At 38.5% G+C, this 72,089-nt stretch overlaps 1 protein-coding gene across 1 annotated transcript; it reads right to left on the reverse strand.

Moving 5' to 3' along the window:
* Nucleotides 1-971: 971 nt before the first annotated feature.
* DEPDC1 (DEP domain containing 1) lies at nucleotides 972-15,178 on the reverse strand (the record flags this gene model as incomplete). The annotated part of the gene is made up of 12 exons (XM_083360239.1): nucleotides 972-1,241; nucleotides 3,552-3,737; nucleotides 5,110-5,286; nucleotides 6,454-6,626; nucleotides 7,275-8,135; nucleotides 8,626-8,766; nucleotides 9,617-9,664; nucleotides 10,210-10,340; nucleotides 11,597-11,703; nucleotides 12,888-13,038; nucleotides 14,181-14,446; nucleotides 15,131-15,178. The coding sequence occupies 12 exons, from the start codon at nucleotides 15,176-15,178 to the stop codon at nucleotides 1,101-1,103; spliced, it is 2,430 nt and encodes an 809-aa protein (XP_083216365.1). The 3' UTR covers nucleotides 972-1,100.
* Nucleotides 15,179-72,089: the final 56,911 nt, after the last annotated feature.

Raw genomic sequence — 72,089 nt, forward strand, 5'->3', positions numbered from 1 at the left:
TACGCCATTCAGATCCATCTTCTGTGAGATGGGCAGTCATAAAAATTTAATAAAATATTTTTTCCACTATACATGGTCCTTTCTTTACTCTCACAGTTAGAAAACAGAATATAATATTTCTGCTCCTTTCAGAAGACTCAAAGCTCACTGGAAAAACTTGTTGACATTAGAAATGGTTCACATAGTGGAACATAGAAAGTAAATGAAACAATGTCCTTTAAATTCCTCCATTTAAAATTCAGGTCTGCATATGTACAGTAATGTCTTTTCCAAAACATTCTTTTATACATAATATCACTACATTACAAGCATTTATACAGGTTTCATTAAACAATCTTTTCAGAGATTCTTATTCAGATATTGGCAAATATATGTCATAAATAGAAAATACTTAGAAGGAAAACACAAACAGGAGTAAAATGGGGAACAGAATCTGGGCAATCTAATTCTACTAAAGCAACATAAAAAGTGAACCACAACCAACTTAAGCATAACAAAAATGTGAGCACATATAGACAATAGAGGACAATTAATTACAATTTCAAACTATTAGAAAGAATGAATGAATTATTGCTTTATGGCTGTTTAAGCAATACTCTTCACTTTTTGTAACCAAGAGTTCAATTTGTACAATAAAAGTGAGGCTGGCAATCGTTACCTTTATGGCCATGTTCCATGCTCACCATTCTCAGCTGTGTTACTTAACTCAGCATTAACACATACAATATATAAATAGATTACATACTGAAGATCAACATTAATACAGTATTGTGGTATTCAGATTACAGTAAGTTTCTTTTAAAAACAGTGCAAAGAGTTACAACACATGTTTGTATTTATAACTGCTACTACTATATTTATTTGCTATTGGTATATTTAATATACCAATATTAAATGTCTCTCATTAAGCCTGTTCATGAAAAAAATGGAACTATTTACAATTTTGGAATTAATTTGTAAACAATGGCATTTATAAAATAGTCTTCAGGATTCATGATGAACTTTTCATAAAATCCATATTTGCATGAATGTGCTTACTGAAAGATTTCTAATGTTCACTTTCAAAAACTTTCTTTATAAATATATAACTGAGGTACAGATTAACTTTTCATGCTAAAATGCTTGGACTTTCGCAAGTTAAACATTGGCTTTTTAATTGTAGGCTTGTGATCAAACAAGATGGTTTCACTTTCTGAAGTTGGAAATCTGTTCCGATAAATCTCTGGATATTCCTTCTGGAACTGTAAATCAAAACAGTAAATCACCAATATATACAGTATATATATAGGATGGATATCTATCTATCTATCTATCTATCTATCTATCTATCTATCTATCTATCTATCTATCTATCTATCTCTATCTAACTATCTATCTATCTATCTATCTATCTATCTATCTATCTATCTATCTATCTATCTATCTATCTCCAAAAACCAGGTTACTATGTACACATTACATTTTTGCAAATATTTATTCTCTTAAATGTACAATGTAAACGTACATGTAAATGTAAATTCTTATTTCTGATCATGCACCTACATACAAAATCATATTGCAGGAAGTGTCTGATCTTCTATGGGACTGCCTCTTTATCTGTTTCCAAGGTTAAAGAATAAATTATTTAAATTGTCAATGTTTATAATCCCTAACCTTACTAACCATTCTGTGTCAAAACAAAGAAAGGATTTATAAAAGATACTGGCAATGATTTGCAATGGTTTTCTAGCTGAGAAACTAAACTGGAATAAGAAAACTGGAACCAGAAAACTGTATTGTTCAGTGTTTTCTTAGCAACTAGTAAGCTCTTATTCAAGCATCTCTAAATTAAAAAGTAGCCAAAGACCAGATAGAGACAGTGTGTATGTGTGCATATGAGTGTGTTCTGCCAGAACCTGGAACAGAAACAATGGTTGGTCATGACCTATCATATCTAATAAGGGATAGTTCTTTCACTTATGCACCTTTACACTTAAAATTACATAGCAGCAGATGCATTCCATGATTCATGATTGTGAGTACTAATGTATTCATATGAGAATCAGGACTCACTGTTCCTTTTAAATGAAGTAAAAAAAAAGCACGTGTACATATTTAAAGCTGCCCTTTAGATATGTTGGACTGCAATTCTTTAGCACATATGTCCAACTGGGAATCTTGTGCATTGTAATCCACCACATTTATAAGACATGCTGCTACTATAACAGATGTCAGATCTTAATCTAACAATGTTATAAAACACTGTCATGGACCTTTAAAAGGAATAATTTCAAGTTTTTCCCCAACTTTTTGGAATCTTCACAAAGAATGCAGGAAGTAAAAATAAAGAACAGTAACTTCAATGCAGTGACTTAAACTCTGCTAATTTAGAGCCAGACTTGAGTCATGAGGCTTGTTTAATACATTCTAGGACAAGTATAATTCTGTGAAGCAATTTGTTCAGAAAAAAATCCCTCTGTATTAAGCTCTGCCATAGTTGTTCTACTTTGCCACAAAGCAGATTACAATAAACTGTGTCAGGTGAACTTGCATAACTCAAGTAAATATTTCGAAAACAATTGTCTAGTATCATATACATGTTTTCATAATATACTCATTTTAAGATTATTATTAATAATGTCAGAGATGATCTAACTGCAAAACACAATGTAACAATCCAACACACACTGGATTTAAGGGAATGTGTTATGCCAAGAGTAAATAACATTTCCCCAATCTCTAGTGGTAATCTCTAATTTTCCTAATCTCTAATTTGCTCTTAACTTAATAGTAATAACAGGCTTCAAGGAACTGCTGAATTATAAATCATCCTTGAGGAATGATTGCCTGCGGTGAGATGCCAGGAGTGGTAGTTAAACAATATCTGAATGCCATGGATAGTCTGTTCCTAACGTAACACAAAGTGGCAGCAAATCTAGTTTTCAAAATGCCGGGCCATTTAGTCTGATTCTATGTGTCATTTTCCAGATTGCAGCTCTAGAAAAGAGGATGTTGGGTTTTTAACACAACTGTTTGGGCTGGGATAGGAACTGTCATCCTGCCATATTAGAAAATCCCTCTGTTTGGTACTCTCCAAGAAGGAAATAAAAGGAGAGGACTAATAATTTTACTACACTTAAATGAGCTGATGTTATCTCATATCTTTAACAGAGATATAAGCCTGGTCCAGTATAATAGCTTGTTAAAGGTTCTAGCAGGGGAGTAGATAGTGGAAATCCTTCACATCTAATATAATGGCAAAACTAAAGCAACGGTTTATGTCAAAGTTATTCTTGACAAAAGGTAAAGATTCTTAAGACATCACTTTTGCTATTGAAGTCTAAGTCCTCTTTGCACCACAGTAGCTTGAGTGGCGATATAAAATGGGACTGTAGAAAGGTTTAAAAAATAATCTAGCTAAAGGGATGCTGCCCCATGTTTTCTACAGAATATTTATTTCCCGAAAAACAGTTTTCTTATCCGGGTCTGTCAAAAATAAACCAAATCTCCCAAAATTACTTGAGGCCTTCTTGCCGAGTAATGATGTCTAAATAGTTCACAAATCACATTACCTGTTTAAGTTTTTTCTTCTTCTCTTTCAGAGATAAATTTCTGTCCTTAATAATATTTTCTAAAAGTTCAGCTACTGCTGCCTGAGATACAGAAATCTTTTGTTCATCAAATTCCTGAGATGTAATCCTCATGCAATAGGAATAACTTGGAAATATGGTGCTCAGTTCTTCTTCAAGACATTCCAACTGCAAGCATGCAAAACAAAGAGAATAGGATAGATATTTTAACAAATGGACGACACCACCTGTTCTGGCTAAGAGCAAGAATTTCAATTCTGAAACTCCAATTTGAAATCTAAAACAGTGGCCAGTGAGAAGATCTCTGATAAGCCAGAATTCTCTCACACAATTTAATATAAGAATAAGATGAACATGCTTATAGCATCTGAAACACCTCAGGAGAATACGATAACTAAGAAAATATGAATTCCACAAGTAGAATTTTATTTTGATATAGGAACCTGTAGTTGCAATTCTTAGCCTTCAGTTCACTAATGAGCACAAATGCAACTTCATTAAATTCCCCTGATGACATTTTAAAAAAGCTGGAAAGTCAATAGCAACTGGACTATCAAAAGGCACTTCAGATAAGATGACTTCATTCTAATATCTAAGTACCGTATATTTTAGGTTCTAGGGCTTACATTTAATGAAATCTGATTTACACACTAGATCACATTTCACAAGTAAGGGTAAGGTATTTTTTGAACCTTGATTATTTTTAAAGGGAAAAATCTAAGACTTAAGATATTATCTGAAGCATATTCTCATATACAGATGTCACTGCAGATTCAGAGAAGATAAGTATAATTTCAAAAACTCCTCTGCTTTTGAGATAACCTCTGAACAATTCAATGGGCCCAATTATAAGTTACTGAACTGCTGTGTGCATCTGTGTGCTTTGGTTAACATTACAGAAAATTGAAAACCTTTGTACTGATTCCTGCTCATAGCCAGTTAGATTCAGAATTTATTGAAAACCAAATTGAATGATGAATATGTTATTTCCACAAAATCTTCATTGGGAACTAACTTACAACTGAACTCTCTAGTAATCTATAGCATTACTATATATTTAATAATTGTTTATACTCAACATAAAACATGTTGTCAATGTGTGCTAAGTGTGAATAGTGCTATATGATTTATTTGAATCTTGGTGGTCAAGATGCACATTTTACTGCAATTGTTATTTTTTGGTTAAAATTGTTCAAAAGATGAGATAACAATGAATGGCAGTTCACTCTTTCTGCGTTACACTGCAAACTGGCTAAGGAAAATAATAGAAGTGCCAGATCAGATAAATCATATTTGGTCGGCATACAGTAATCTATTTAGATCCAAGTCTCAATATGGGGAAATATACAATATGGATTATAAAATGTCAGTTATTAATGCAAAACTTTTCATTTAAACCTGAAAAGTAGCAGTAATGGTCAGATAAATTTGAAGAAAGAATTCCAAGACCATGGCTGTCAAAACAAATTATTTATGTAACTCTGACTTAAAAGAAGCTCTGTTTAAAGATTAACAGATATAATTTAACTGTTTTTCTCACCTGAGTAGTTTTTAATGTTTCAATGTGCTCTTGTACTGCTACTTGTAAATATATAGGAATTTCTAAAATTTCCTGTTGGTGATCCATTAGAAAGGAAACTAATCTTACGGCAAGCCACTCATCTAGATCCACTTCTTCCTCACAGCACAGTATACAACGAGAAAACGTCTGTATCATCTGGAAGCATTTAAATATGCAGTTATAAAACAGCAAGTATTAAAATAACATTCTTCTACAGCAGAGAACTTTCCAACAGTTTGGAGGCTGAAGACCATATTTGATTTTTAGTTTACAAAAGAAGTTAAATTTGCATTAAATTAAAATTACATTACATTCTATATTGTTCACATAATTATTTCCCATATTTTTAATATCTTTCTATTACACATACATATTAGATAGTAAATTCTGAAGCATCTCTAAAATTTTGCTCAAGGATTTGGGGGGGAGGGGCTGCACCACATCCAACTTTGCATTTTCAGTGCTTACTTGGATGTTACAAGCAACAAGAACACTGCATGCAGGAGAAAACGTAAGAGTCGCATGCAGGTAACTAAACAGACTGGGGGAGGACCGGTGAAATGTTTTCTCTCTCTTCTGTACCCAGAACTGAAAGTGTACATGGCTAAAGGAGATCTCTCTTCTTTGGACCTTAACCTATTATAGATGCCAACACTAACATTGGATGTTTTTGCATTGACAATAGATGAAAAGTAGCCATCTTTCTTCCTTTTATTTTTAGAGTTAGATGATGCTGGGAGGGGGGATATGAATGAGAGTCCAACTAGACATAACAGTACTAAACGTAGCGTGAGAATCAAGGTTATTGAGCCCAGAGCTGATAAAGAATTGGCAGGCTGGAGAGGAAGCCCGCACTTCAAGCTAATTGGGGAATGCGATTTATGACTGTTAATTGGAGGAGGGAATTGTGCTTTGATACTATGTGCCCAGGGGAGGGGAATTTAGTTTTTGGCTTCGATTATGCCTTGCCGATGTTATGCTACTCAAATGAAAGATCCTTTAAGGTAAACAAAGCCTCAAAGTTCTTTTGAAGAGTTTCATCTGTTGGAACCATGACATGAGATTTATTAAATGTATTTATTAAATTTATATCGCTCTGCAAATCGTTGCTTAACTCTACTCTGCAAAATGTTCTATCCTCAACATAGAAATTGTTTATCTATGCATCTTTCTATCACAAGCCATGAAGGCATCAGCTTGGATTGGTTTAAAAATGATTTTAAGCATGGAAGATGGCATCATGATAACTAGTCACAACGGCTACATTGGTCAATGAGGCAACTGGAATACTTGCTTAAAAACCATTATGGGAAATAATCGTACCAAAGATCTGGTGCCTACTGAATCATGAAGTCGTGGCATATCAACGTTTTCACTCATCCGAGAAATCATGCGCATTAAGAGTTGAAGTTTTCTGCGATTTGGTGGTGGAAGCAATAGGCAACAAATCTGCAGAGCTTCAATTGCAACTCTTTCTGAATGAGGTTGCAACAAATCTAGAAAATTATTAGAGAGGCATTATTTTTGCAACTTTCTAAAAATTAAGATTCACTTTTATATCATTAATACAAGTAGTCTGATTAATGTGCATGTTATTATTTGTTGGTAATCTAAACTTTTCTCTAGAAGCATAAGGTAACTTACATGGGGATCTTCTTTAAATTTATCCCCACATTAATTCTGTGAGGTAAATTTGGTTGAGAAAGCTACTACCCCAAAATTATCTTCCATGGCTGTAGCAAGAATTGAAGTTAGGTCTCCATAGGTTCAACACTTTAACCACTATTGCACACAACCTCTCCTATTGTCTTCCATCTATTTAGGTGCTAATTGATTAGTCATTTAAAATCACAATGCAAAAGACTCAAGTTAATTTAATATGAGTTATAGAAATATCAGTAGGGGCAAAAAAACATACCTTTTGTATTAACATGCACTCAAAATACTGATGCTTGCAGAACTGATAGTATTAGCTTAAAAGTTATCTAACTCCACAGGCTAATGAGTTTCTTACAAATTTTATTGAAACAGTCAGTTAAAATACTAGGATTGGCAAAATCTCCCTCCCCTTTAAAAAAAAAAAAGCACACAAGCAAGCTAGTTAGTTCAAACACATACAGACATGCTTCACAAAGCAATCTTACGTGATCTGCCAGGCAGCATAAAGAAGCTGGGAGAAAACATGTATTCTGAAAGCTGTGTTGCACTTTTGTGGAATCTTTTATTGATGGCCATATCAGAACCCACAGATTTACTTCCTATTTTAACAGGCAGTCGGCTAGTGCTTTGAGTTTTGGAACCAAAGTTTACTGGATGTGGTTTTACTGTAATTTCTGCAACTGGAGCATGTATGCCACACCAACTGGAGTTTTTAATTCCACATAAACTCTGAGATCTGCAAAGTTGTTTTGATTTTGGGTTACTACTAGATTCCTCTTGGTCAGGAAAACTTGATGCAGGAACCTCCTTGGAGCCATGAGTCTGTTTTTCACTAATGTTATCCAAACGTAGATCCAATGAAGAGACTGGTTTACTTTCACAGTGCAACAGTTTGTTCTCATTACTTGTCAATGGGACAATATGAATTCCAGCTTGAGAAAATTGTTTAAATTCATCCTTACTACAATTGCTTGAGGTTGTATCTGCAATTCCCTCCAAAGAGTGACATCTTGGCTTAAGCCTCAGAGGTAGAGCTTGTTCATTTTTCAGTTGTGAAAGATTTTGACAACTGCCACCTTTTTGTGTACAAACAATGCCACCTTTATAAGTCATGTTGCGGTGCTGAAAATTCTTACTGCATCCTATTTCATTTGTACACCTTTTAGAACTTTTAGCAGAAGTCTCAGATTCCTCCTCTTTGTCAGTATCATGCTGAAGCAAACTTAGCAGAAGACATTCGGTTGACTTGAACGAGTTTAAATGACAAGGTTTTGAACATACCAAATCATTCTGGATACCAAAATTTCCACTGGATCTGTTTGGAATTGTGATGTAGCCACACAAAACTATCAGAAAATGAAATACAAATTCAAATGCAGGCAATTTAGAAGCACAAGCAACATCATCAGAAAAAAATAAAATAGAGATTAATATTTAAAAGTTAGTGGTGCCGAAAGACTGTATATTCAGTCAGAAGGTATTCAGAAACATACATGCAAAGGATAGCTCACATATGCAAGACTAAGTGTACATAACAAATCATATTATGATTAGCAGTTTGCACAAAAGCTAAGATGATTTTATATATATATATATATATATGATGAAAACAAATAAGTTTGAAATGCATATCAGTCTCCCTTTAATTCTTTGTTAGCAATCTAAAAAAAATAATTTTTTTTTACATAATATATAATACTTTATACTTGATTACTTATTCTGTGAAACTAGACATACTTCTTTCCAAAAACTAGTATACACACTTGTGGTATCTTAGGTCTTCTTTTCAATTGTATACTGGGATTCTGTATCACCCTGATATGAATGGATACATACCTAAGATCTTCACAAATAATTCATAATACTGAAAAGTAAGCAAAGGTTCAGGGAGACTAAGAAAATAATCAGCAACTGTTTTGAATACATCTCGCTCAAAACCTGTGTATGTTGGCTGACTCAGGTCATTACATCTAGGCCCTGAAATGCAAAAGGAAAGAAATCTCAACAACACTGATCTCAATGATATTTCAAGAGCTAGGAACAGCAGAGCACTGCTTTTCTAACATCCTACATTAACAATTCATCAGACGAAAGATTTATGAAACTAAATTGAATCCTACTGGATACAAGATCCTATCTACTATGTATACATGATATAGCAAGAATTTGCATTATAAGGAACAGGTTCACTGAAACATGCATCTTTTTTCATTATTTTATATATTGTAAATCTGTATTCTTTTTATTGGCACTATACTCACCTTAATCTTCTAAATTTAGATAACGTGGCATTTAGAGCAGAGTAACTTACGGTAATCGAACCTATAAATATAGTCAGGTCAGATGTGGAGAGCCGAACTCATTGTTAGCCTCACATTGCAATGAACAAGGACATACATTCAATTTTGCATCTACTAAGATTGTTGGCTGAGCAGGTATAAAAATAGCCAGGGAAATTACTGAAGCCTTGGAAACCGGCTCCTTGTCAGTCAACAAGAGTGCTGATTTACCACCAGGTTATCAGGTATTTAGGAATCAAGGATTTGGCAGTCAGTGACATAATAACCAGCCCTCAACACCCCAAACAACAATTAAAAAGCCAAACACAACTAGGCACCATATAAATAGTATACATAGAATAGTCCAAAGCACACATTCTGATGAGAGAAACTTCCTGAGGATGGCCTCCAGCATGAGTCCAAAAGCTCGGAAGACTAAACCTCCAGTAACCGTGACTGAACCAGATTGGATCCCGCTACAAGTATAATGTTTACATTGTGTTTACTTCTTTTTGCATTGTATTTTCCATATATACATATTCACTTACAGTTTGCCAAACACTTCATAGCTGACAATACCCAGTGAGGGAAATCTTCTGCAAGAAAAGGGGGAGAAAAAAGATTTGACTAGCTATTATTTTTACACCCAAACTACTGAACACATTGGTTATATTTGTATTTCATCCTCATCAAAGGACTACAACAGCACATACAGAAAAACACTTGAAAAGCATATCATTTAAAACTTCATGTTTACTATACCACAATTCACTCATGACTACCCTTTTTGTGATTGAATGGGAATCTGAATGTAACTTGCCCTGTCCCAACACTGATTTTTAATTGATATACTTCAAATAGTAAATTGAGAAGTGGAACACACTCAATAAGTTAACTTTTAAAAAATTCTATTTGATTATACATAATTTTGAACTGCATTTAAAATTGAAATTTCTATTAGACCAAAATGCTACAACTTATTTACCTGGAACTCCTATTTATGACATTATAGTTTTCCAGTAAATGATTGCAGATACGTTTAATACCTACATTTCCTAATACAAAAAATATATCACACTTTTGCTGATGTTTAAGTTGGGAATAACCCAAACACTTATAAAAATTACATTATAGCACTTACCTGATTTATCTTGTAGAAGAACAACTCCATGTTTACTTGTATTAGTCATGTTATATATTATGTAGCGAGGAATTATTTGTGCTGGATGCAAGATGTCTTCTAAGGATGATATACTTAAAATAGTTTGCAAACTATAAAGAAGAAAAATCCAATCAATTCAGAAACTTAATGAAACTTTCATAAATTATCAAGAAAGCAGGCTTGTAAAAATTTCAATTTATCTTGCTTCAGGTAATCCAGAAATGGTTAATAATTATATTTTACACGACATTGTCTATAATTGGGGTCTTCAAACCTGGCCCTTTTATGACTTGTGGAGTTCAACTTCCAGAATTCCTCAGCCAGCGTGCCATATATAAGATGTTGACTTAATCATGGGGTTATCAAAAAAGGAAAACATTTAATAGAGGAGAAAAATTATTACCTTATGGCTACTCCTTTGCTTTCATTAAAAGGTTAGTCTAAATTCTAGAGATGTGCAAAATATATTATCCTAAATATGGAGTATTCTGGGGAATAACAAATAATGCTGATCCATTTTTTTGGATGTAATTGAACAGTTTTTTCCAAGTAAATGTTTTAGGAGAGGAAGTTGTAAATCTGAACTACTACAAACTACTTTCTATTCTGGAAGATATAAAACTGACAATGTAGAAAGGCTGGATTGGTATATCTGGGGAAAAAAAGATACTCTTGCATTCCACAGAATGTCCTTTTTTAAAGGTTTTGCACAGTTATAAAATTCTCTGTATTACCTAAAGCATCCTAGGGATAATGAATGACATCATTAGTAAGATCACATAAGGAAAACACTGAAAGCTAGCAAGCTGCCATTTTAAGTCCAATAGCAATTTGATGAAGTTCAACACTTACATTACAACTTCCTCTATAGATACAAGATTTCCTTTACCTTATTTTAGTAATTTAAATCTAGACTTTTTTACGGTACAGTAGAAATGCAAGCTTTTTTTCACCAGTTTGGTATGTAAGTTTTATAATTTTAATTTTCAAAATATTGTGGCAGGGCAAATGCATATAACATATTTACATATCAAGAAATTACCTTGAAGAGTAATTTTTTTGAAAGATCACTGGGACACATGAATAATCCCCCCCAAATTGTCTTATTTCTAAGGTTGACTCAGCCTTCCATCCTTCCGAGGTAGGTAAAATGAGGACCCAGATTGTTGGGGGCAATTAAGCTGACTTTGTAATAATGCCGCTTGGGGTGTGTGTGAAAGCCCTAATAAGCAGGCATATACATCGAATGAAGGCTACTGCTAAGCTTGTAAGCCGCCCTGAGTCTTCGGAGAAGGGCGGGATATAAATGGAATTAAAATTAAATTAAAAAAAAATCTATGGGAGAAAGAAAACGCATGTGACTTACTGTATCATAACAATGCTTCGCCAAACTTCTTCTATATCTGCTTGAGATATTTCCTTGCCACTTGCTATCCATTTTTTATCGTCTTCACATTTCAGATTTTCTTTGTTCTGCAAATATGGAATTACAACCAAGTTGTAAAAGTGTGAGACTAATTTTAGCTACCTAGTTATAATCCATTTTTTTCTTGTTCCACTAATCTGGAAGTTACTAGGAGACTACCAGCAGTCACAGTGACATTTGTTTATCAATCAGATGACCTTTACATTATTTATTTCAAAACACAGCAGTAAACTTTGGAAAGTGGAAACCATTACTTGCCATATTTTTTAGCAGAAAGCTACAGGTAGCCCTCGATGTACAACCACAATTGAGTCAAATATTTCCATTGCTAAGTAAGATGGTTAAGTGAGTTTTGCCACAGTTCTTAAGTGGATCATTGTAGTTGTTAAGTATGTAACATGGCTGTTAAATTAATCTGGCTTCCCCATTGATTTAGCTTGTCAGGTCTCAAAAAGTGATCACATGACTCCTGGGGCACTGCAAGTGTCATAAAAACATCCCAGTTGCCAAGTGTTGGAATTTTGATCATGTGACCATGGGGATCCTGCAACAGTTGTGTGAGAAAGGTCATAAGTCACTTTTTTCAGTGCCACTCTGTAACTGAACTGTCACTAAATAAATGGTTGTAAACTGAGGATTATCTGTAATATGTAATTTATGCAAAACAAATAGAAACCTTATGACTCTAAATCAGGGGTCCCCAACCCCCGGTCCGTGGATTAGTACCAGGCCACAGCATGCCAGCAACCGGTCTGCACAAACAAGGAAAGCCCCATCCACAGGATGCAGGCAGCACACAAAACCACATCCCCTCTGGTCTGCGGAAAAACCTCTCCATGGAACTGGTGCCTGGTGCCCAAAAGGTTGGGGACCTCTGCTCTAAATGACTCAAATCTCATCACATTCTTTGTGCACAGCAGTTGGACATAATTGCAAATAAAATTGGCAAATCAAGCTCACTTTTGTTTGGCCAAAACAGGAACAAGAGACTAATCAAGATCGATTATTGTATACACCTTTTAAAAAATGATTCATTCTTAAGTTCAAGAATAATCAGTTTTTAAAAGATTGCAAGGACTATCCAGGAGAACCTCTATCTCTTCAGGACCATCCAAATCTGGGGAATGATACTCCATAGAACAGGCAATGTTACAAAGAAGCCACCTTGGTAAGGCTCATTCCCAGGTGTTTAGACATTAAATTGTAAACACAATTAATAATAATAGGTTACCTGACATTCCTGAAGGTCATGTTTTTTAGGAGTTCTCTTGGAATACTGAGGTAATTTAAACATGCTTTCTGTTTTTTGGGGTATGTTATGCAGGGTTTCTTTCAATGGATATCGACGTGGCAAAATTTTAACAGGGGAAGCTGAAGGAAATCTATAATTTGAGACAGAAAATATCAACATTTCAATGTAGGAATTTAATTCAGATGTAACAAAACCCCCTAAAGAGAATTTTGTCCTTTTGCAAGCTAGGTCTAATATCCCTATTTGAAGATAAAAAAGTATTTTGAAAAGAACCAACATTTTCAAAATATCAAATACCGGTAAATAATTTTCATTTAAAAATATGTCACTTTTTGATACTACAGTATTTGTTGTTAGCTGCGAAGTCGTGTCTGACCCATCGCGACCCTATGGACAACGTTCCTCCAGGCCTTCCTGTCCTCTACCATCTGCTGGAGTCCATTTAAGCTCACGCCTACTGCTTCAGTGACTCCATCCAGCCACCTCATTCTCTGTCGTCCCTTTCTTCTCTTGCCCTCAATCTTTCCCAGCATTAGGCTCTTCTCCAGTGAGTCCTTCCTTCTTATTAGGTGGCCAAAGTATTTGAGTTTTAGCTTCAGGATCTGGCCTTCTAAAGAGCAGTCAGGGTTGATCTCCTCTAGGACTGACCGGTTTGATCGCCTTGCAGTCCAAGGGACTCGCAGGAGTCTTCTCCAGCACCATAGTTCAAAGGCCTCAATTCTTTGGCGCTCAGCCTTTCTTATGGTCCAACTTTCACTGCCATACATTGCAATTGGGAAGACCATAGCCTTGACTATATGCACTTTTGTTGACAGGGTGATGTCTCTGCTTTTTAGTGTGCTGTCTAGATTTGCTATGGCTTTCCTCCCCAGGAGCAAGCGTCTTTTAATTTCTTGGCTACAGTCCCCATCTGCAGTGATCTTGGAGCCCAGGAAAATAAAATCTGTCACTACCGCAATTTCTTCCCCATCTATTTGCCAGGAATTGAGAGGGCCGGATGCCATGATCTTGGTTTTCTTAATGTTAAGTTTCAGTTAAGTATAGACTGTAGCATTTTATAAGATGCAGCATCTTGGTACAAAGGATTTATTATATTGGGTTACTAAATGTGATCTTCTGAAACAGATTTTTAAAAATTCCATATTCTATTTATGGGTAAAATGTAAAGTATCTCTGTTGCAGTAAGCCACAAAATAAGGAAACCAGCCAAACATTTACATTCAATATATCTGATAATTTTTTACAGATTCTGTCAATAATTCTGTAAATTACCTGTACAAGTTATGATTGTCATCCAGATTTTCTGAACCCCATCTTCCTTTTATGTCCTCAATCACATGATTTTTAAGAAATTTCCTTAACAGCTGAATAGTTTGCTGCCTGGTAACTTCTGGACCAAAATTAATATTATTCCTGAGTAATTCATGAAGCCAGTCGACTGCTTCTGCTGCAGTAAAACAATTTCCATATTTTCTAAAGTGTTGTCTATGTTTCTTTTGTGGCATTTGTGCCCGAAAGTACTTAGTAACTTCATTCCACTGTAAGTCAAGAGAAATGAAATTGCAAATGGAGAGGACACAGAGAAATAAAGTACGCATTTATTTATATATCAAATTTATTCTAAGTCACTTTACATTTTCAGGTTATATAGTGCAAAAAGTACTGTATATCTTTTATTTTTTTAAAAAAAACCACAGTAATTTGAATATTTGACTCTGTTAGGTTGCAACCAAGACTTTACTAATATACAGTAAAATCTTCACTTCAGCTGTCAAATCTGGCGAGGTCTTGTTACTACATCAAGGCAAGCTACGGAGCATGAAAAGACATCTATCTGAAGGTTCATCCACAAGACCATTTAGAAATGCTCTGACACGTGGATTCTCGAGGTGGTTTTTCAATAGAAATCTGCCCGATCACCATCCAGTAACGCTCATGTCACTGATGCCAACGTGGATTAAAACGTTAACAACCACAGAGTCGAAGCCCCCTTTCCAGATTGGCCCGCGCGTTAGGATTAAGATTACGTTTTTAAGCTTTCGCGGACGGCACTTTACTACAAGCAAATACGTTAATGTTGTGCTTGCACGTAAGGACAGATGCAGATAACATAGAGATTTCTCGGAGAGAAAAAAATTATGGGAAGGAAAGTCAATCAACTCCACTGAGAACTCGCCCTCCAGAAAGCCCCCTCCCCGCTTTTTTTTTTTTTTGGGTTTTACCAGCTTGGTGGCGCGATAAGGTCCAGGAGAGACCACCCGATTCTCCATCGCGGCTACAGCATAGCGCAGCCAACGAACACAACGGCCAACGGCAGCCGTGCAAACGTCCGCACCGAGCAGCCGCTGCCTGGAAGTTTGAACCGCGTTCCGAAGTTTCTGATTGGCTAAGTAGTGGGGGGGTGGTGGTGTCACGTGACTCGGAAAACCGGAAGCCAGGTACGCGTGCTCGCAGATCGGCGATGTCTCGATCTCTTTCGCCGTGACTCGTGGCAGCAAGGGAGGGTTTATAAAAACGGAGGAGAAGTGGTGGTACCTTCACTTTCTTGTGTAATGGGACGCAGGGTGGGAGCTTCTGACCCGTTTGTGGATTTGCTTCTCGAGCTCTTGGTTAAGATCAAGCGTGTAGCGTTGTGTACAATCAAAGGATAGTCCCAGAGATGCTTTTTCAGGAGGCAACTGGACTAGTCGTGACTAGTGACTAGTCCAGTTGCCTCCTGAAAAAAACATCTTTGGGACAGTTATGACCTGGATGACTTGAGAATCTCCATAGACAATTTCAGGATAGCTGAGGAGCTCTGCTGAGTAGTATTAGCCAGAAAAGCCAAGTATTTGATGTCTGAATTTAATATTTTGTGCAAATATTAAAACTTGAATTTTTAGGACCGGTGCCCAACCTCCAGTCCGTGGACCAGTACCGGGCTGCAGCATGCCAGCAGCCAGTCTGCACAAACAAGCAAAGCCCCATCAGCAGGATGAAGGCAGCACACAGAACCACACCTCCTCTGGTCCTCCCTCCATGGAATCGGTCCCTGGTGCCCAAAAGGTTGGGGACCTCTCATTTAGAAGGTACATCTTGACACATCATGTGACATTGCAAGTTTTGACACCCCTGTTCTACTACACCATCCAATACAACCGATGAAGCTTCCAGGATAAGTGAAATGTCTTCCTCAAAAAAATCACCCCAGTTGCTTCTTCAAAAAAATAACCCCTTTTGATATAACTATGACTGGGTAACTGAGAATCTTCACACCAATTTGCTAATACTGGTGTGTGTTTGTGCGTGTAATCGAGAGAGCTGATTTATTCAATTTATTCAAATTATATGAATTTAAAAGGGTCTGAAATATATCCCTACATTACCCCAATTTGAGTTTCCTGCCACCAGAGTTCCTGTCTGACAGTAAACACTCTACCACCTCTACTCTAGGGGGGGGTCACCACTGATGCCATACATGAAACGCAAGCGAGTGCATTTGGAGGAATAAACCTCCATCCACTTCTTGCTTACACACGGCAACCAGCCATTGTAAGATCCTGGATGAGGGAGGCCTTATTGCAGATTAATAGTAATAAGACATTTAATAGTAAAGCTGGAGGTTAAAGCCATAGAGGATCAGATGACCAGCATTTGGGTGAACCCAGAGGGCTCAAAGAGGGAAAAAAAAACATGGTGGCAAGTGCATCTTCCCCAAGAACAGCCAGCCCTGTCTCTTACTGAACTTCCCTCTGCCTACCAAAGCTGAGATGTTACTACCTGCCCTTTGTTACCCATCAACCAAAAACTTTTCCCAGCCATCTTTCTACCCAAGTCCTTGAATCCCTTCTAAGACATATTCATATATGCGCATATACTTTGAGAATTAGTTCAAGGAGCACATACTTTGAGAATTAGTTCAAGGAGCTTTACATAGCAACAAAGTCCAAATCTTTAGGGAGATCTCTTGCAAAGCACTCTGAAAGGGCACAGTCCAGAGTGTGGGGCAGACGCACAGTCAGGTCACAATCTAGCGTTCCAGGAGTCTAATTAGATGGTTAGCTGGTCAAGAATGCCTTTTTATTTGCAGATCTTTTCAGTTTGATGTGGCTGAAGAAAATTCAATAAATTTTCTTTGGAGGCAATGTAACTCAGTTTCATTACTCAAATGTTAAACATTTATTTCATATGCTCTGGTGAATTTACAATAAATCCTAATGATTACAGGAAAATACCATGTTTTTTAAAAAATAGTGAATGCTATTATAAGCAGACTACATCAGTCCATTTTAGCAGGGGATTGGTTTGCTTCCTTTTGGGGGCACAAGGCCTGGTTTCCTTCTGCCTCTTGGCAACAGACAGATTTGCCATCATGTTAGGACGCTGAGCTTGTCGATCAGAAGATCGGCAGTTTGGCGGATCGAATCCCAAGTGCCGTGTAGCAGAGGGAGCGCCTGTTACTCGTCCCAGCTCTGCCAACCTAGCAGTTCGAAAGCACGTAAAAATGCAAGTAGTAAAATAGGGACCACTATGGTGGGAAGGTAACAGCGTTCCGTGCGCCTTTGGCGTCTAGTCATGCCGGCCACATGACCACAGAGACGGAAACCTTTACCTTTACCTTTAAGAATGAACATTCACACTCGGCATGATCTGTTTTTATGGAGCTATTCATTCATACACACAGACACAGACACACACACACTCTAAATTAATGTGTGTGTGTGTTTTGTTTCCCCTGAAAACTGCTGATGTATCTTTATAAAAACGCTCAGTTGAGAATTAATTTGGCCATTTGTATTGAATTAAAAGGGTTAAAGAAACCTTTGAAAATCTAGAATACATTTGGAAGAAAATGTATTTATTAGGTTATATCCTGCTTTTGTTATAGAAACTCGTAAGTAACTTCTCAAATTTTATCTTTATGGTAACAGTCCTGTGATAGTGTTTAGATCAGGGCTTTTCAACCAGTGGTACGGGGTACATTGGCACATGGCAGGTGGTACGCGACCATCCTAGAAAAGCGGTAGCGGGGGAGGGGAATGAGCTGAACCGGTGGCAGCACCGCACAAGCCTGAGCAAGAGATGGCTGGAGCTGCAGGCCTGTCAGGGCTCAGCGGAAGCGCCAGGATCAGCACCAGGCTCCAGCTGGAGCTCGGTGCTGATCCTGACGCTTCTGCTGAGGCCAGAAGAAGCGCTGATCAGCTGGAATGTTGCAGCATCTGCAGGGTCTTGTGATTTACATTCAGATGCTTGGCAACTGATTCATATTTATGACGGTCACAGTGTCCCAGGATCATGTGAAGGGACCAAAACCTGCTGCAACCACCCAGCAGAGGGGGGGGGGGATAAAAACCAAACACCCCCCCACCCCCACTGCCAATCTTCAACAGAAATGCTCAGAACAATGAAAACCTCGGACAGGAGGAAGAGCACCTCTGGGCGGGCAGGCAGGTGTCTTGCTCGGCTGTGGCTTGGGGGGCACTTTTTTCTGTGCCATTGTAACTTCAAAAAGTCACTAAGTGAACTGTTGTAAGTCGAGAACTACCTGTACTTCACTTTTTTTTTTGGTCATCAAGTTTTTGACACTTTGCTAGGTGACTGGTGGTACTCGGATGTTGCCATATCCTCAAAGTGGTACAATGGGTGAAAAGATTGAAAAGCCCTGGTCTAGATAGAGAAAGAGTGCATATGAAACAGGATCAGGGAAATCAACACTCCAGCTGATTGCTTTATTTTGTCAGTTATCCATGCATGCAAACAATATAGATTGTATATTTGCAGATTGGATTGCTGGGCTTTGGAGTGGATGTCTTGTTTAACTTCTACAATGGGGTCACTGTTATTAACTCTTTCTTTCTAGTTTATAAAATATTGTAAGGTCACTGGGCCTTGATTAAACCTGAGACATCATAAGATCCAATCAGGAAAGCTCAGGCAGAGGCTTCTTAAAGAGACAGTACTTTTATTCGATCGAATGAAGTGCTAGGTGAAACACAATCTGAAAGGCTGGCAGCGATTGCATTCAGATATGCCACGCCTTAGAAAGTTAATGGCATTGCTTTGTAAACTTTGTCAACCAATCAACATTAGACAATAGAGTTATTACCATATGAGGAAGACATCAATCATTCCTGTACAGTCCCTTATTCCCTCCTCATCCGTGTACTGTATGTGTTTTCTCATGCTTGCATCAAATTTGTCCCTGACTTGCAAATGCTGATTACAGAAGTGAGATAGCAGCAGTTAGGCTGAACCATTTGTTTCTTTTTCTAGTTCCAGTTACAAAACCCTACAATATATAAGTATATAAAATAATAGGCACATAATTTTGTGTACTATATGCTATAAATGTCTAAAATGTTATCATTGTTAGTTCTGCAAAGGTCTGCAATGAAAACAAGTTTAATATATTGTATCCTGAGCTTAACTGGATGTTTCATTTTTTTTAAAAAAAAAACCCTTTACTTCCCTTTTCAAGAAAAGGAAAATAAAGAATCTTTTACCTTGCAGATAGCCAGATGGTGTTGCTTTCACAGTGCAATTACAAAAGAGCAGCTCTCTTAACACATTGCCCTAATTTTAAATAGAAATGACTTTGCGGGCCATGGTATGTGGTCTGAATGCAAATGCCTTTTCCTGCTGATCCAGAATAGTAATACTTTTCTCCTAAGTTTCAAAAGGCAGTATCTTCTAGTGATCATTGTTGAATAATCTTGGTTGCTATTGACCTTCCTCTGGATTTCTATAAATATTTAAATGGGTATTTAAATTTTAAGAGTGCATTGAATAAAATTAGTACGGTATTTATAAACTTTGCTATGTTGATTTTAAGTGCACCCAATTATGTGACCTTATTATAGATAAAGAGACTCAGTCTGGTATAGTAGTTAAGTCACTAAACTAGAAATTGAGAGACCGAGTTCTAGTCCTATCTTAAGACACAAAGCCAGCTGGGTGACCTTGGGCCAGTCCTTTTCTCTCAGCCCTAGGAAGCAGGCAATGGCAAAGTTTTAAAATGTTGTCAAGAAAGCTGCAGGAAGTTATCTAGGCAGTCAACAGAAATCAGCACTGACTCAAAGTATGTGTATATGTACGTAAACTCTTGTAAAATTTCTTTTCTTAGATGTTCAAAGGGTCCATATATAGCAGAGAAATGAGCCCATGAAATTCTGTGCATGTAGATTTTATAATTTTATAATATCTCTGTTTATTATGCAGACAGTTGAGCAGAGACGTTTTCTATTTTAGTCAGTGAGTCTTGTTCCCAAATAAGCGAACAGGTTTTTCGAAATGTATAAAATTCATTATATCTTTTATTATAGAAGCAGTTTCAGGGATGAGCAGACCCTAAAACAATTCACACCTTGTTTTGAGGCATTATTTTTTAAACTCTATACCCAGCAAATAGCTAACAGTGTAATGTTAACATATCAGAACAAAAATCGTGGAAGAGTGAGATCTTGCCTGAGATTTTTGCTTGTACAAAGTATACTGAATGTGATAGTGCTGATTATCTGGATCCATTTCAAGCCAGCATCATGGTTGGCTTTGTGAAAGTACCCATTTTAATAGCTCAGGTAGATGGGATTAGTTTATGGAGTATGTCCTTGGTTTTGCTGCACTGCTCAGAGGCTTTAAAGAGCATTAACCACATAATCCTTTGGATAGTTCTTCCTGTATGAATATTTTTTCAGACGTTGATGTTTGAGGACTTGTGCTGTGCCTCATGATAAGTGGCTTGCAGAGTGTCATAAGGTTTTATCTTGTCCATTAACATTTTTTTTAAAAAAACATCTCAGTAAAATGACTAGACAAAGCCTGTGGTTAATTAATACTGTAATTTTCATTTTCATCTATGGAAGTGAAGGGTTCTGGAACAAAGGGAAATTGTTTAGTCTAACTGTTGCTTTCTTGCTTTTTGTAATCAGCTTTTGCACCAGAGAAATTTCATGCAAGTGTGGGAAACATGTACATGGAAGGGATGTACTGAAGGAAGGAATAAGAGAGTACACAGGAATGATTGATGTCTTTCTTCTGATGTAATGGCTCTGTTTCATTGGCTAACAAAGTTTATAAAGCAATGCTACCAATTTCCTAATGTGTGGCACTTCTGGATGTAACTCTGCCAGCGTTCCAGATTGTTGGCCATCCAGCTACTTAATTTGATCAAATAAAGTGCTGCTTGATCAAGAAGTCTCCTCTTGAGTTATCTGATTAGATTGATATGGTATCTCAAGTTCAGGTAAGGGACTGGAACCTTACAGAAGAAAGCTGTATAGACTTCCTGAATTCATATAAGAAGGCAATTTTTGGACAGATGAGGGCAAATAAACTTTGTTAGTTCCAGCCAGGATAGGTGTAAATTAATGCTGGAGGTTCACTAAATTTAGATAAAGGTATGCATACAATTTTAATCTATGAAGCTGGGAATTTTTAGGTGATTGGCATTAATTCGAGAAGCACATATGGCAGTGCTTCTATGTCACTTGCAGTACTACCTAGAGATACCATGTTATTTCTCAAATATTAATACTCTGAATAGATGCCAAACTACTATAATGCATTATGGGTGTTTCAAGAAAATTCAGCTGGTTCAGAACATGTCTGTCCAGATATTGCTATGAGCTGGCTAAACACTCATTTGATTTCAATATTTCACAATTGCATGGATTTCAGAGATTTCCAGACTTAGTGCTAAGTCTGCTTTTAAACTATTTGCAACCAGAAATACTTAGAGACCTGTTGTCTGTATAAGTGTGCCTTCATCTGCCCTTATTGGGGTTGTTTTTCACTTGCCTACCCTAAAAAAATGGCTGCAAGACTGAGGACACAGAAAGAAGGCCTTTTCATCAATAGCTTCCGAATTTCTGAAATGAACATCCATTGTGGCTTAATTACCGTAAGTTCTTTCATTGCAGAACTTCTGTTCTGTAAAATAGGGACTTATCTGTTGGGTTATTTAAAGTTTGGACTGCTGATTTTATTTGTAGTGATTGGTTGTGTTGAGTAATATTGTTTTATGTTCCAAAAATCCTTCAAGAGTTTTATCCTTAACAGTAACATAAGAAAACTTGGCAGCAATATAAGGTATATTAGCCAGTCTGATTTGGGGCAGAATTCTTTATCTTTGTCCTAAATTCAATAGACTATGATTTAATTATTTTACCATGTATTGATTCTTCTTTGACAGAAGATACAAGGTCAGATATATTAGCTTTTGTACAGTAGCAAAGTTAATAGACATGCTATAAAATTAGTACAAGTGCAGATGGAGAGATGGAACAGATAGACTTTTTCAGGACTGGACCATACAAACAATAGATAGATAGATAGATAGATAGATAGATAGATAGATAGATAGATAGATAGATAGATAGATAGATAGATAGACAGACAGACAGACAGACAGACAGACAGACAGACAGACAGAGATAGAACAAACTCAATAGAAGGAAATGCCTTTCCCTTTTATACAGTATCTATATTTTTAGTTTGCATGTTTTGTATTTGCCACATGATGGTGCTGTTGAATTCTTTTTTTAGGCATGTAAATAAATTATAGAACCTGAGCTATTTGAATATTTATCTGATATGCTAGGATCACAGTTATAGAATTAAAAATGAAAAATAAAATAAAATAGAAATGATTATAATCCTGTTTTTACAGATGACAGCACAGCCTTGTTTTTTTTCCCCAAGAAAAAAACCCTATGTAATTGTTGGAAAATCATGTCGAATATTGAACGATTTGGAAAAGTTTATTCCTTTGCTGCTCCAGTCAATTCTGAATCTGTTAATCAGAATATCAAGACAGAAAAATGTGGTATAGTATTTCATTAGGAACAAGAGCTTTTGCCTTTCATACACTTTAACAAAACTTGACATAATTGAATGTGTAATGTGCGTGCGTGCGTGTGTGTGTGTGTGTGTGTAAACACTTAAAATATGTCATTTTATCTCTGTGTCTTTTTTCATATGATAGCTCAAAAGGCATTGTACTTTCTTATATAATAGCTGTCTTACAGAAGAACTATGGAATTTAGCTTTAATAATTACAGTTCTTTACACTGTTAGTTAGCTTTTCTTCTGTTTTGGGAAGACATTTTACTCACTAGGTAGTTTTTAAATCTTGTTCTTTTAACTATAAAATAATTCTAAATACAAAGGTGATTTGAAACTGAGGTGGTTGAACCAGTGTCCTTGAAAACTCTGTCGTGGTTGAGAGCTTGAAGATTTTCCTCATCCCCAGTGCTCATAGCATGGGATAACTCCTATCCTGTGGTATCCTGACATCCGGAGTACAGGTAGGCAATCTCCCTCATTCTCACCAATCTCACCAATCTTGCAATATAAGATTGATGACAGCATCAGGTACAATCATCCAATGAGTTTCATTGCTGAGTGGAGACTGAGTTTAACATTTCTTCAATTCTAGATCCATTTAATTCTAGATCCATCTACTAATTCTATGAAGGAGAGTTCTTTTTTTCAAGCACAGGACCATGCTTGGCCTTAGAGTGGCATGTAGGCAGATGTACTCTGAAAAAAAGTGAAAAGATTCAGGGCAGGAATTAAATCTGAATTTATTTAGCTAACATGTAGGCTAATTCAAATATTTCTATAGCACTATGAACATTTATGACACTATAGGTGTGGTTTTAATTAAGTTGATTTTAATGCACACTTTCCCCATTTTCTATTTTGACACTTTCAATTTTAGTAGTCAAGTAAGTGTAAAGTATATGAAATGTCAGAGTGGATAAGCATAATGAAATGAGATGAAAATAAAATCAGGGCATATTTGAGTAATGCTACAGAAGCATGCCAGACTTCCCACATCCATTTAGTCAGAAGAGTTTCTGCAGGAAGTTTTACGGTTACCAACAGATAGTTTTATCCCATTAAAGGGTACTGAGAACAGGTCTTTTCATTAAATGAGAATTCATATTGAATATAAAGCTTTGTCCCTAGCAGTCTAAGAGATGTAAATCTACCCTTGATGTATAAGAATGGCTTCCATAACTGGCCACAGGATTATTTCTGGACCTTAATGTTATTGTTAGGGATAGTTAAGCATTTCAGTCAATAATGCTCTAAAATTTGAATTGAAATTGAGTGAATAGAATAAGAATATTCTTTACTGGCCAACGGTGATTGGACACAGAAGGAATTTGTCTCTGGTGCATAAACTCTTAATATTCATTCAAGCAAGAAAGTGATAAATCATAAAACATAAGATACAATCATAAATCATAAGATGCAACCAACAAAGTGATAATTAGAAGATACCAATAGGAGTAATATAGGACGTTTAACATTAGATGGCCAAACAAAGTCATGCTGTAATTACATTAAACTTTATGTTTTCAGGTAGAATTTGACCTCCACAATTGCTAAGGTCTACAGGGTTTGTGCTTTGGAAGTTTGTTTATGACAATTAGAAATGGCATAATTGGCAGCTAAGTTTCATAGCACTGCAGTGCTCTTATAGCGGCCATGACTAACCTGGTGCCCTTCAGTTGTATGAAATGAAACCTCTTGAACTCCCCATTAATACAATAATGCTTGTCTAGCATACCAGGTTAGGGAAGAAATACCTCAAAAAATTTCTATTTGTGGTGGAAGGATATTTTTCAGCATTTTCCTGTATCTGGGGATGGACATTAATAATCCCCTTTGTAGAGGGACATTTGAGGCTCTGTCAACAGGATTGACATTTAACGGATTCAGTTGGATTCCATCAGTAATATCCCATAGTTCTTGGAAGATAAATACCTGAAACTATATATCTTGCTATCATGAACAGATTCAAAGCTACTCTCAAGAGCTGGCAGGCCATTCAGACTGAGTATACCCTCTGCAAGATGAATGGGAAGAGATACCATTAATCCCCAAGGCAAAAGAAATCTCTACAAGAAGGAACAAATTATGTCCCCAAGAGAGACAGAACCAGCAGTGTGGTGTTTGATGTAATTAAGTCTTCTCTCTGAAATCCTCCCCCTCCCCATTTGACTACAAGCTTGTAGACTGAGTTACATCATCACAACATCAGGTCTGTCCCTTGTTCAGATGTTCTTTGAAACTCTTTCCAGCTCTCTGTGTTTCCTGCTTCATTCTTGCTTTAAGGCATAGTTCATTGGCAATCAAGAACTTAATTCTACTGTGCCGCAAACGTATCTGTCAACCATTCATGCAATTAAGAGAAAATATCTGCTAGCGTTTCCATGGCATCAAAACATTTCAGTAGAACAATCAGCCCACACAGGTTCTAAAAGCTCTAAAATAATACTTCAATACAGGGATTTGAGCTCTACATTTATTACAGATTACAACAATTCATTTCCAACTGGTCCAACTAAACACTGTTCTGCCAGATGCTGTTGACATCTATTTGGTAGTACTAAAATGTCCTTAATTCAGAACACCGATTAATCAGTTTTTGGATAAATATAGGAGATATATTGTGTGGTTTGGAGGGGTTTAAAGTGGCTGATGTTGCAGCTGTAGTTAGGTTTCTGTTTTGTGGTTGTGTGTTGTTATATATATATGTATTAAGGCATGTCTTGTTTATCATCTGGAGCTGTATAGGCTTTGCCAGTCTACCCACTTCCTTCATTATCACCATATGCTCTACTTATTTTTCCAAATGATGTAGAAAATACGTGTCTCATAATCCCATACTTTTTTTTATCTATAGTATCAAATATTCAATCAGCCTCCATCCTGGAACTGAACAGCAGAACTGAAGGACTTACATACATGTTGGAAATGCTCACACATAATCACCGAAACTGGGGGTAACCATGTCCTTTGTTCAAGGTAGCATCACTTGATTGAAGTCTTCTTTCCTTCTATTTTTTTTCTTTTTTATTTCAACCTTCAACCTTTAGCTCCGGTGAAGGAATTTAATGGCACGATGTTGAAACATGTGTGAAATATTTTCTGGGGGATTTAAAATTTTTCTGATTTTTTTTATACCCCTGAAGCCAGTTGGATCTGACCAGATCATTGCCTATTACAACATTTTTGCCAAGTTTCATGCTGTCAAATGTGCAAAGACTTTTAGCTGTAAAATAAGTCATTCTCATTTCAACAATATTATTCATAGCAAAACAATGAAAGCCGCATGCTTGTGCTGTGAAAATCTACGATTGAACATACGTTTCCATGACTGTTGTACAAAAGCAGCATGCTGTTTGTCTATATTTCATAAGCACAAGGGCTCACTGTGCACTAGGCTCTAAATATCTTTGGTTGGTTCTCTACAGGTATTTTATTCACACAGGAAAAATACCCAAAGAAATGTAGCAAGTATGAAAATAAAATGTCCCCCTGCTACCATATCTACCTCTATTTGTATAGATGACAAGAGCCTTTCACCTCTGATACTTTTCATTGATTCCCCTCTTTTATATTGAGAAGATTTCTGTTGAAAACCCATCACAGCGGAATCAGGAAGAAAGATTTGAGAACGCTCAGTGAGCCCCATGTTCCACAAATAGGTTTTCAAGAAAAAACGTTCCACATTTGAAAGTGCCAAAGCATTTGCTCACCATTAAGACATTGCAGTTGTGTACTTGTCTGAAAAATGAAACCAGGTTTATAACAAAATTCAGCTGCTCACAAAAAAATTCCCTTTAAAGTATATTAATTTCAGAAAGCAGAAATTGGAAAAGGTATTGACCTTCCTGGCTATCTCGGTGACTATCAAAAATCTGCTCAACTGTGTGGTACCAGGATTTGATAAATTGCTAAAATAGTGAGAACGAGCCACTAATTTTAATCCAGGATGTTGGCAAATTATTTGCTTGTGGGGAGGAACTTTCTTTATAACCTCTCTCCCTTCCTAATCCTTGTGGCCTTTCCCATTTCATGTACATGTATAATATTCATCATCATCATCATCATCATGATGTCACAATATTTAATCCCACCCGGAACAAATTTTGATAGCATACAAGCTATGTAATTATTGCTGTGGGGCGGGAAGGCATCAGGGACAATCCACCAAGTGTTGGGGAAGGCATTTTAGGATACAAAGCAAAGGAAAACAGGCCTCTCTAGGACAAGGATAAAGTCTGTGACTCACATGGCCATCCCATGTTTTAAGCAAGAAATAAAATGCTTCCAAATTAATTTTATATTATTTTTTATTTTCCCTTTTGCAATTATGTCTTCAGTTGATTTGATCAAGATCTTCGTTTGCCTCATATAATTGTCTTGACAGTACTTCAGGGATTTATCATTGATTCCTCCTGATAGATCAAATGATTTCCAAGGTCTTTTTACAACCGGGAGAGATACTTTATTATTAGAGTTTTGGACATTCATTCTTATCCTCCCTTGAGATGAAAAAATGCCATGGTTACTGCTACATCCCTTTTTAAAAAAATAAAATCCCGATGAGCACCTACATATAGCAAGATCATATACTTATTCTCTCATTCTTCTGATGTTTGGAGGATCATCTGCTTGGGGCAGCAGAGGAATGGATTTATTTATTTAAAAAAATATGAGGGTTGAATGAAATGTAATGTCTCCACCTATATCGCTTTAGTGAAAAGAGGTATATTTTAATAAATGAAACAAGAAAAGTGCTCTTTTGTTTACTTTTCCATTCCTAGCCACTACTGTTTGCTGCACCTTTCTCTTTGTGACCGACAAGCTTCTTAAAGCTGACATGAAAGAATGTCACACTCTGTTCAGCCAGGCATTCTTCCTACTGTTTCATCTAAATCAGGTACCCATGAAAGAATTCTTTTGCTTTGGGGAAAAAGTGAAAATCAACATAGCACCAAGTTTGCACTGCATGGAGGATGGGGTTAAGATAGTCAGATCTAACATGGTAATTGCCTTTGACTGACTCTTGAGATGTGGGAACTTGTATTGCAAAACTCTGATGTTGCAGAGTGTCCCAGAAACATGCAGAAAGGATTTAAAAAGGTAAAGGTTCCCCTGCACATGCGTGCTAGTCGTTTCCAACTCTAGGGGCCAGTGCTCATCTCCGTTTCAAAGCCGAAGAGCCAGCGCTTGTCCAAGGACATCTCCGTGGTCATGTGGCCAGCATGACTAGATGCCAAAGGTGCATGGAACGCTGTTACCTTCCCACCGTAGTGGTCCCTATTTTTCTACTTGCATTTTTACGTGCTTTCGAACTGCTAGGTTGGCAGAAGCTGGGACGAGTAACAGGCGCTCACTCTGTTACGCGGCACTCGGGATTCGACCTGCCAAACTGCCGACCTTCTAATCGACAAGCAAATTGCCAAGGTTAAGAAATACTGATGTATAGAAAGATGCTTTTTCACGAGGCAACTGGACTTCCTTGACGTTTTTTTGAAGACGTTTCGCTTCTCATCCAAGGAGCTTCTTTAGCTCAGAGCTGAAGAAGCTTCTTGGATGAGAAGCGAAATGTCTTCAAAGAAAAACAAGGAAGTCCAGTTGCCTTGTGGAAATCTTTGTGATAACTATGACCTGGATGACTGAGAATCTCCATAGATACTAATGTATAGAGTTGCAGTCCTTCTGAAAAAAGAGATTTGAGACTTCCAAATTTTTCACGATATGTTGCTACATTTGGTTATTTTTTTAAGGACACCTGACATTCCCATGTAGAAGTACTATTCCATTTTATGTATTCATGGGTAAACAGTTATATCACAATTTAGTTTGCAACTTAAACATAATTAACAAGATGTCATATTCTAACATTACATTTTGTATCCCTTTGCACTTGGAATGTCTTGTGTTAGGGGATAGTCTTGCACAATCATTACCCATATTTTTGAGGTCTCTTTTCCAACGAGCCCAACTTTTTAACCCTTCAGTGACTGGTCATTAACTCATTCTAGAACCCTTTTGAAATAAAGAAGCAATTGAAACAGGCATATAATTCCACATGGGAACAATAAGGAAGCTTGCTTTTATTTGTAGATCGGTTAGAAACCTAACTTTTAATGGTGTTGTATCTTTTCCTTTTCTTGTTTCATGTAAGCTTCAGTGCTTTTCCCCCCCTCTGTGGAATGTTCAGGATTTTAATATAGTTAGTACTTCAGCGTGGAGTGAGCTCTATTCTGTAATAAACAGGAAAATTATTCTAATAGTTCCCCTTGGATCTCCTTCCTCTAAACAAAAGAATATTTCTCGGGCCTCTGTGTTTTTGTAAGCTAAGAAATGCTGTTTGGCAGAACTCTGCTGAAGGACTGGTACAACCTGAAGTCTCATTGTTTTAGAAGGGTCGCTTCTTTATAATGTGAGCTGCATTTGCTACAATGTGCTTTTCTGGAATTTCCTTAATATTGTGGTTATATCTTTTTGGGATTTTTATTATATTAATATTTTGCACTCTCTTTTCTGACAAAGAAGCATCTTGTTGCACTTTTAACAGATTGAGGGCTTTCATCCTTCAGATGAAATCTACAAAACACCGTAGTATGGTCTCTCTATTCTTTTGCAGGACGTATTTCATTGTTCTGTTGAACATCTTGCAAAAGAGCAAAAGGAATGGATTGTGCTGGTGATTTTTCATTTGTTGATTAGTATTTGCGTTCTCAACAGCTCTTGCCATATGTCTTTAGACAATATACAAGAAATGGAATACGTTCACTGGACGTTTAATGCAAAGCAGAGTAGTGACGTTGGTTTGAAGCTATGCATCTAATTGACTAGACCAGTGTAATAATGTTCTGCCGTTCACTGTTGGATCTCAGAGGAGGAGTAGAATTGCCACATAAATATTCCAGCCATTTTACCCACTCATACAATAACATAACCAAATCTGAGTGCTGTGACCTAGCTTGTAGAGCAATTGAAGTAGGAACAGTTTATTCTATGCATGGAGTTGAACTCAAATCTCCCAAAATCACAGTCAGCATATCAAATTCTTAAACCATGGAAGATGGACGTCATAGGTTATCAACAAGTGGAAGGTCAGAATCATATGACCTATGAGCTACTGAGGCAATATCAACTGGAATTACACTAGGGAATTGCATGTGAGCTTTCACTGAGGTAGGGCACTTGAGTATAATATTCTGAGCGTTCACAGCCAATACAAATGATAACAAAAGCCCTAAATGGGCATCAGCAGATAAATACTTCCCTAGAAATGAGAGAATTACATTTCTTTTAAAATGAAATTGAAATCTTTTATCAAAGATATAGTCCTATACCTTTTTACCTAGAATTTAATGGAATTTCTATGTTTTTGACTTTCCTGAATTGACATGGGTAAGATTGTATTGAGGTATAGTTTTAAGACTCCATTGTATAACTGCTTTATTGCTTTGCATGCAAGAAAATGTAACTAACTTCAATTTGAAAGAAGAAATGTTTGTTTTTCCAAGATATTGATGGTTGAGTATAAACTACTGGATGATAGCTTAGAATGCAATGGTATTCACACAGTGGTGGGATTCAAATATGTGAACAACCAGTTCTCTGTGTGGATGCCGCTTCTGGAAGTCCATTCTGGGATTGGGCAATAATAAATTAGCTAGCGGTTCTGTTGAACTGGTGCTAACTGGCTGAATTCCGCCACTGGATTCACATGTTAATTCACATACATTATATGCATAGCTTTCAAATTAATTAGTTTCTTTTTCAAGGAAATGGATTAATAGTAAGTATAGTGATCTGGTATAAGTACCATATTGTAGATTAAAATTAGCTTTTAATAAAACCCAGCAGGTTTACTTTATAGGACATCCTACTGTCCTATCATAGTCTTTGATTTTAATCTTTTTCATGTTTTTCTTGTAGTAAATGAATAATTATTGGCTAAAAGACTTTTGTTAATTTTACTCCTGTGTTTCCCAGATCAGACCTTGCCATATTTTCCATTTATTATTTTATCTTTTGCCTAACACTAAGATGTACTTTGGGGAAGACTAAGCCTTCCCAAAAGGCTTCTAGGTAAAAAAATGCATTTAGATGATATGTTAGAAATTCTAATATAACAAATTTCAGAGTGCATGAACTGTGAGTAAGTGGTAGAAAAAAGAATAATAAAACATCAGCCTACTACATGCATGGAAATGGAGTCTGGTAGAATGAGTGAGAGAAATACTCTAAGTATAGGTAAAGGTAAAGGTTCCCCCGCACATGCGTGCTAGTCGTTTCTGACTCTAGGGGCCGGTGCTCATCTCCGTTTCAAAGCTGAAGAGCCAGCGTTTGTCCGAGGACGTCTCCGTGGTCATGTGGCTGGCATGACTGGATGCCAAAGGCGCACGGAATGCTGTTACCTTCCCACCGGAGTGGTCCCTATTTTTCTACTTGCATTTTTATGTGCTTTCGAACTGCTAGGTTGGTAGAAGCTGGGACGAGTAACAGGCGCTCACTCTGTTACGCGGCACTCGGGATTCGACCCGCCAAACTGCCGACCTTCTGATTGACAGGCTCAGTGTCCTAACCCACTGAGCTATACTCTAAGTATAAATATAAGTATGCTTATGAGTGAACAGAATGTTAATAAATTCATAAAGAGAAAATTAACATTATAAGCACAGAAGGCTATAAAAGGGAAAGCAGCCTGACTACTGAATTGATCCTGCTCCATCAGTACAAAGACATTTATACACATTCTAGATTCTGTAAAGTAGAGCTACTTAAGTGGGAAATGGTAAATGTCAGTTGCCAAAGCTAGTGGTTGTACGACAAAACTGGATTTTTTTAAATACTCAAAGTAAATCATTTTTATATCATGGTTTGCACATTATAGTTGCATTTCAGTCCCAGGATGTGATTAGCTGCCAGAGCCAGGCCTATATGTCCTTCTGTCCATGTTTACATAGAACGTTGTAAAGTATTGTAGTCATGGTTCAAGAGCCTGTCTGCCCAATCGTGTTACCTGCCAGCATGTGGAAGAGAAATTGCAGTGAGTCAGTGTGAGAAGCTTTATATCAAAATATATTTTATTCTTTATACTGTTTTCATCTTCCCTTAAAACATTAACAGAATCCACAATGGACTGAGAATCCATTGACAGATAGATAATTGACAGTCAATCTGAAGCTAAGTTAATCAAGTAAAAACAGCAAAATGGCCTAAATCTTTTATTCAACTTTCTCAAGCCCCCAAATGCCATACGTTACTCAGGCCTAATCTACATATCAAAGGTTAAGGTCTACAAACACAGAGTTAATTAAATTAGGTCTCCCAGGAGAACTGCATGTTCACAAGAATAAACAACATAGACATACCTAAATATATACACATGTCCCTCAAGTGTCACCCTAGAATCAACACACAGACATTTCCACACCCAGGACAAGCTTCCCTATAAAAACTGTATCACTCTATCCCATTTCATTGCAGCCGCCCCTAACTGCAAACTCTGCTTTCAGGAATAAACATTTCTTCTTTCCTCAGAACTGTCTGGATCTCATTTTTATTTATTCTTGCACAACCCTGGCTCCAGCTGGAACCCCAAAATAGTCTTAGAATCTTAGAATCTGGTCATCCAACTATGATTGATCTTACTTGGTATTTCTTCTTGTTTGCTTGCTTTGAAACCTGACCATCAGTGCACTATAGACTCCACTATCTCCCTCATTATCTGATCTCATGGATCCATGTGAGTTGGCCTCAGACTGCATTATTGCTAAACGTCAGTGGTGTTTAAAAAATTCTAAATGAAGTTGGGGATCCTTAGAAATTGGTCAAGTGTTTAACCATTGTAATATCCTCTTCTAATCTGGATTAGACTGCCACATACAGATTCTGCATCTAATCTAGAGTAGACAGGGCCAAAGTGGGATCCAATTAGTCTGTTGGGCAAGTGGCACAGAACTTGAGCTTTAAAGAAAGTTTCAAGGTCTTCTCTGTTGCACCCAGAGTGAGAATGCAGGAGTTAAGCAATGTGGAGTCGCTGTGAGAATCGTTGCCTGAGGCAGAAAACTAAACAAAACATCACCTAAGTTATTAGCTGATAAAACCTCTATGATTTCTACTTTTAACTTGTTCAGAGAAGGTCATTTATTCAGCAACCCTGTGAATGTATAGTTCCTTGAGAACTCTCATTTATAGCAAATGGCGAGCGCAGTATGTGATGCTTAAATTAATACAAAGTGGCATGTTGAGTTTGGTTTGTAGATAATTTAACTCAATGGGTTAGGTGTGAAGGTCTGACATCTTGGGGGAGGCACTAAGAGCTTCTGTACAGTTCAGTTGATTTCATAAAGGTATATAAATCAGTGAAATAAGAGTGGGGCTCTTGTGATGGCCTAGCTGTTTGCTGACCAGCCAGATTTATTTTTTAGAAGTGTTCAGCTCAGTGTAGCATATCTAGATTCAAATCTTCACACTTTAAGACTTCCAGCTGATCAGAAATAAGACATTTTAAAATGTACAGTGACATCTCAGTAGTTATAACGGACATCCCTGCAGGATCATTGAGATAACTGGAATTGTCAAGTATTTTCTCTGGCGTAATTAAATAGACAAATTGCTGTGTTATTATGAACGCTTTGTGGCCGAGAAAAAATGAGAGAAATGGAAGGGGATTTAGAAATCATGTACATTAAATAAGCTACCTTGTACTGGCTTTACTTTGTAAAACAAGATTAGACTATGGCTAGACACAAGGGAAGCTTTTCCAGCGTCAGTGTTGCACAAAACATTTATTTGCCAGGAACAAAGCAATTTAGTAACATGGTTGTTAAGTGAATCTGGCTTCCCCATTGACTTTGCTTGACTGAAGCTTGCGAAAGGTGATCACATGACTCACCTTGTAAATGTCAGTCAGTTGCCAAGCATCTGAATATTGATCATGTGACTATCGGGATACCACAACAATCATAAGGGTGAAAAGCAGTCATAAGTCACTTTTTCCAGTGCCATTATAACTTCGAACAGTCACTAAACAAACCATTGCAAGTTGAGGACTACTTGTACAAAATACAAAAAGAAGATAAAAAGGGAAAAAAAGAAGCTGCAAAAAAGAAGAGAATAAGAGAAAAAAAATAGACAAATAGAAAAGGAAGAAAACATAATATAGTTAAAAAAAAGGAAAGAAATGTCTAAAGAAGTGACATCTCCCCTTCATCAGAAATATAAATAATTTTAGTAACTTATCACCTTCCCTAAAAATATAACAAATTATTTTTATATGTATTTTATTATTACAGGTAGTCCTTGACATAACAATTAGTTTAGAGACTATTCTAAGTTACAATATTACTGAAAAAAATGACTTAAGAAAACTGGTCTTGGTTTTCACATCTGTGACTACTGCAGCATCCCCATGGTCACATCATCAAAATTCAGGCGCTTGGCAACTGGCATGTATTTGTGATGATTGCACTGTCCCAGGGTCATGTGAACACCATTTGTAACCTTTCCAGTTGGAATAATAATAATAATAATAATAATAATAATAATAATAATAATAATAATAATAATAATAATAATAATATAAATCCAACTGGAGCACCACTTGAACACCGTTGGCATTGACAAATTCGCCATTAGTCAATTGCAAAAGGCGGCCTTACTAGGAACTGCTTCCATCCTGCGACGAGATCTGTAATACCATCAAACATCCACATCTGCCTATCCCAGGTCCTTGGTAAGGACTCGATAGATAGACAAAAATGCCAAATCCAGTCTGAACATCTGGCTGACTGTGCGATGATTAATAATAATAATAATAATAATAATAATAATAATAATAATAATAATGATGATGATGATGATGATGATGATGATGATGATGGAAGGGACCTTGGAGGTCATCTAGTCCAGCCCCCTGCTCAAGCAGGAAACCCTATACCATTGCAGTGAAATGGCTGTCCAGTCTCTTCTTAAAAACTTCCAGTGTTGGAGCATTCACCACTTCTGGAGGCAGGTTGTTCCACTGGTTAATTGTTCTAACTGTCAGAAAACTTTTCCTTAGTTCTAGGTTGCTTCACTCTTTGGTTAGTTTCCATCCATTGCTTCTTGTCCTGCCTTCAGGTGCTTTGGAGAATAGCTTGACTCCCTCTTCTTTGTGGCAGCCCCTGAGATATTGGAACACTGCTATCATGTCACCCCTCACACTTCTCTTCGTTAAACTACACATACTCAATTCCAGCAACCGTTCCCTATATGTTTTAGCCTCCAGTCCCCCAATCATCTTTATTGCTCTTCTCTGTACTCTTTCTAGAGTCTCAATATCTTTTTTACATCGTGGTGACCAAAACTGACCAGGTGTGGCCTTACCAAGGCATTGTAAAGTGGTATTAACGCTTGATTCTATCCTTCTATTAATGCAGCCTAGCACTGTGTTGGCTTTTTTCACAGCTGCAACACACTGCTGGCTCATATTTAAGTGATTGTCCAGTAGGATTCCGAGATCCCTCTCACAGTTACTACTACTGAGCAAACTAGCACCTATACTATACCTGTGCATTTGGTTTTTCTTACCTAAATGTAGAACCTTACTTTTTTCACCATTGAATTTCATTTTGTTAGATAGTACCTAATGTTCAAGTCTGTCAAGATCCTTCTGTATCTTAAGCCTATCTTCTGGACTGTTGGCTATTCCTGCCAGTTTGGTGTCATCTGTAAATTTGAGTTCCCCATCTATCCCCTCATCCAAATCATTGATGAAGATGTTGAAGAAAACTGGCCCCAAAACAGAGCCCTGGGGCACCCCACTACACACTTCCCTCCATGTAGATGCAGTTCCATTGAGGATCACGCGCTGAGTACGGCTGGTCAGCCAGCTACGAATCCATCTGGTGGTGATGCTGTTTAACCCACATTTTTCTATTTTATCTAGTAGTAGGTTGTCATCTACTTTATCAAATGCCTTACTGAAGCCCATAAATGCTTAATGACTGCATGGGTCACTTAGCAACTGTGGCAAAAAAGGTCATAAAATGAGACAAAACTCACTTAATAACTCCCTTGCTTAGTAACGGACGTTTTGGGCTCAATTGTGGTCGTAAGTCAAGGGCTACCCATAGTTTTTTGTACTGGGTTATCATAATTGACTAACTGACTATCTGTATGCTGGATACTCTGCAGGGATAGCTGACACCTGATTTGTTCAACATCAAGAAAGGCAGCTCCATGTCTGTCAGTCAAATAAGCTTCAAATGACATAAGTTGTACGACTAAAATGATTATACTCTGGCATAATGGCTAAAGAAAGGCAAATAAAATATTACCTTTATAACATTGTCATTCTGCAGTGCAATGATTGTTTTAGAGAATGATTCTTTGATTTTGTTTGAGTGGTGAGAAAAACACAGACAAAATATGTGATGTCACAAATGACATTGATAGATGCATTGCTTTCCTAATAAAAGAGAAGAAATCTTTGATCCTTTTTTTTAAAAAAAGGAAGAGTAGGAAATTCATACAAATGAAATTGCTCACGTGCAACTTTTCATTGATATGCAGAAAGATGCTTCAGGCCTCTACTTCTGACAGCCTGTTTAAAATGTGTGAGGGAAGGAGCCTTCCATAATAAGGTTATGCTTGTATTGATTTGTCTTTCAAGTATTTATGTACTATTCTCAGCAATAGGAGGGGTGTGTGGGGTGTGTGTGCCTGTGTGTGTGCATGCATTAATTTACTATCCAGTTGTAAGGGCCAAAAGAGAATCCAATATTAGGAGTATAAAGGAAACAAGTTGCATGTAGAATAATTTTTTTTAAAAAATGAAATGGAACCATGTTTATACCAAATCTTCAGGAAATGATTGGGTGATGGGCCCTGATAACAAGAGTCAGGCAATTATGTCCAGGCAACTCAAGGGATTTGTGTGTGTGTCTTGATTGCCTGGATAGGCCCCTGCAGTTTTCTTAGCAAAGTTTTTTGGAAGTAGTTTGGTATTGTCTTCTTACTAGGGTTGAAAGAGAGTGACTGGCCCAGTCATCTTTGTGCCTACAGCCAGACTACAACTCATGCTTTAACCACTACACCAAACTGATATGTGTACACACACACACACACACACACACACACACACACACACTCCTAATAATTTTAAAAATACGAATCCCAGGCATATTTACTTAAAGTATAAAATCTTCGAACACCGGGATGTATAAAAAACAGTTGTTTATTGCTAAAAGATCATGATAAGCAATAAAAAGTAACTGTTTAAAGCGTATCTACCTAATCTAAGCTTTTGCTGGTCCTCTGCCAGCGTCATCAGAGAAAGCATTGAAGGTTTGAAAAAAACCATTGGTAAGCCTGTTTGGTTCTGCGCTCTGCTCATTGGCCATGTGATGGACCTTGCTCTAGCCAATTGTGATTGTTCTGACTGTCTCGCATCGCTTCCCTTGCAATCTGGTCTTACTGTCACTTTTTAAAACTTTATCCTCCCTATCTGTTTTGGTTTGACTACCTTAACTGATCTTGTTTTCTTTTGCTGTTCCTCATCCAATGTCATAGCTGTTGGTATTTGTATTTCCTTGTTCTCTGTGTCCTCCTTCTCTACCCTCCATGCCTGTGATTGGCAATTCTGTGCTGTGCCTGGTTTTCCCTCTTGACTCCCTTCCGTGATTTCTGCAAACAGCTCCCCGCCCCGATTCACTTGCATGTATGACTTTCTTTCAGTGCTTATCCACTGATCTTTATCTGATTCCTGGACTAGCCACCCCAGTGTTTCTTGTTTGTTTATATGATTAACTATAGATATTTACAATTTTACAATTTTAATAGTATATTCATGTATGTGTGTATGTGTGTACTCTCTCTCTCTCTGTATATAGAATACATGCACACAGACACACCCCCCCCACCCATCCACCCCAATAAATGTTTGTCAGAAAAGATGCTTTAAAACAAAGGACAAAAAGAGAAGGAAGGAATATATTTAATAATTTATTTAAAATACATACCGTATGCTAAAATACTTAAAATTGAGAATAAAGATTGCAAGACTTGTTTATAGAAGCTGCAACTAAAGCAGTTTATTTCAGTGACTAAGCATATATCTTTGCCATGAGTCTTATTACAGACCTTACCCAATTGTGTAAAATATGCGTAGTAAATTGTTGTTTTCCAATATGTTGTTTCTAAATTATTCAAATCTGTTAGAACTGAATTGCAAGCTTTATTTTTGCAGACAAAGAATCTAATAGTTCCTAGTGTCTTTGTAACTATGCAAGTCTCATTAAATGAGTTTTGCTATGCTGGTGTAAAGACTTGATCTAGAATTAGTAAATGCATTTAGTCTGTTTTATATGTTTTTACTGTAAGATAGCCTTAAAAGTATAAATAATATCAGTAATTGAACATTCTTGGTTGAATGACTACATGTGCAATAATTCACTAAGGCTTCTGAAAAAAACACATGAACAAACACAGTAGTGACTTTGTATTACTTTTAAACTTCACATTTCATTGTCATGTGGCTATCCTGTTATAAATAGCCTAATTCTGAAATATTATTTATGTGACTGTCCTGAGAGAAAAAAAGGAAAATCTGGGTAAATACTGAGAATTGGAAATGCAAATAATGACAGCTTTTGAATACCATTCTTTGCTGTGCAAATAGATGCATAGCAGAAATCAATTAATTTGTAAATAACTTGAAAACAGTGTGGTGATTACTAGAAGTTGGCATTGATTTGTCAAGAACAGATAAATTTTACTTCATTTTTTAAATTATTACATTGTTTAAACCATGGCCTCTTCAAAATCCTCTCAATATATATAGAGTTTTTTTAAAAAATAATTTTTACAGTAATTATATTTTAATCTGGTTAATCTGAATTAATATGTGTTAGTTGTATGTTCCACAATGTATATACATCTGTCTCTCTCCGCCCTCCAAACTAAGGTGAATATTTGCCTAATTAGAAAGACAAATAGCCAGTAATTAATACATAGCTGCAGAATCTATTTCAAAATGGTTCTAGAGAATTTATTTTCTCTGGCTATCCCATTCAATCTGCAGATTCTCATTTAATCTACTTTTAATGATTTGAGTTCTCTCTCTCTCTCTCTCTCTCTCTCTCTCTCTCTCTCTCTCTCTCTCTCTCTCTCTCTCTCTCTCCCCCCCCCCCATGCAACAACAATAAATTTCTGGACAAAACATTTCCAGTCACCTTGCACTCAATTGAGATGTAAGTGAAAATCACAAGAAGAGAAAACACCACCTTTAGTGAAGTTTGTGTAACAGATGATACCAGCACAAGCCATGTGGGGGCACTTTGAAAGTCTGCAGACTAACCTGGTCAGGAGTCTGTTCATTTTAACCTCAGATGTATTAGACTAGTTATAGATTACGTTAAAGAAATCCCACCACAATTTTGTATAGTAAGGGTTATTAAATTATACCTCATTATAAGATTACATTAGTCTGTGTCCTATCCCATATCTACAACTTGGATATATTTATGCCTAATGATGAGAACTAGAGAACTGATGGCATAGACTTGCTAGCAAAAATGTATCCCTTTATATTCTTGATGGTTAGTATCAAGTACACAAAAAGACATTAATTTTAATATATTACATATATATCAAAACATAGATTACTTTTATATATCTGGGCTATATCAAAATCAATGTCTTTTTGTATACATGATACTATCCATCAAGTATATCAAGAGATACAGCCTTGCTACCAGCTTTGAGAAAGTAGTGAATAATAGAAACTGATCCGGCTACTAAAAGGATGTTATGTTGTATTTCCTTCCCCCACTGCCTGAGTGCAACGCTTTTAAAATATTTCAGGTGTCTAATAGGATTGTGAAATCAACACTAACATTCAACAAATTAATGGTCCACAATTTAATTTGCAGCCCTATTGTTTGCCATATTTAAGCCAGAGCAAATTTGCTGCTTGGATAGGTCAATTGATGCTGCCAAAGATTTTTTTAAAAAGGACCACAGGTTTTTTTGTGTGAAGTGTATTAAGGCAAGGCTTTTCAACTAGAGGTACAGGTACCACCTGTGGTACGTTGGCACCTGGCAGGTGGTACGCGGCCATCCTAGAAAAGTGGTAGTGGGGGAGGGGAATGAGCTGAACCGGTGGCAGCACCCCACAAGCCTGAGCGAGAGACGGCTGGAGCTGCAGGGCTGTCAGGGCTCAGCGGAAGCGCCAGGATTAGTGCTTCTTTGGGGCTGTCAGGGATCAGTGGAAGCACCAGGATCAGCGCCAGGCTCCAGCTGGAGCTTAGCGCTGATCCTGGTGCTTCTGAGCCCAGAAGAAGCGCCGATCAGCTGGAATGTTGCAGCATCGTCAGGGTCTTGTGATTTACATTCAGATGCTTGGCATCTGAAGTGAACTAAGCGAACTGTTGTAAGTCGAGGACTATCTGTACTTCATCACTTTTTTCCCTTTTTTTTTGGTCATCAAGTTTTTGACACCTTGCTAGGCGACTGGTGGTACTCGGATGTTGCCATATCCTAAAAGTGGTACAATGGGTGAAAAGGTTGAAAAGCCCTGTATTAAGGAAGGGCATTATTTGACACTTCTGAAGATAACTATCCATAAAGCAGAAATGCAAAATAATCTCTTTGCTGTATTGAATGTTAACTTAAGGAAATGGAGTTAGATAAAAAGAAAAGAAAAGAAAAAGTCCCTTGTTTTTCCCCCTGTACCAATGGATTAAACATACAGGTAACTTCAAAAAAATGATTTATTGTAGAATTTAGTATATCCTTATTTTATCGGGCTGTTACACATTATCTAAATAGGTTGATTACATTTTTGCATTGAGATGCCTTGCACAGACTTCGTATATTGTCCAGGTAACATAGCCAATTATTTTGCTGTGGTAACAAGTCTCCTTAAATTAGGCTTTCTGCTTCAAAATTATATGGATTGATGTTTTTTTTTGTTTCTGTAACTTTTCCAGCTAGAATAGAGATTTATTGGATATTTCTGAGAAGCTTAACAAGAGGATAAATATAATTTGGCCATGAGCTGTTAAGATAATCAATTCTTCACTCTGAAAAGAAATAAAGTTACAGAAGTAAAGCATCTTTCTTAACTGAGGCCAACAAATATGGTATTAAACTATTCCATGGAGAAAGAGACGAAAAATGCAAAAAAGGGACCCAAAGGAAAGACAAAGTCAATCTATAAATGATAATAAAAATATTCAAGCACTAATAACAATATTTCAAGCTGAGTAAAGAAATGCAGAATTAAAGCTCAGACCAGAAACAAAAGTAAGTAGATTCCTGCAAGTTTTTTTTTAAAAAAATGTAAGTGAAAACAATACAAGAGTAGGAAAAGGGGAAGATACACAATAATGAGCAAAAGATCTATAAATATTAATATAGAATTAGCCCAATTTTAAATATAAATTTAGTCTCTACAAACCTTATTGCTCCACCTTTTCATTTTTTTACAATTAATGTCATTTGAAAAATTTGTAGAGGACTTTTTTTCTTAAACTTGCTCTTTAATGTCTTGCAAGAAAGAGCCACAAAAGAACATGACCGAATCATCAGAGAGCCTCAGATTTCCTATAACACCCCCACCCCCCCATCAACAAATCTGATACACTAACCTTCTTCTTGTTTTGGAATCGAGCTATGTTGTTCTGCTTGAATTGTTAATAAGTCTCTCTTCTCTCCACCAAAGTCATCCTCTTTAGTCTCTATGTCAGGGGTGTCAAACTCAATTTCATTGAGGGCCGCATCACCATTGCGGTGGGTATGGCAGGGTGTGTGTGTCCTACTGGGTGGGCGTGGCTAGAGTGCGTATGGCCTACTGGGTGGGCGTGGCCAGCTCTACATCGTTCGCATCAAGGGTGCCTATGGGGGCCTGGGCAGGAGTGGGACAGATCTGAGGGTCTCTGGCAGAAGGAGGGTCTCTGGGCCAGGGCCAAGGCAGTGGGGGCTGTTCCCTCACTGTTTCCAGGATGACTTCGCGGGCCGCATGAAACCACTTCGCGGGCCAGATCCGGCCCCCGGGCCTTGTGTTTGACATGTCTGCTCTATGTGTTCTGACAGAAATGGTAGCAAGAAGCAACATGGAGCTGCCCTTGAAGACCAATCAGAAACTTCAACTGGTCCAGTTGAAGGCAGCACTGCACACAGTAATGGGGGGGCCTTTGGTTTGCCCCTCTTACATCTCTTTTGTGTGAACTGCACTGGCTTCCAGTTTTTTTTCCAGGTGCAATTCAGTGTATAGCTACTGGTCATTTCTGAAAGGTAAAATTTTGAATAAGGATGAAAGGATTTTTAAAATTTAAATACAGAAAAGAACTTTCCAAAGCAAGAGATGTCCTAGTTTCTGTAATGCAAACCTCGTAATTATCTTGCCTCTAATAGAAATCATTTCTAATATAAACCTTTCAAATACTAAATGTTGATGGCATTAAAGAAGCAATATTTAACATCCAAGGAATGTTGCTTTAATTGTGCAGCCTTCATAATTTTGTTGTTCCATTAGCGTGGGATAGATGTGATCTTGCACCTCAATCTGAAAAAAAAAAACTATTTTTGTGATGTATTTTGCAGGCAAATTTTAGTTAAGGGAAGAAACCAGAGTTAATGCAGGTCAGAAATAAAATCTATTTAACAAAAGGATCGTCAGATACTTTTAGTCTACTGCAGCAACACCAAGTATGCCTTTCAGAGTCCTTGTTTTGTAAAATACGTGACTTGTCTAAATTTGATAAATAAGTAATGCTGTAGTATCATAAAGCAGAGATAGCGAACCTGCAGACTTCCAGATGTTGCTGAACACAAGTCTTTGGAATCCCAGTCTCCTAGGAATGGTGACGGAGCAACATCTGGAAAGGTATTTTCACATACCTGCCTTAAAAATGAACATTTACTGTGGAGTAAACTAGTTTTCTGTGTAAGTTAATCAGATGCATAGCGTTCTCCTGAGCTAAGATATTCTTAACTCAAGTGAATACTTCATGCATCTTATGATGTATTCTGTGGTCTAAGAGAGGTCATGCAAAAATAAATGTGTCAGACATTAGGGAGCTGTAAGTTACTTTATGGTTTTATCCTAAGTTATGAACAGTGAACTGCTCATATTCCAAAGCCCTACCTGTGAAAAACTCTATTGTTACTCTTTGGACAAACTCTGCAAACACAGGGATACTGAAGCTTTTGTTAGCAACAGCTTGTGCTTAAGATGAAAGCAACCAGAGCCACTTGTGAAAAACAAAACTCAGAAACTTTATTATCTAGCACTTATGTTACAAAATCTCACCAGGCAGCTTACCTGCCCCTGGGAATGACCAGATAAGGCTTCATGGATTTTGGGGGAATTAAAGCTTATGCCACTTGCAGCTGCGCAATGACTCCAAGTAGGTCCTTGTTTGACCCCCTCCTTCCAGCCTGGCTGGCCGTTTGTCAACATCTGTATTTAGTAACATTTAGGAAAGCAATCATTAAATGATAGCTGAACAACAATGGGAAAACAATCAACGTATTTACCCATGCTCTTGCACTATGATTGTGCTTATGCAATCCGTAAGCTCCCTCAGCTTGTTAGTTTAAACCTGGCAATGCTGAAATGATCGACAAATTGGAGGCTAAACATGCAAGAGACAGTACTTTAGGAATTTGCATTTCACAATAATTCAAGGTAAATGATCACACATTCTGGACATAGCAAAAGATATTGCGCTTCTACTTCTTCTTCTAGGCTAGCTCTTCTCCAACCTAAAGATCAGATATCTAGAGATATTGGGTTCAGCTCTCCTACTCCTCTGCCAACATGTTGAATGGAGAGGAATAAAGTCCCTATTGAAGTCCAACATGGCTGGAGGTCATCCAACACTTTCCTGTTTGGAAGACATGTTACTCTAAAAGGCTCAACCTTGGTGGGGATGATGTGATTGAAATTTGGGGGCCATAGGGCAAAAGAATGCTTTTACCATCTATTGAAGGTGCACTCGTGTAGTGAAAGCATGTTTCCTTTTTCAGGTACAGAAAGCCCATCACCAGAACTTGCCCTATGTTCATATTCTACCCTACATTTAAATCAAAATATACATTTTTTAATGGGACAGAATTTTGCATTTGTTCAATAGCCAGGTGTGCAAAGTCTTTCTAAAATTATTTTCTTCATGCATTTCACCTTTTTCTTGTAGTCTTTCTTATTGAATTTTTTTTGAAAGTAGATGTAGTATAGCAGGCATGTGAAACTGCCGGCCCGCAGGCCAGATGCATCACAACGAAACCGTGCCCTCCCCATTGCCGGTAATGGGGAAAAAGTCACGATACGTCACGTGACATCACGTGATATCACAAGTTTGACATGCCTGTAGTATAGGATAGTCTAATTTGAGAGGACCCATAGGTTTATATTCTGCCAAAGAGAGATAAGATAAATGTAACATGATGTTAGGCTGGCAGAGAGTTAAAGCCTGCTTAACTCCACAGTTCCCATTTGGTATATGCTTGGTTTGTCTGGATTACAACTGTTCATATTCCCAGACAGCTACCATTTGCATAGCTTGGAAAAGGCAAATGTATAGGAAGAAATCCTCCATTAATCTGTTTATATAGCTCTTTTCTCCCGTAGGGGCTTGACCTCTTTTTTTTTTTAGAACTACTTCACTAAAGAAGAAAGCAATTTAAGGCCAACCGCCACAAAATGTCCTTGAGATTCACTGTGGACAAGATCTTTGGTTTTCTTACTTGGTGTGATAAATTAATAACATATCCAACTGGACGCCCAATTATTATGAATTGATTTTGTACAGATAATGTCACAGCGCTCTCTCTCTCTCTCTCTCTCTCTCTCTCTCTCTCTCTTTCCCTCCCTCCCTCCCTCCCTCCCTCCCTCCCTCCCTCTCTCTCTCTCTCTCTCTCTCATAAATATTGTTGCAGGTATGAATTTTCTAGGCAGCAAATGCCATAATGAAGAACAGAAATTATTGAATAGTCTTGTAATTACTATTTTCAACTGGTCTCAGCTCCACTTTTTGCCTTTTCTCATTTCCTTCTTGAGCCAATTGCCTTTCCTAAAAATTAAACTACCGTATATTCTTATAAATAAATTTGTATTTTATACACAGTTCAGAAAATACCAATGTTCACAAAAATCGGTGAATAGGACATTGTTCTATGTGATCATATCATGAGAGAGGAAAAAAAGGGACTGTTAACAAAAGGAGAAGTTAAAAGAATCTTTCTAACCTTCACAACCAAGGAAGCATCTAACTTTTGCATATTAACAAAGTGAGAGCTGCTACAATTAACCCTTTCCTGTGAATGGAGTATTGATTAGCCCAATGGACAAAACCCACCTGTCAATTTGAGATCACATACTTCTACATATATTGAACAATTGTGATTAATTCAAAGTGTATGAGATTTATTTAATTTAGTAACATTTATCTTACCTTGAATCTTTTTCCTCTACGTGTTGGCATAATCTTGTGGCATTTTAGAAGCACTCGTCTTTTGGAATAGATGTTTCCCTTTGGGTCACAATGGAAATGGCATACAGAGATCAGGGGATCCTAAAATACTATGGGAGAGAGAGCTGCAAGCCCACCCAATGCTTGATATCAACTTTGGGATTGCTGGCCACTGAGAGGTTGGTTTGAAAGGCAGCTGCAAAAGCTCTCAAAGTTGGCTTAATGAATTAGAATTATACCAAAGGAGAGGCAAGACCATAGAGCAGGGGTGGGTCCAACCTTGGAAACTTTAACACCTGTGGGACTTCAACTCCCAGAACTGAATTGAAGAGAGTTGAAGTCCACATCTTAAAAAATGACAAGTTGGATACCTCTGCCATAGAGTATGATTCCAGATACATCTTAGAATAATTGTGGTCTAAATTCAGTGTTCAAAAATTGAATCATAATGTTGAAATGGAAGAAAGGTATAGAATTGTAATAGTCTGATGTATTCAGTCTCTTTTTAATTTGTTTTTCTCTACAATATATATTTTAACACTAGGTATAATTTATCTGTGACTTAGGTTAGATTTTTTAAATTTTTGTTAGTTTTACTTAAGTGTAATTGTTGGGTTTTTTTTCTTTCCCTCCTTTTTCGTTAAGGTATGTATCTTTGTGAAATCCTACTGCTCCCTTCTCCCCCCCCAACTTTTTGATAGAGTCCATTTTTCTTTTTTTCTTTTCTCATGATATAGCCTTTTTATATAATAAAGCACATTTCTTTTTTAAATTATAGGTAGTCCTCAACTTAGGACAACAGCTGAACCCAAAATTTCTGTTGCTAAGCAAGATAGTTGTTAAATGAGTTTTGCCCCATTTTATGACCCTTCTTGACACAATTGTTAAGTGAATCACAGCAGTTGTTAAATTAGTAATACAGTTGTAAAGTGAATCTGGTTCTCCGTTGACTTTGCTTCTCAGAAGGTTGCAAAAAGTGATCATACGATCCTAGGACACTGCAACCATCATAAATAGATGCTAATTGCAAAGCATCTGAATTTTACCATGGGAATGCAGCAAGGGACATGAGTGTGAAAATGGTCATAAGTCACTTTTTTCAGTTCCATAGTAACTTCGAACGATCTCTAAATGAATGGTTGTAAGTCAAGGACTACTTGTAGACAGCCTTTTGTATAATAGTAACATGTTTTATTCTACTTACTTTATATATAGTATCCTAAACTAATACTAGGGGTTTTAAAGGAAATATGAACTGTAATACTAAATTTGACAACATTCTCTCTCTTTCTCTCCCTCTCATCTCTCATCTATCATGTACTGTATCTATCATCTGTCAATCATCTATCTATCAAAAGGGCACCTGGAATTAGCTTGCTACTTACGCAGGTAAGAAGAGATTTCTTGATTGCAAAATTATAAACAGTAATGATTTCTATAATTATAAACAATAGATTTGCCTCATCACCAGAGCTACTGTTATCCCAAATTTACAGCTTAAAATTCCATTTTTCCATATCTGTTTAGTGCTTCCAGTTGCCTTTTCTTCTCCTTATTTCTGATCAGTATTTTTCAAACCTGGGAGCTTCAACTGTATGTTCTTCAACTGCACACATCTTTAAGTTGTCAAGTTTGAAAAACATTGTTTTAGACTATACCTGTTTTTTGTTTTCAGAAAGAGCCACACATCTTTGCATCATCCAACTGGATGAATCTGTGGCTTAATGACGTTCTGATTTCTTCCTGATAGATTAGCCCTGATCTGTATTGGCTTTAATCTTGTTTCCATCCCACTGGGTCTCTGATTATATTATAACTTTCTGTGTGCCTAGAAGTAGATTTTTGCTAATTATGCTGGGACCTATACAGTTCTGTTCCATTTCTTATATGCTGTTACTGCCAACTTGGTTAAATTATTGCTCCTAGGAAGCACGTTTTGAAGACAATTGTAAAGCTGACAGATATAAGCCAACATTTTAGAGCAGCAAGAAGGCTGCCAACTTCTATAGTGGCAAGCAGGTTGCCAAACATCTATACCTTGTAGCTTATATATATATAAGCTATACCTTATAGCTACGTTTGGCATTAGTAAGGTTTGTATTTGTGAAATGTTGCCTTCCCTGCTTTGCAGGAAAAAGATGGCAAGCTGGCCACAGTTGTATTGTCGCAGTGAAGCAGAACAGTGATCAGTCTTCACATGGGCTTTAGTGAAGTAGGGAAGGCCATATCAAGGATAGTTTCTGTATTCCTAAAACAGCCATTGCTTTGGTGGCCAAAACCTTATTTAACTTGGAGGGGGAGGAGCCACAATGGATAGGTCATACCATGTATGGGGGATACTTTTTTTGAAACTCTACTAAACTTATTCTAGGGCTTGCATGTTCTTGTGTGTGTCTCTATGTGCTTATGTTTCTATTTCAAAATAGTGGGAATGTATGCTGCTGGGTTTCTTTTTCTTTTTTTGACAGAAGCAGGCAAAGGAGACTGACAGTGATATAAGAAAAAAAGATTGAGGCCAGATGCAGCTCTATTGCTGCTGATTGCCCATTCCCTCCTGAGATACTTTGTTAAGGTCACTGAGACTCCCTGTATATTAGTCATCTCTAATCATTTCCACCTGTACTTTATTATAGACTTAAGCTAAGGTTTCTCAATCTTGACAATTTTAAGATGCACGGACTTCAACTCCCAGAATCCCCTAGCTAGCCATGTTGGCCCAGGGCATTCTGGGAGTTGAAGGTCATGTGTCTTAAAATTGCCAATGTTGAGAAACTGTGGACTAAATTATCTGTGGTACTCCAGTGTTCATTGTTAATTGATTCCAGGAGACCCGAGAAGTACCCAAAACAATGAGTACCAAACAAATTTTTCCTATAAGGAATAATGTAGTGAGTCACAAGGCAGCTGACAGCAACAAGTTTTAACTTGTGTATTGAGTGCCAAACAAACAATGAGTACCAGGACAAACAATGTTCACATCAAAAGGCACTGAGTACCAAATTTGATGAATTTCAAAGCAGTTGAGTACCAAGGTACCACTGTTTTAAGTTCCCACAAGGGGTTAAAATACTGTAAATAAAAAGAGCAATAATAAGAAAGTTGCTAGGGATGCTCAGTGGGTTAGGATGCTTAGCTTGTCAATCAGAAGATTGGCAGTTTGGCAGGTCGAATCCCGAGTGCCGCGTAACAGAGTGAGCGCTTGTTAATCGTCCCAGCTTCTGCCAACCTAGCAGTTCGAAAGCACGTAAAAATGCAAGTAGAAAAATAGGGACCACTATGGTGGGAAGGTAACAGCATTCTGTGCGCCTTTGGCGTCATGCCGGCCACATGACCACAGAGACATCCTCAGACAAACGCTGGCTCTTCGGCTTTGAAACGGAGATGAGCACCGGCCCCTAGAGTTGGAAACGACTAGCACGCATGTGCGGGGGAACCTTTAAGAAAGTTGCTGCTGCTGCTCTATCATGATCAGATCTATCTGACAGTGAGGATCCCATGTCTCTCATAGGTTAGCTTGGTTTTTCTAGTCATTTTACCTGCAGTTTCCATTTGTATCTGCTCTGGTGCTTTTTGAAATTGCCAAGTACTCTGCTTTCCAGGCTGATATTACCATGAACTCTGCTGAACAGGCTGATCTCTGGACAGAGGTTTGGCACCTGATGTAAAAGACTCCTCTTGGTAGGGACGATGGCTCAAGACCCCCTGTTACAGATGGAATGTGCAGTTCTGGGGATTTGATTGAGATTCAGGGCAAAACAGCACTGTTTTCCCCCACCTACTTATTTCATCTACTGATAAAACAGAGCCTAAAGAACAGCAAAGTGCTTTTACTTCCTCAGCCTTGTACCTAGCTAATTCTGCTACATGTCATTGTGAATGATTTCTCCACCTTCTTTAGTCTCGGTTGATAAGAATTGTGTGCCTTTAAAACACCGCAGGAATATATAATTTTTTTTCTAAAGTCAAGACTTCAACATAAAAGTATTTCTAAGTGTTTCTCTTTGTGCATGTTGGTGGGCTCTGGTATTGGTTAATATTTGCATCCTAGTACTAGAGTTTAATAGGGACACGGTGGCTCAGTGGATTAGGATGCTGAGCTTGTCGATCAGAAGATTGGCAGTTTGGCAGGTCGAATCCCAAGTGCCGCGTAGCAGAATGAGCGCCTGTTGCTCATCCCAGCTTCTGCCAACCTAGCAGTTCGAAAGCACGTAATAATGCAAGTAGAAAAATAGGGACCACTACAGTGGGAAGGTAACAGCGTTCCGTGCACCTTTGGCATCTAGTCATGCTGGCCACACGACCACGGAGATGTCCTCGGACAAGCGCTGGCTCTTCGGCTTTGAAACGGAGATGAGCACCGGGAAGAATACACAATTCCCTGTTGATTGCAAACCACAAAACCCTGATGAATTAATGATTGTTCCATCCCAAATTCCAAATGCAGGACTCACTTGCTAATGAAACTCTGTCAGGTGAAAACCTGGAACTATCCTGGACAGGATAAATGACATGGGCAGATTTTTCCAATGGCTAAATCACTACAAAGTGGAACATGGAACTGCTCTTGCCAGATTTTAGGTATATGTGATTCACATTTTAGCATTCCACTTCTCACGTCAGTTGTTGTTTTCTATGTGTAGGCGGTTAATCCAAAGTCACCAGGAAACCTGATCAAAATGGCAGTGGATGGCCAATTCAGCCATGTGGGAACATCTGGTACCATGCCAACCTTTAAATTTAAAGCTGTGTAACAGAATAGATACTGTTATGTATTGGGCTCAATTGTAATACCACGTGGTCAGCTGGAGCAGCTAACGGCTCTCCAGCTACCCAGACTCCAGGTCTCCAGTGCTGCTATTGGCTGTCCCTAGGCAGCAATGGTTGCTTTAAACCTATTGGCTGCCGCCTAGGGGCTAGGCTATAAATTGCTGCTAGTTGCAGCCCAATTCTCAGTTCAGATCCTGCAAGCAATAAACCATGAGCTTTGTTGAACTCACTTGCCTCGTCTCCTTTCCTGCGCGAAGAACTCACTACATAACAGATATAATGATGTTGGAGGTTTCTCCAGCAGTAGCATAATAAAGGGAAGGCCTTCCCTCCATAAATGTCTCCTTAGGACAAAACATATTTGTCATTGTCACTAGAGTTTCAGAATCCTTTACTGTTCCAGGAGTACAGTGACCACACATCCTTTTTTTTTGTAAAGGACAGTTATTTATTTCTGAAAGCTCTCCTTTAGATTTATTTAATGATTTATGTTCTTGATTTTGCTCTTGAAGTTTCCTCTGTAAAGCAAAGGTCTAAACATAAAGACTTATTATTTTTTAGCCTTATGAATCTCTTTCATATTAGTCCCTTTTTCAGGTTTGGTCTTTATCCTTTTCCAAGAAAATATGGTCACCGTAAATATAACATATCCTATAGTTTCCAATTTTTATTTAGCTTCTTTGAAAAGGTTACCTCCTGTCAGGTAAGGCTGCCTCACAGGACTGTGAAGATAAAAACATGCCCTTGGAACAGTGCATGAAAGATTCATGTTCATCTTTCTCCTTACCTGATAACCTTGGACAGGTTGATGTCCTTCAAAAGGTTATTGTGTGAGATAAATGTCAATAAAAACATATATTTTGGAACCAGTTTGGTGTAGTGATTAAGGCACTGGGAAACTGAGTTCTAGTCTTGCTTGAAACACAAAGCCAGTTGTGTGACCTTGGCCCGGTGACTTTCCCTCAGCCCCAGGAAGCAGGCAATGGCAAACTATTTCCAAAATTTTGCCCAGAAAATTGGTAGCTTGGCAGGACCCAGAAGAAGGGCCTTCTCCATGGTGGCTCCCTGCCTCTGAAACATCATCCCTCCAGAAATTAGACTGCCCCCCACTCTAACACTCTTTTGGAAGACCCTGAAGATGTGGTTCTGCCAGTAGGCCTGGAGATAGAGCCCATTAAATGGCTGGTATGAATGTGTGTTGTCTCCTACGGTGGTAGTGGTTATTTTATTATTTTTATCCTTTATTGTTTTTATTTTTATTTCTTTTATATTGTGTTTTTATGTCCTGTAAACAGCCTTGAGATGCCACATGTGAGTAGGCAGCAATATAAATTTTCTAAATAAATAAATAAAGTAAATACATATTGAAAAGCATCTGAAAGAGTCAGGAGGGGCATGGATTCAGCCTATATGTGGCAGAGGCTATGCTAAGGTGTTTCCTGAACATCTCATTAGACTCTATAGGCTGAAAGCAGTTCTAGATATTAGTGAAAAACATTGTCCCAGGCACCATGTCAGACATTGCTCATGAAGAATTAAGTTTACAGAGATATGAGTGACTGTAGTACAGGGTTGCCCAGGTATCATTCTTAGTTAGCAAGAAACCAAATTTAAAATACTTATAATAGATGCATTCTATTATAATACATATAATTATCAACTTACCTGTCATCAACTGTTGTATTCAGTGGGACTTATGTCTGAGAAAATGTCTTTTGAATTACATAAGAAATATAAACCTGTGCCTCAAAAAAGGATTATAGCAACAGCAATAGCGGCTAGACTTATATACCTCTCCATAGTGCTTTACAACACTCTCTGTGCAGTTTACAAATGTTAGCATATTGCCCCCAACAATCTGGGGTCCTCATTTTACCAACCTCAGAAGGCTGGAAGATTGAGTTAACCTTGAGCCAGTCAGGACTGAATGCCTTGCTGTGGGCAGAGTTAGCTTGCAATACTAATTTCTAATCACTGCACCACCATGCATGGATTCCAGAGAGGTCTGGCCTTGGAAGAAGTTGGAGCTGAAACTAAAGCATAGATCATTGAAGATCCCCATCCTTTACAACATTAAAATCTCTAGAAGTGAGAGCAGCTATTATTTTTTGAATCCTAAGACTTTCCAGGAAAGTCTCAAAATAAACTTTAGTGATTCACAATAATGGTCAGCTGCTGTGCTGGCCAAGTACTCAAGACTGCTACAGTAATTTTCCATTTTAGAAGAAATGTTTTTTCCCCAATAGATGGTGGGTAACTGAATCAATTGGATGATATTTGCATGGGTCTTCCTGGGTTCTCATGAGTTAATTGGAATAGTGACATCCTTTCACTTGGCAGGATATCCCCCAGAGCCAATGCTGATTGGCTACATTTTCTGCTCCTTACATTTGACCAATATTTTAATGTTTATAAAGACAGGTGTCTTCCAAAATGTGAATTAGCTGGTTAGTAGAACCAGTGCTTTTTTAGTAAGAAAAAAGGTGCTGGAACTCAGCCCCCCCCCAACCAGCCAGGCCATTCCTTTCACTCCCCTCGCAAGCCGGACTGCCATGCTAAGGTGGATGGGATGGGCGGGGAAGAAACTATTATAATGACTCAGGAACTGACGGAACAAGAATAATACTGTATGTCTAAGCATATTTATGCAACAGCGTCCCTTCTCAAACAACAGTACAACTCCTGACAGACTTTGCTGGTTATTTACACCCATTGAGCCGAGAGGGAAGACGGAAGTGGGTGGGGTTACCGTTGTTGCCATAGCTGTATGAGTGATGTATAGGATTCGGGGGCAGTTCTACAATGGGCCATGAGTCAGTAGGGGGGAGCTTGGGGTTGATGCACTGCTGAGGGCTGGTCTAAGAGAGCGGTCAGTGTCGGGCCTTTGGCCTGTGTGACCAACTAACCTGATTGATGGTTGGAGGGCAGGAGGGGACCACCGGGATCACCTTTCGCTGCCACGTCTACCTTAGCACTTCAGGAGCAATCACAGCATCTTCTAGAGACCCTCCTTCCCCTCCCCGTTTTCTTAACTTCCTCCGGGCTGGGGTTCTCAGTTGGTCATTCTCCTCGCGTGAGGTCCAGCCATGTCCAGGCTGCTGTGTAAGTTGTTCAGGATCGGCCCAGGGGAGAAAGGCGGTGGGAAGGGGCCTTCTCCCCAGGAGGACATCCAGAGGCTTAAAGAGACCGAGGACATGCTGAGTAAAAAACAGGAGTTGCTAATCTGCTTTCCAGCTCTGGCATGTTTCTCTTCTGTTGCAGGGAAACAGAGTTTGTGGGACTAAAAAAAGTTCAGTCAGACCTTCCAACTCCTTTTGAGAACTTTTTTTCCCCCGCAAGAAGTTGGAAGGTTTGACTGAACTGTTTTTTGTTCCACAAATTCCGTTGAAAAAAGGTGCCGGAACGCCATGCGTTCTGTGACAAAAAAAGCCCTGAGTAGAACTATCAGAAGAGATGATAGAAGTGGAACAGCAGTAGTAGTAATGGTGGTAGTACTAGACTTTGGCACCATGACACAGAAGCAGAGAAGAAGCTGAAAGTAGGGGAACAACAATGGGAACCCTTCCCAGAAGTCCATTGTCCAGGATGCTTTTGTATAGAAGATTGTACAGTCTCCCAAACACTATATTCACAACTAAGCACATTTGCTCTCTTTGTGTCTGTACAGATTCTCAATCATCCAGTTCATGGTTGTCCCAAAGATGTTGTTTTCCAAAAGGCAACTGAGATTTCTTGTTGTTTTTTTCCTTGGAAGTGTTTCACTTCTCATAAGAAGTTAAACAAAAGAAGCTTTTTGGATGAGAAACATTTTCAAAGAAAAAAACCCCAAGAAAATCCAGTTGCCTTTTGGAAAAAGCATGTTTGGGATTACTCTCTTCGTGCTAACCTTCTATTATTTGTCATCTTATTTTGCTGTGCTGGAAAAGCGATGTTAATACTATGGAACAAAATTCATGTTCTACTCCACTGGCAGTGCTATAGGACAATAACAGTGGCTTCTGAAATTATTGTGTCATGTCAGATACCTACATTTTTGCTACTTGGACACTTGTAGTTTCAGTCCATTGCTTGCAATATGGTTCATTTCTAATCTTTCAGTCAAACAAATGGGTGTACCATGGGTGAGTAAGTTAAATTTTCTTATTGGCGCTACCATTCTCTGAAAGTATTCAGGAGATTGGAAATTATCATATTTGCAGCAGGTGAAGCAAATATCTTTCTCTAAGAACGCTCTTTGCTTCTTAATATTCTTATATCCAGTATAATGTGGGTTGGAGAACGGGCTGCGATGGATGGTACCATATGTATAAAACACAAGCTAAATGGAGCATTCTCCAGACCCTTTTATTAGAACATGTCATTCTGTGGGACCTAGGAAGTGGAATGATTTTCACGGTTGTGTGATACATTGTCTTGGAAATTCATTTTGTAAGTTATAGTTGTTTTTTTTAATTTTAATTCTCTTTGTACCATATAGTGTCAGGGGATGTAAAAGTAACCTTGAGGAACAGAAGGAAGAGCCACAACCAAGATGAAAGAAAGGCGGGTGTAAGGCAGAAATATAATTTGAGAAGTTGTTTCAGACATGACGTTTCCTAGTTCTCTTGTAGATAAAAGGAGAGACAAGGGAGGCATAGACTTGCAAGACTCTGTTATAGTAACAGAGTAACAATTAATAGTCATAACTTTGGTATCCTAGTCTGGTCTACGTTGGAGGACTGACATGTGTCTTGCCTCCCCGGATCACCAGGGGAATGGTGTTCCACAAGATAGGGGAACCACAGAAAAGGCATATGCTTCTGAAATCCCACTAGATGGCAATAGTTTTGGGAAGGGACTTGGAGCATACCTAATCTATCCAATATGGTAGGATGGGCAGAAAGTCTCAGAGAGAGGTGGTCCTATACATAATCTGGTCTCGTGCCATGTTTGGTTTTAAAGTTGAAAACCAGCACCTTGAATTGTACCTGAACAGAAACTAGAAGTCAGACCAGCTCATGCAGCAGGAGTCTAATGAGAGTGAAACTAGAAGCACCCACCACTGTGCATGCCTCTGCAATGGGGACCAGTTGTAACTTCCAAGTGGTCTTCAAGGGCAGCCCCATAAATTGTTTTCCCTACATGATGTAAAGAAGGGGTCTCCAAACTTGGCAACTTGAAGACTTGTGGACTTCAACTCCCAGAATTCCATGCTGACTGAGGAATTCTGGGAGTTGAAGTCCACAAGTCTTCAAGTTGCCAAGTTTGGAGACCCCTGATGTAAAGGTTTCAATCAATAATGCTGGGTTCCTACTTTGAGCAATTAGTGTTCTGAAACCATGCTAGTTTTCTCCTGACAGTTTAAACAGCATAAGAAGATCAAGTATGTGAATCACTAGGCTGCTTTAGTGGCTTGGCAACTCTTCATGCTGACATATTCTGGCTACCAAATTTGTGATACAATTCCATAATGGGTAAAAGAACCCTGTGTGCATAATGTTCTGTTAGGCAGTCAGACCATTTCTCTCTAGGACTTCTTTACTGAGCTGTATTTCTGACAGCCATACAAAACCAAAGTCAAAATCTCATCTATGCGTGTGCATAACTGCAAGCATAAAAGTATAGAATAATTTTTTTTCTGTCCTCATATCCAGGATGTTGTGATTTATAATTGCAGGAAGGAAAGTGGAGCTGACAAACTGTGATGTGTGGGATTTTAATTATACAGATTGTAGAACTATATAAGAAATATGCCTGACGCACAGAGACTACCAAGAGCACATTACTTAACTGCAGAAAAAGCCAGCTGAAGTGGTGGCATTTTAGGCTTTTGTGTTGTCATCAACAAAGAAATAGGGGACCTTCAGTGTTTCTTTTGTTCTCTGGATGTTACTTTGCACATGCTATGATTTTAATAGGCTCCTCAGTATCATGACTCAGAGATCCTTCCCACTCTCATATTATGCATAAAACTGGAGCAGTATCGCCGAACCTTTGAAAACCCAATGTTGCTTAGAGATTGGTCCATTTCCTATCTTTTTTTAAAAAAGGATTTTATTGAATTTTATAGGGTTAGTGTTTGGTTCGAATTGACGAGGACTCAGAGTGGTTAACACTGAACGAGTTTATTGAATACACAAAGTCAACTGTCAAATGTCAAATGTTGCAACCCTTTTATAGAGAAAGCGTTTGAACTGTAACCAATACAAACTGTCTGTTTTCCCGCTCCTTGGTTGTGGCGTCCAATGATTGCACCTTATTTTCCCGCTTTAAACCTTGCAAAGCTGCACAGTGTTTGCAATATCTTCTATGGCTTATTGCTAACTATTTACATACACAACACCCCTTACCCCCCAGTTGGTGTCATTTCTTTACAAAGTCCTTTAGGTATTTTGGTGGCCTATGTATTCTAGAAGGGTATCTGTTACTTTGGCTGCTAGGGGCCCCTTTTCCTGGTTGACTGCTTGGCTGCTGGTTACTATGCTGGTTACTACTGGACCTGGGCTCAGGGTTACTGGCTTCAGATGTACTGCCTTGTGTATTAGGTTGTGTTTGGGATTCAGTTGTCACTGGCCTACTTCGCAGGGGTATTTCCCAATCAATTGGACTGAATTGTTGTTGATGGGCATCTGGAAATATGTCATCTTGCCCCACCACTACACCACTTTCAGGCCTAATGTTATCTGTACTGTTTGCCCTAACTGAGCTTTGGTCCCCCTCAGCTGGCACACACCCACTAGATCTTTTCCTCAGCTGGTCTATGTGTCTTTTACAGACCCTATTCCCTTCCCCCTCAATGATGTATGATAAGGGACCTAAGATTTCAGTTACCACCCCAGGAATCCACTTATCCCCTTGGGCGTAGTTCCTGGCCCAAATCAAGTCCCCCACTTCAAATGTTCTGTTAGGAATGTCAAATTCAATGTTTGGTTGGAGTCGGTTGGGGTGTAGTCTGTCCAACTTGGTCAAGATTTTTCTTCCCCACCTCATTTCAGCTGGACTTTTCCCTGTAGCCGAACAAGGGGTTGTGTGTTGGGCCAACAAGAACTCAGCTAGTCTCTGATGCCAGTCACCTCGAATAATTCTTTTAAGCGCGTCCTTCGTGGTCCTCACGTTCCTTTCAGCCAATCCGTTGGTGGAGGGGTGGAAGGGTGCAGAAGTCTTATGCTTAATCGAGTTGGCCTTGAGGAAATCCTGAAATTCAATAGATGTGAATTGTGGCCCGTTATCAGACACTATTAAATCCGGCAACCCATGAGTGGCAAAGAGGCCCCTTAATGCCTGTATTGTTCTGCCTGCCGTTACTGAACTGACCGGTACTACTTCTAGCCATCTAGAGTAGCTGTCGACCACTACAAGGAACGTTAACCCCTGGAAAGGTCCAGCGAAGTCAATATGAATCCTGGACCAAGGATTCCTAGCTAACTCCCATTTATGTGTGCGGATGTGTTGTTGTTCAGGCCTGGAACGTTGGCACAGATGGCAATTGGCAACGCATTCCTCAATGTCTTGGTCCAATCCTGGCCACCACAAGTGACTCCTAGCTAAGGCCTTCATCCTTACTATTCCAGGGTGTCCTTCATGCAATTCAAATAGAATAGCTGATTTGTGGATTCCTGGGATTACTACACGAGTTCCCCAAAGTAAGCAACCCATATGAACTGATAGTTCATCCTTCCTTCGGAAAAATGGACTGTATTTTACGTCTGGGTTGGCGTTGGGCCAACCGCTCATGACCCAGGCCATTACTCTCCTTAAGATGGGGTCCTTATTGGTTGCCTCCGCTATGTCTTTAGCAGTTAGGGGCAGATCAGGAATATCTTGTAGGGACATTACTTGTCCCACTGGGGCAGGGTCCTCCTCTGTTGTGCTAAGGGGCAATCTGCTAAGAGCGTCTGCATGACCCATGTCTTTACCTGGTCGGTATTGGAGGGAAAATGAATATGCTGAGAGGAAAATGGACCATCTCAGCATCCTGGGAGACATAATTTGGGGAGTCTGTTTATCTGTGGTAAACAGTCCCAGCAGGGGTTTGTGGTCTGTCAGGATTGTAAAGTTCCTGCCATACAGGTAGTCGTGGAACTTTTTAACTCCTGCCACTATGGCTAAAGCTTCCCGGTCAATTTGAGCATAGTTCCGCTCTGCCTTGGTTAGTGTGCGGGAGTAGTAAGCAATGGGTCTTTGCATTCCCTGGGTGTCTAAATGGCTGATTACTGCCCCGACGCCATAAGGCGAAGCATCGCACGCCAGGAAGATTGGTCTATTTTCTATAAAGTGGGTTACAGTTGAGCTACTGGAAAGGATATCTTTTAAGGTCTGGAAACTCACTTTGTGCTTGTCTTGCCAATGCCAAGGGGTCTTCTTATCTAAAAGCCTGTGCAGTGGTTCTGCAATGGCAGCCTTATGTGGCACAAAAGTGTGATAAAAATTTACCAAGCCTAGGAAGGCCTGTAGCTCAGCCTTGTTCCTTGGTTCAGGAGCCCCTTTTATTGCTTTAATTTTTTCAGGGGTAGGGTGGACCCCGCTTTTGTCAATCCTGAACCCCAAAAAATCAGTGGATTTAACCCCTATGCTACATTTTTCCTTTTTTAATTTTAATCCAGCCTTTCTAAATCTACCCAGTACCTGTTCCAGCCGCTCTACTAACATTCCTTCATCTTTTCCAGCTATTAGGACATCATCAAAGTAAGGGCATACTCCAGGTATGCCCTTTAAGGTCCTCTCCATCACTTCTTGGAAGATGCCTGGAGCAGCTGCAATCCCAAATTGCAGTCTGTGGACTCGGAACGCCCCCTTGTGGGTAACAATTGTTTGCGCCTCTGCAGCCTCTTTGGAAACAGTCAACTGTAAGTACGCATGCGCCAAGTCGAGCTTGGCGAAGATGGCGGCGTCCTGGATCGTGGCGAGGACCTGCTTCACCGTCGGGACCGGGTAAGCATGCTTTTTCATTCCAATGTTGAGGGTCGCTTTATAGTCGGCGCAGATCCTCACATCCCCATTGGGTTTGAGGGGTGTGACGATCGGCGTCTCCCATAAACCGCCCTCAACGGGTTCTAAAACTCCGAGGCCTACAAGCCGGTCGAGCTCGGCCTCGATTTTTTCTTTTAAGGCAAAAGGTACCCTCCGGGCCTTTAGCCTGATTGGATTTACTGAGGGGTCTAGGTTAAAATTAATGGGGGGCCCTTTGTACTTGCCTAGAGATCCATCGAATACGTCTGCAAATTCTTTGCAGACGGATTCGAGGGTCTTATTTTTAATCACAGAATTTATTCCCCCTATCCAAATTCCCAGGGCAGGAAACCAATTAAGCCCTATTAAGCTAGTCCTATTCCCCTCCGTAACTACCACATCTAAGACCCCCTTAAATCCCTTAAAATTAACTCTAAGGCTGGTCTTTCCCTTTACGATTATTGGACTTTTTTGGAAGTCCGTTAATTGAATATTTGTTGGGCTAAGTGGAATTCTTTTTCCACTTAGTTGTTCAATTTTTTTCAGGGTTTCAGTGGAAATTATCGACACTGAAGCCCCAGAGTCGATTTCCATTCTGCAAGGAACCCCTTGCAGAAGGACTGTGATTTTTAATTTTCCGTCCGGAAAATTGTGCCCCCTTCCCTGCCTTTTCCGATTGACTCGGGCCACCTCCCCTGGGTTTGAAAATTTCGCCCGGGATCTAGGGGTCTCCTTGCCACTAGCATTGGGGGTTACCTTACCCTCTGGCCACACATCGACTTCATTCAGACGGGAGTCCCGGACGCGGTTTCTGCAGATGGCCTGGATGTGGCCGGTCTTGCCACAAGCCCTGCACTTGGCGGTGCGGAATCGGCAGGAAGCGCGGGGATGGTTGCCGCCACAGCTGCCGCATCGGTTCTGGGTGTCGTTGTCGCGCGGTCTGGTTGCGGTGTCCCGCCACGGTCGTTGTGCCCCGGTCGGTGGTCTCTGCGGTGTTGCGGGTTGTTGCCGGCGGCCGGGTTCGGGCCCTTCGCTTCTAAGTTGTCTGGGTGCCATCTTCCCAAATCGCCTGGAGACTTCGGCGATCTCTTCCTCCCACTGCTGATCCACCTCCCCGCAGTCCACATAGCCCTCTTGGTTAATTTCAGGTGCTGTCGCCATGCTACTGCGGGGGGGGTCGCGATACCCGGTAGACTCATACGTTAGGAGTTCGTCGAGCACTTCCTGTAAATCGCCAGTAGGTTTGGCGATTATTCTGTTTTGTAATTGTTCATCGCGTAAGCCTAGCACAACTCTGTCCCGAATCCTAATTTCTAAATTATCGTATTTGCAACGAACTGCGGCTTCCCTAACGGCAGCGACGAATTTCTGTATGGATTCCCCCGGTCTCTGATTTCTCTTCTCGAAGATGCGCCGCCAAAAAAGTTCGGACCTTCGGGGAGTAAAGTGCACCTTTAGTTTTGCAAGGAGGTCGGCATAGGGCACGCTGGAGACTGGTTGTGGCTGGCACAGCCCGACAGCGACTCTGTAGACCGGTGTGCCGCAAATTGTCAAAAGTGCCGCCGCTTTTTTTCGGTCGTCGGTGATTCCGTTCACTAACAGGAATCCTTCGACCTGACCAATATATTCTTCCCAATCTTCGGGGAAGTTAGGGTCAAATTCCTTCAATGACCCGATTTGCGCCATTCGGAGAATTTTTTTCCTATTCTGCCGCGGCCGCTCGGTTGACTGTGACTCGCTCAGACTTTGCCGCCTTCACGACAATTCTTCCTAATCTCTGGTCTTCTGTCGATCCCACCTTCGTCGCCAGTTGTTTGGTTCGAATTGACGAGGACTCAGAGTGGTTAACACTGAACGAGTTTATTGAATACACAAAGTCAACTGTCAAATGTCAAATGTTGCAACCCTTTTATAGAGAAAGCGTTTGAACTGTAACCAATACAAACTGTCTGTTTTCCCGCTCCTTGGTTGTGGCGTCCAATGATTGCACCTTATTTTCCCGCTTTAAACCTTGCAAAGCTGCACAGTGTTTGCAATATCTTCTATGGCTTATTGCTAACTATTTACATACACAACAGTTAGGGATAGAATAGGATCGGGTTTGGGATTAAAGTTTAGGTTAGGGTTAGGATTAGGACAGCGTTGGGATCAACATTGAGGTTATCCCCCAATAACATTTTCATTCTTTAGCAAACAGGCTATTGTCTGGGTACATATATTCAATTAGCAATAGTTGATATAGTAATAGCTAACTGTAGTAAATGTAATAAACGATAATCAAAAACAGTATCAGTTAGTCAATACATATCATTCTTCTTATTAATATATATTCAAAATAACATGTCACATTCGTTTCTCACTAGTTCATTTTCCTAATCATTAGTAAAAATTATCCCATGTCCTATAGTAAACTGAATCTTCTTTCTTTTTAATCTCTAACGTCAATCTATCCATTTCTGCACATTCTAAGATTTTCTTAATTAAAACCTCTTCAGTTGGTAAGTTTTCATTTTTCCCAGTATTGGGCAAATGCTATTCTCGCTGCTGTCAGTACATGCAATATTAAATATTCATTCTCCTTCTCATAATTAGGTCCTAATATTCCTAACAAAAACAATTCTGGTTTAAATTCTATCTGTCTTTTACTCTTCTTTTCCGACCGTGTATGTTTCTTAACCCAAAACTTTTTTGCTTTAGGGCATGTCCACCAGATATGATACTAAGTACCATTTCCTATATTTTTCTGAGCTTCATTCTGAGAAATCATTTCTTTATCTGACAATCTTCCTTCCTTCCTTCCTTCCTTCCTTCCTTCCTTCCTTTCTTCCTTCCTTCCTTCCTTCCTTCCTTCCTTCCTTCCTTCCTTCCTCCCTCCCTCCCTCCCTCCCTCCCTCCCTCCCTCCCTTGTAATAAATTCATAAATCTGGAGCATTAAAGATTGGCTTTTGTTCACACAGACTCAGTCTAGTTGCAACTAAAACTTTTCAGCTTTGTCACTAAATTATAATCAGAGGAGCCTGACAAGAGAAAAGTCCCACCAATATGTATCCAAACTATTCCTCTTACACTTTCAATTTTATTGACTTACTTAGACCTAGTCTTCTCCATAATTCATTTTCTTAAAAATTCCACAGGAATGCTTTTTCTTCATTTCACTGATTGTGTTATCATATCAGTCTGAATAACATAGATATAGACTTTACAGGTGTATGTTTACATATGTACAAGAACAATAGTAAATTCTGCTTTAGGTAAAAAAACAGGACTGTTTTGCCTTCCAAGCTCCTCGCATGTTCACAATTAACTCATTATTGTACATCAAGCATTTATTATATTCAAACTGAATATGTGCAACCTTGAGGACTGGGGAAGCTATGGGTTCTTCAGGAATGCTATCCAAGACTGATTTCAAAAGTGTGCTTCAAATCCAGCTTAGCCTTGACACATCCCATTTTTGGTTAGATTTAGGGTCTACATTCCACTGTGTTCAATTTTACTTCTGCATTTCAGAGGATTGAGGTTTACTAGCTGTACTTTGGTGTAGCAGATTTCAAGCTTTTGCAGTGTAAAAGATTGTCAGCCATTCAAGATAGGCCTGGTCAAGAAACAGACAGCACAGGGATTCTAGGAATGATCCTTTATTGTTGTAGGGTACAACAACAGAAGCTTAAAATTTGTCCAAGTTTGTGTCTCTCCCATGTTATTCTAAGCAAAGGCTGGGTTGTTTTGACACCTTTTCACACACGCTTTTTAATCACTGGACTGTGTAATCTCTTCTCCAAATGCCTTCATAATGGCTCTTTCATACCTTTTCCAAGATCAGTGCTGAATTCCTTTACAAATATATTGTTAATCCTTCCAATCAAGGAGGAAAATCCACGTTCTGTTCATCAGAAAATAAGCTTTGCACTAAGTAGATTAAGGGGGAAGTGGTCACCTAGGCAAGGGAAAGTCTATCAAAAATATTTTGCTAAGAGCTCCTTCAAACTCTCAAGTGGAGCCAGGCTATTTGGCTGGCTCCTCAGAAGACATCACTGAGTAAATTCTTAACAAATGTGAGATAGGCAGGTCTATAAATTGAATGAATAAATAAATAAATAAGCTGCTAGGCTATTTATCTTCTCTGAGCCTTCCTCATTATAACCTCATCTATAGCCCATTCTTCTAACTGCCCATTGCAAACTAGGCTACAGAGACTGTTATGTTCTAAATGTAAGCGTTTAAGGAAAGTTAAAAGTGCTTTTGGTTAAATTATGCCACAGTGGATTGGAAACATGTGAAGCCTTGTTGCTGGCATTTCAAAAATGCAGACTGAGACATTTTAGCTATACAGACTGCAGTAAATCCTTTGCTGACAGTGGCCCATGGAATAAATAGACAGGGACACAGCCAGGGATCAAGAAGAAATGATGAGTTACTGTGAGGGAAAGCCTAAGAGACCTTGAGAAGCTGGAGGAGGCAGCCAGACAGAACAGGCCATTGTAGAAGAGAACCCCGTCCTGGAGAGAATAGAGGCATGAAGGAGAGAATCAGAGCAACCCCATCTTAATTAAACTAGATGTAAACAGTGCAGGAGAAATATTTGGGTAGACTTTCAAGATTCTGCTACCGTAACACTACTAGCAATAAAGGTCTTTTGAGAAAAGGTGGTTTTTGTCTTCTGAATCTGCCAGCCTCACCGGGCTCAAATGCCTTCTCTCAAGTAAACAGTGGGAAATGGAGACATACTTTTGAATAGTCATCCTGAGTCTTCAAGAAAGAGAGAGAAATAGGAAGTCGGGAAATGGGAATTTTAATGGAGGCAAATAATTCAGCAGGCACAGAGATGAATGGCATGAATTAGCATATGCTGCTCAAAAAAGGCCACCCCATTAGCATATGACTGTTTCATTTGAAAATGAAAAATGACATCAAATTATTTTCATTTTATCCTGATGCTTTGTGCTAGGATGATAGTGCTTGCTAGGATGGTAATGGCTTGATGGTAGTTTGAAGTTAGTTATAACTTCAAAATACAAAAATGCAAAATGCAATGAGGAAGTGAAGTTCTGTTTCAGGCTTTGCGTTGTATTAGAAACTAATTGTGCTTTTGGCTTTTTAACCTTCTTTTTTCTCATTTCCCATAATCTACTATTGGGGCAAGAATTTATCTAACCCAAAACAAAACAAAACAAAACATCCTATTATTTTTAAACATGCCACTCCATCTTGTGCTTGCTCTTTTTTAAAAAAATCTGTTATACTTTGGAATTTAATCTTCCATTTTCACAGCCCTAATTGCAACTTTGAAACTTACTGCCTATGAGGTGAGTGAAAAGTGGATAATTAAAGAGTCCAGTTTCACTAAAAAAACCCACCTTGTTAAAAGCTGTCTTTCATGATTAATTCATTGCATCTGTACTGAGAATGAGGAATAGATAAAGCCACTATTTTATCTCTTTCCTCTTATAGGTTGCTTCTTTTTAAGTCAAGGCAGAAAGAAATCATCCTTTTTTTATTCAGATGGATGTGAGTTTGTGATTTAGATGAATAAATCAAATGTTACCTAAAATTCCTTTCAGCTTGGCAGTTTGCTATTTATCTATAGTTATTTGAATTTAGAGCAAAGTATTTAGCAATGATTATGCATTTATTTATGGCTCTGGGGGGTATACAAGAATAAAAACCAGCCTGCCAGCAAAAAACACAATCACATCCCCAGTAGAGCCATTCACTTCTTTAATGTAGCCCAAAGCTTGGGAAAAGAGCCTTTTTAGGATGGGGGCACTATGAATCAAAATAATTTCAGGGGACAGGCACTGTGACAGAGAATGCCTGCTTTTTTTGATCCCATCAGTGTTAGGGAGTGCTTCATGGAAAGGTCTGGAAACAAATCTACCCTGGCTGATTACACAGGGCAGGCAAAAATCACAGGAGGAAGAGAATCGCTCAAATAGGTAGCTCCTGTGTCAATGTATGGCTTTGTAGGTATCCCCAGCAATGTGAATTGCATCTAAAAACTTGCCAGTAGCTAACAGAGATCACAGAGCAGGGTTGTTACTTCATGTGGTGATGTATACCCAGCACTAACTTGCTGAACTTACTGGACTAGCTACCATTTCTGAGTGGTCTTCACGGGCAGCTGCCTGCCAAGAAGGTTGAAATAGTTTGGAAAGCACGAACAGGGGCTCTTGATCCAGGAGCTGGCACAACTGGCACATGAGATGGATCTGTGCAAAAGCCCTCCTAGTAATATTTTCTACCTGATCTTCAAGCAAGAGCTGAGGGTCCAGGGGGATGCCCAAGATTGTATACCAATCCTGAATGGGGAAGTGCAGCTCCACGGAAATTAAAGGTAGAAGTCTCCAGGTAGGCCCAACACTTACTAGTCTTGTTAGGATTACGTCTGTATCTGTTCTTCCCCAAAGTTTCCAAGTACTGGGACAAGAGTAATCTAATCATGAGAAAATACTGATAGTAATTTTCTCATCCTGCAGATCATGTTGCACCTGCCCTGAGACAAAAATCTAATGAGATCCAGGTGCAGGTTGAAGTCCTCAAGGATTATATAATCTTAGGTGACTCCATTGTCTACCTTATGATGGAGTCCAGCAGTTCAGGCAAGGAGGCCAGCACATCAGCAAAAAACATAGATGTCCCCTAGAGCCAAACTTCAACCTGAGGTGCTATCATCCAGTTATCAGAAGCTATCAAGACTTACAGGATGACAACTCTCACCCTAACCCACTATTGCTTTGGAGTGGTGGGGCATGCCAAACTTGAAACCCAGGCAGTGTCAGGAACAAGGAACCACAACAATACTGGGAGCTGAACAGAGAAGTATGTTGATTGCCACTCACCTATTTACAAGAATCTCACCAAACTACAACTACATTCACTACAGAAAGATTAGATAAGCACTCTAAGGTTTAGGCAGGGTCTGCTTTCCATTGCTTCCTCCCTCCCAGCAATTCCAGGCAAGTCACTCTTTTAACTCTACCTCTCATTTCAGCTCCAGATTCACCCTAGGCAAGCAGATTCCAAGATCCCTGGATCACCTAGTTTTAATTATACATGCCTAGTCAGTTGCCTCATCCAAGGTGAAGTCATCAATCAGAGTGATCTTAATATAAACCAAACTAGCATAATAACAGCAACAGTTGGAGACTAGGGCCTCTAAGGATCTGGTAACTTAGAACTAGGGAAGAATACAGAAAGCTGGAAGATGGACTTGCCTTTATGAATAACTCTCCCTCCTCTGTGGAATTAGGGTCTTACTGCATACCAATCTGGCATTCATTTGCAGTGATTGAAGCCCATGATCACCTAAGATCTGGTGACCAGCATTGAGAGTGAATACTGTACTGAGGTAGAAATTAGGATCAATTTCAATAATTAACCACACCAGCTTTGAAAGCAACTGTTCCCTAAGCTCCCACAACCACAACTCTTCCAGATCCCCTTATTTTAACCTAAATTATACACAAACACTCCAGGGTAACCAAAAAATGGCTGTGCATCAGAAGCGGATAGACTATGAGCCATATAAAATTGCCATGCAATCCTTCAGAATATTTCTGATTTAAGTTTGATCATGACTGTTGAAGGCAGAAAATACTGCTGAAAGTTAAAGGCCTGGAAGTCTTCAAAGTAATGCTCCCAAGCCTTCATTGGACTGCAGCTGCTTTTCTTTGAATTATCGCAGGGATCTGATAAACCGTGTCAGCTTTTATGAATCAGGTTTACTCGATACAATGAAGTGATAACTGGAATTATGTGAAAGATTAAAACCAAATAGTTTACTTTCCGACAAATATCAGGGAAACAACCAAACCATACAACTTCACTGCTGGCTCAACTTTCAGATGACTTCAGCCTTCAGATATGAGCATGCTTCAATGGCTTTGCATGTGACCAATCCATTACATGGCCGGTCAGAGTAAAAGAAGCAATATATTTTCCTGCAATGCAAGATTGCTCTACTGGAGAAAGATCTTAGTTATGGGCAGCAAATGTATTCATATTGATTTTATTTCATAAATTAGCATGAAATGAGGCATAAAAGAAACCCTACACTAGAGCCATAGCAGGATAAGTCATCTGTTTTGAGTTTTGCAGCATGAGAGAATCGGAGTGATATAGTGAATAAGGTGTTGGACCCAGGTTCTACTCCACTTGTAACCATGAATGCTCACTGAATGTCTTTGAATCACTCACTCTCTCAGTTCTCTTAGTTGTACTCCAGACGAAGGACATGCACATACATGGAGTTTTAGTTTGAAAAGTTTACTTTGTCTTACGAGAAGGCACATTGTAGCAGGGGCGTGGGACAGCCTACTTGCAAATGACTCAGTAGAGAGTTAATAAGATCTATCCTACAGAGTTGTTATGTAGAAAAACAAGAGGAAGGAGTGCAATTGAGACCGTCTTGAACTCCTGTGGCAAAGTATATAAATCTATCTCCATTGATAGAAGAGAATATTTTTAGCTCAGGGCTGCACTGATGATGTTACCTGGCTTGGTAACGAAACATCTGCAAGAAAACCAACAAGCTCCAAGAGCACCGTTGTTGTCTCTATCTGTCCAATGAATATATATAACATATATAATCATTTATTTTGTAACTCACAGTTTATAATCTGGCACTTTACAGCTTCTCTTCAAGAAGGCTGTCTAAGGAATCAACAGTTGTAAATTTGTTGTGAAAGAAAAAATACGTGTGCATCTTTCCCTTTGATGGAACAGACTTCCCCATAGATGCAAGTTGATATCATACCTATGATGACCTATGCTTGATTAAATATTTAAACATGGCTTTAATTCATGGAAAAGGTGGACTTTGTTTGCTCTATAGATTGCACTTAACCAAAATTGGCTCTAAGAGTTTCAGGAGGATGTATCTGATATGGTGGTGGCAATCCAGGGTTGGGCAGGGCAAGGAGTCTGGGGGAAGACGAAGGCTTGTGTTTTGCATTAACTTATTTATGTTGTTAGTTTGCATAGTTTCTATCTTTTATTATTATAAGCCACCCAGAGTTACCTTGAGGTAAGATGGGCGTCCTATAAATTTTATAAATAATAAATAAATGGATTAAAGGTGATAATGGATTCATTTTGTTTTGAAGATGTCTGTAGAAGAGGATTCAAAAAAACAACAACTGTACACCACACCTTGAAGGACTTGTCAAAACCCAAGTTTCAGCTGTTGATACCTGAAATGTATGTACATTCTCTGTACATTGTCAAGGGACCTACGCCTTACAGTTTGGGAAACCCTGATCTAGAATCTATCCATCTGTTGTGAGTATCCTGGCAATAAATGTTTGTAGATCTCCACTGGTGTGAAATTGCAGCAACTGAGGTAAGGAGAAGATGTTTTCTGTAATGATCATCATCTTATGAAACAGTAGAATAGCCTGGCATTGTTGCCTTGTGGAAACAAATTAAAATAATCTCTTCTGGAGAGGTTTTTTAATTAGTTGAGAGAGAGCCATAGGAATGTATGTATTGCTTCAATTAGGCTGTTGGTTTTAATTTTTGTATTATGTTGTAATCACTGTACTATGGATATTTTGTGTTGATGTTTGTAATTAGTTCTGTGCACCCCCAAGAGTCACACAGCTGTGGCGGTCAAGCAATTTAATAAAATAAATCAATAAAGAAAATTCGTTTCTAAAGCTGCTAAAACTTACAGCATTTCCCATTGTCAGCCCTTCAAGGTAGACCAGGCTAAGAAACCAGAACTATGAACGCTAGTGCTACTTTTGTAATAAGGCCTTGCATGTCTGAATGCGGCTCCCTCACCTTCCTCTATTGTCAAGAGAACAAGCGAAGGTCAAGCCTGAAATGTTTTCTCAAACTGCAGTTCTGCCTTGGACTAAAATTTCTTCTGTCTTACTATTATCTTGGTTTTAGTTCATCCTCTGTTCTTCAAGATTACTTTTACAGTCCATTACACCCATACAATAACATCAATAATTATAGGAATGTAGAATTACTGAAGATTTTTGTATTGTTGAAATGCATGCTGCAAACCTAACTAAAGATTCAGTTTTGTGTTTGTGTAGCAGAGCCTTGCAAAATTATTTTGTTTCCCTTTGCAATAGAACAAATGACTCTGTATGGAGGATAATTATCTGGATCACTTTTTCTTCCAAAATAATCACAAGATGAATCGAGGAGCTACAACTTTATTTGCAGTTATCTTATACTTTTAAACTTTTAATTTTTTCTATATCTACTTGTACTTTGATTTCCCCCCCCCCAGAACTTGAAGTCTGTATGATTATTGCTGCAGGTTAATATACACTCATGAAATAACATTCAATGTTACATGAGGTTTTCTAATAATAATTTGCATGAACCAGGTCCAAATTACTCGCAACCATTTGATTTAGAAGGAACCATTTTTTCATCTCTTCAAAATGACAAGATGAATTTTTAGCTCAACAAACCAAAATAATCCATAGGTCTTGCTAAAATTTTGATCTTTCCAATATCTCATTAGATTTAGGAACCTTTTCCAAACTTTGCTACCAATGACTGATAATTTACTCAAAAGGATAGCACAGTGTTTTTGACTTGCTGACACAGGAAGGAAAGTTGATTTGAAATTCTCAGAATAATGTGAGGCCAGGCTAAAATGCTTTGGGGTCTGCCAAACATCCCATGTCCTTAAGGAAAATATCTCCAAGCTGGTTATCTCTTGACTCCTGTTATTTCTCTCAGTTCTTGGAAGATCCTGAAATGTGAAAGACTATAGTCAGTTCTTTTTTCTAAAAAAAAAGGTGCCGGAACTCAAGGGTGCTGTCACTGGGAGCAATGCCGGTGTCTTGCTGCGGCATCGCCTCTCGTCCTTTGCACCCCTGCCCCTGCGGCTCGGAGCCACATGCCATGGGGATTCCCCTCCCCACAGCCACCGTTGGGATTCCCCTCCCCGCAGTTGCCATGCTGCAGTCCGTGCTGAGCCCCCACCCGGAGCTGCTCTGAACCCTGACCCAGAGCTGTGTTCCTTGTGGCAGTGGTCTCTGGCGCCAAACAGCTGATGGCCTCCGGCACCGGCACTCGTTCACTTACTGTTTGATATTTTTAAAAAGGTATATGCTACTGACTACGCTTATGCACATATGTAACATCTTTTGCTAGGATACATGACCACTGCTTGTCCAGAATGTGAAAAGTGAAAGATTGTGACTAAACAAAATTTTAATGTACAGATAATGCCACCAGAAATTATTTTAGCCTTTTTAATAAATGTTGTTATTGATGTTAAGCTCACCATGGAAAACATCATATATTGTTATGTATATACTAGATTAATTATTTAAAGACTGAAGTGCAATATAACTAGATTCTAAATAATCTATTTTTCAAAACACACAACAGTCCAAACAGTAAAAGTAAAGTCCAAATTAAGAATATTTCATTCTTAAGAATTGTTTAATTTAAAGTGGTTTAGTTGTAATAGATGGTTATAGATTCAAAATAGTTTTCAAGAGTATTTACAAAAGATACTATTTTTTTTCTAGCATCAGCTAAATTAAACATATTACATTGAGAAAAATGTTTCTCATTTCTTTCCTGTTACGTTTATTGATTTCATTGCAGAGATGTTAACATAGGAAACAGATTATTTTGTTATCTAATTTTACCTTCCAAAAGACAGAAGCAGATGAAAAATGTGAGGTTCTTTCCTGTTGGCTTTTTTGAATTAGCTGTTTTAGATTCTAAAAGTTTAGTTCCTAAAGAAGTAACCTTGTAAATAATTTTAATGTCCTCCTCTAGTGCAGGGTAGGCAACCTTAGCTCTTTTATGACTCAAGCACTTCAACTCCCAGAATTCCTGAGCCAGCATGTCTCAGCTTGGAAACCTCTATCTTTCGCCTCAGCGTGGCTGGCTCAGGATTTCTGGGAGTTGAAGTCCACGAGTCATAAAAAAGAGCCAAGATTGCCTCCCCTTGCAATAGGCTTTTGAAAGCCAATAGAGGGAGCTTTTTTTTTGCAAAAAAAAGGTGCCGGAACACCGTTCTGAGCATTCTATGAGAAAAAAAGCCCTGACTATAGTAAATAAAACATGTCACAGTTGTGGTTTTAATTTTGGTTTCCTTATTTCATAACAAGAGGTTGAAAAGGATTCTGCCTTCTGATCCATCTAGCACTTTCCCTTAGGTTTTGTGAATATTTTGAATATTTGCTTAAACAAATTAGTTCTTTCAGACAAGATAGTAACTTTCAATATAGAAGCGTCCTTGGAGTTATTCATGCTTTATAATTTTTTTTTCATGTGATTAGCAATTGATTATGAAGATGGCTAGAAAGAACATTTATATAAGTAACACCCACAGTATGAACAGAAAGTTAAATATGAAGGTTTATTACAAGGACCTCCAGTATGGCTGGCTGGGGAATTCTGGGAATTGAAGTTCTTAAGTCTTAAAGTTGCCAAGGTTGGACAGCCCTGTTTATTGCATATAAACCCCAAGAAAGCATTCTAGTTGTCCTTACACTAGACTGTGGAGTTGATGTATGGTCAATTTGAATAAATCCCCTTATTCAAAGGTAACATTGATAATAGTACTGCTACATTTATTCATCAAAACAAATCCAAAGTCAATTATTCTATTCAGAAGGCTACAAATGCTTGCCTTCTATCAATCCTTTCTTAAGGCAAAGGATAACATGTTTTGTTCATTCTGTTTGTTATTCTTCACATTTTCTAGTTAGAATGCTATATTGAGATCCGGCAATCAGAATAATATTCCAGAGGTGTCTACACAATAAATTTATTTCAAAACATGCTGTCAGTAATATAATGCATCTGAAAATGCCACACTCACTAGGCTGTTCAGATAAATAATAAGCATCCATTTCATTGGATATGGCTAAGATTAAATGCTGTGTTCCAGGTAAAAAATGTATTCATCTTCATAGTGATATTATTTTTTTTTACTATTGCCATGATGACATTTTATTGTTAATTCTAGATCTTTATATTACTGTTTGCAGCTTTCCCCCATCATCTGTATTAACTTTTGCTTGTGAATATTATGGATTTACAAACCACAATGGTCATTTAGTGGATATTCCAGACCATTCTTTTTTCCCATTGGAATATGCCGATGGCAGCATTCTGAAATTGTTTTGTTTTGTATTTAAAAAGGAATGCCCTGGGAAAAACTGAAATATTCTGGGAAAGGACCAAGCTGCTTTGCACACAAATGGTCAATATATTCTTGCATCATTCA

This window comes from Vipera ursinii, assembly GCF_947247035.1.
Source record: "Vipera ursinii genome assembly, chromosome: 3".
NCBI classification, from domain to species: Eukaryota; Metazoa; Chordata; class Lepidosauria; order Squamata; family Viperidae; genus Vipera; species Vipera ursinii.